The following is a 72,089-nucleotide window of genomic DNA, read 5'->3' as shown; positions in this document are numbered from 1 at the left end:
CTCTCTGAATTACTATCAGTTTTACAGACATAATCTAGGGTGGGTTTTTTTGTTTCTAAACAGGTGGACAAACCCCCACTTTAAAACTAAATATAGAATTAATGTCAACAACTTCTCAGGTCTCCAGTGTAATTGGCACCTAAGAATGCTCTGATCCTTTCTATGGTACAGTGTGACAAGGCAGATTAATAATTGTCCTCTGGCAAAATTTTGTATTCCACTGATTGTACAGGGAGCTTCTAAATTTGGGATTAATCTAAAATATTGATTATGAATTTTGGCTCTTCTTAAATAAGGCTTCTACCTTTTCCCTTGGTTCTCTAGGGATGCACTTATCTGAAAGTGTGTGTGTGTCTGTGTACATGCATCTGTCCAACCAGGTGGAGGTTAAGTTGGAAAACTAGACATATTTTCCCTCTGTTACCTGTGACATGTTGATGCTCTTTATAAAACCATTCCCGGAAATATTGGGTGGAGAGCATGAAGGTGGTTAGAGTATTAAAGACACTCCTGTTTCATTTCAGGAAGCTCTGTGCTGGACAAATCTGCTTCTAAAGACAGAAAAAGCACATCTATCTGACCTAGTTAGGCTGTGGACAAGAGAAGGTATCTTAAAAACCTGCTTGCAAACAGATTACTTCCTTCTAATAAAGCAGATTGTGGCATTTGAGATACCGTGTGAAGCCAAAGGCTCAGTGACAAAACTGTAAGATGGAAACTTTAGACAAGGGGATCAATCAATACACAAAGAAGGAATAGTAATTGAAGTGAAAATTGCAAGACCTCTAAAATGATGACTCTAAAACCACCTGTGATAAGGAAAAAGCCTAAACCCCCCCCAAATTTTTTTAAAACTGTGATAAGTATCTAATAATTGTGCCAGGATGTGACTTTCAGTCCCTAGCTCATTGATTAGCAGTATTGTGTGTATATATATACACACACTATATATATATACACACAAATATATGTGTGTGTGCGCGTGTATATATATATATAAATATATAAGCATATGTGTGTGTGTGTTCCATCAGAGAGGATTATTAGGGAGTATGCATTTTGTTATGTTTCCTTGTCACTAACTCCCTGGGCAAAATGAGGAACAGTTAGATCTTGAAGACTCTTTGGGTACAAAAGGGAGAAAGGGAATCTTTTGAATACCAAAAAAGACTCCACTTCTTTAGAAAAGGGAAAAAAAGTTTTTCAAAATTCATCTTGAGCAATGTTAAACTCACATAATTTGAACATAAAATATGCCAGTAGACCAAAATCTCCCCTTCAAAGTATGGACCTGTCCTTCAAATGTCTTTTATCTTGTGTATCTGATTCTTTCCTGGCAAAATGAGTATAAAATGCTTCAGAAAGCCCATTGTATTTGAGAACCCAGCTATGTTATTTACTGGCTTTGTTAGATTATTGAAATGCTGACAAAAATACATAGAAGTGACAGTGAGTTCTGTCTAATTACTCTCTTGTCTCTTGGCTGCCGGTTCCTCCCTTTTTCCAAAGCCTGGTTTATGCAAAATTTCAGTCTATCATCTCAGACATGGAGCTATGGCAGAGGCTGTAGAACTGCTTGAAATTACTATAAATAAATAATTTCCTTGCACCACTAACCTTTGGTTGCTTTCACTGAGCATATGGTTTTATTCCACTGTCCATGGTAACACACATCATGGGACCAAGCCTACAAGGGAAAGTGTTTAAACAGTCAGCGACTGGCTCAGTCAAAGAGGTGCTGTATAATCTGACAAAAGCGTACCTAAAAGGGAGGAGAAAGTACAGATATACAGTCTAAATATGGATCACCTTGCTGTTTGGGGTTTTTTTCCCTTCAAATTTCCAAGCCCCATGATGTAGAAATTAATCAAAGAAAGGTTAAATCTAGCCTCTCTTCTCATCTCCTTTCATGTTGGTAGCAAACCCTTGCTAATTTGAATGGAGGAAAGATCTTCACATTAATCAGAACTTAATTCCATAAAAATGTGAGCCCTGAGAAAACCATAGAAGAGACTGCAGATTTGACCACTGTGTGAAAAATAGTTAAGGAGCAGTCCCTTCTTTAAATAACTTTAAAGCTTTTAATAGCACAGTTCCCCATTAATTCTGTTCTATCTGACTCTGGAGTAGCTGATCTCATTTTAGTACTCAACAATAAATAAGGGGAGATGAAGTGAAAGATTTTTGTATTAAATATCTCCTAGGGACCATTTGTCTTTCCTATATAAGCACTTTAAAACTTCTTTCTTTCTCCAGCACCTAGTTATTTAAGATGGAATGCTATCTAGTGCAGCGGTGTGATTCTAAACATTTAGTTTAAACCTGGATAGACATTAAGAATTATAGCTTTTATCAGCAGTATTTCAGCTTTTCAGTTTTAAAAACTTGGTCTGGAAACCTCAGAGACAGATGTTTCCATGCTATGTTGGCACTTAAACACAAAAAAACCCCTAAACCTACCACTCCAGAGATTATAAAAAATTAATTTCTTTAGAACAGACAATTATCCTCACAGTTTCTTTATGTAAATAAGTATATTTGGAAATACATTATTTTGAAAAATAGAATCACAAATAATGTCTTTCCCTGCCCTTTTAAAAAAAGAAAAGAAAGGCTACAGTGAGTTCAGATAGTTGTTGAGGTATTTCCAGAATAGAATATCTATGCAGCAGCTAATAATGTTGTTAACTTCCATGAAACGGGAAGAGAGTTTAACACAGAATATGAATCACCATTTACTTTCTCATTTCCACTCATTGCATTTCTACAGACAAAGGATTTTTCAAAAAGTATGTAAATCATGCTATTCACTCTACAAGCATACACCTTGTTGTAGTCTCCAGTTAATATTCTGTACTGATGTCAACAGCAAAATTTATTTAGACTTCAATAGAACCAAGGTTCTGCTTCCAGTATGAAAGTGCCTTCCATCTATAGAATAAATATAACCTCAGCAATAAAAATGGGAGGTTATGAAGTTGCTCCAGCTTAAACACTGAGTAATACTGTTCTGATTTTGCTCTTGGGCAACACAGTAGTAAAAACTGAAATGAGACCAAGATGAGTGAAAGTGATATGTACCCTCTGACAAACAGGCTACTTTATTATGAGGTTTGCACTTGTGTTTTCTATTTCAAAAGGAGATGAAACAGAGGAAGGTGTAGGAAGGCTAAAGGTGGCTGGAATAGGCTGAACAGCTGCTCTTAGCTGGAAGAGAAATTCTGTGTTTAAATGAACATATATGACTGTAGAAACTGTACTCTAAGAGTACATTTCTGCTCTCCTCTTCAGGCCTGAAATATTGGCATCTATAAGGAAAGAATGAAATCTAACAGCTATTTCTGCATAGGATGTGGTGAGGAACAGTGACAAATGACACACTATTACATTTCTTGAGCTAAAGTTGAACAGTTGGAAAGCTCCAGCCTTATTGAACAACCAGCTGGCTTTTTCAGTCACTTTTGTACACTCTTATTATAGAGATGGTTATGCTTGTCTTAATAGGTTTAATGGGATCTCCTTCATTCAGTTCACCCTTCAGTATAATTTTTTGTTTTAAATATATGCAGTCATACAGCTGTTGAACTAAAAAACAAACCCTGCTAGTTTCCTTCAGTGGCAACATGAGCTCTCCATAAGCCCCTTTTTTCTTTCTCTTCCACTTGTTTTCATGTCTTCTTTCATGCTGTCTCCTGTGTGTGAGTGAAGTCCCACAATAATGTTGCCATTCCCCATTTCCTTTTCTATTGGGAGTTTCATAATTTCAGAAAGTTGGAAAATAATCAAGTGGATTTTTTTTTCACCTCTAATTTTCAAGTTTATCTTGTCTGTTTTGCTGGTTTTATAGCCTGTCTTGAGTGAGAAGTTGGGCTAGATGATGATAATGTTCCATATTTGTAAAATCCATGCATCTGCTTGTCATTTGTACAGTCCGATTTTTGTTTGTAGGTGCTACCTTGGTAAATTATGCAGAAGCTGTAAATATACTCAAAAGATTTAGAGTTATTTCAGTACTAGGCTCTCTAGATATTAGTTCAAACTGCCACTGTTATTTGATAATGGGTTCTTTGTACAGTTTTTATCAAATTAAGGCATTTTATTTTCTCTAGACTTGAGTGACTATAGTCATTAAAAGAGGGCAGGAGATAAAAGATCATGTTCAAATCCATACCAGAACTTCTCTAAAATCAGTGTCAACCCTACTCTCTTATTCTCTAGAGAAGTCCATGCAAGGTGTGTTTTCCATCCATGTTCTTCAGGCATCAATAGCCACGTTTCAAGCAGACAACTTTGAAAAATGGACTCCATTAACATATACTGAGTGTATGTTAATATACACAAGCTGAGCATATAAACTGAGTATATGTTGTATATAAACTAAGTATTTGTTAATATACCCAAATCAGCCCTGAAGTCTTTGTGCTACATTCTTTGAAGCGAACCTAAAAGATGATTTACATTTTAAATGAAGAGAACACTTTTTCTGCCACAGTGTGGAGCTGGAAGAAGGCAGAAATTTTGACTAGCTTGCAAAAATAAACATGGATTTAGGGAAAGTATCCAAAATCAATGAGTGCAGATACTGATTAGGGAGACACAAATGTTGAGGAGGCTTTAATAAAACAGGCCCAAGATGGGAATAATAGACTGTGGAGTTCATCAGCTTAATTGCCTTCTGAGATAAGACTTCTTGTCCCATACCTTTTATGAGACAGATGTCTGCTGAAATAGAGAACACTATCATGATAAAGGTAATTCTCTTCCCCTTTTGGATTACCATAGTTAATAGAATTGGAAACAAGTAAACAATTTTTCATGAAAATTATCTGGAATGACTGTAAATGAGAAGTGCACCAGATTGAGTTTTTTCTTCCTACATTAGTATGATAGCACAGAGGAGCTTGGGGTCTTTTCAGTTCTCCCTGGGAAATTGCCTTCATCTGCTGATATCAGGCTCCAGGATAAAACTTCTTTCCAACAAAAAATGCTTTTTTCTCAGCACATGCTTGGTAAAGTAAAACTGATAACCTTGGTAACTCTTCCTAGGGCATAATAAAGAGCTCACTAAGGCTTATGGAAAGACTTCGAATGAACTCTGAAACTAATCCTTCACCACTTTCCTTGTAATTTGTTATGGGTTCTGTTGTCCAATGATATATGATCCCATCTATGCCATGACCAAAATTTGATAGTTTTGACAAAATTTGTTGTATAAATATGGAAAAAAGTACCTTATATCCTGAGACAATATGTTAACAGATGGTAACCTTTGCAGACAAACTTAATGGAAATCATACAATTACACACATAAGAGGCTTAATTGATTAAAAAATCTGAAATGTTTAAACATCTTAACATGACACAGTAGACAGATGCAACAAGCAATGAATTTTCAAAGCTATCTCATTAAATAATCCTTATTTTTTCCCCCTTGCTTCATGTTTGAAGTTCTATCATTTTAGATATTCCATCTGCTTTAATGCAGCTGCATTCATACTGTCTAACAAGGGTCCTCAAACTTTTTAAACAGGGGGTGGCACGGAAGCAGTGGCAGGCAGTCATCTGCGGCTGCTTGGTTTCCCCTCCAACCCCCGGCGTGGGGGGGTGTCTGTAAATACCGGGGGCCGGATTGAGGACCCTGGGTGGCCATATCGGGCCTGCGGGCCGTAGTTTGAGGACCCCTGCTCTAGGAGATTATACCAATATGAAGAAATGGGTCTACTTTCAAAAAGCTGTGTAAGAGAAATACCTTCCCTGCATTGTCTTTGTTATTCTCAAATTTAAACATTTTAACTTACATCATTTTTATTTTATTTTAGCTGGGAAATACAGATGTTTAGGAAACATACCCACTTGCCTGCACTGTCCAGGAAGTGAATATAGGTCTGAGTTTAGGCTGAGGATGTTTCAGGCCTAGAAAAGTACCTTAACAATTTGCATTCACCCATACTGGACCCTGAGTCCCTTCTTCTGGAGCTTTGGCACTGCAGAGAAAGGGTTATCAGGAAGAATGAACTGAAAGGAGCCTGACCATAGCCAAGCCATAAGTGCAATCACACAGGAGGATGAAGAAAGCTGCAGAAATGACACCTGGAGGGAAGCCCAGACCTATCTCTAGAAAGGATGGAGTCTGCAGCCCCTAACTGCCCTGTCTGACTTCTCTCTGCTCCCTACCCCTTGGCACTTGCATCTTTAACTGCATAATGGCCTAGCTCCAGCCAAAGGAGAGCAGGGTTACCTTCACAGCCCAGGGCTCTAGTTAGGGTTTTCCCTTAAGAGGCTAGAGATAGGGGGTCCAAATCCCTCGGGTGGGCGGGGGGGACGGGGACGGAAATGAATCAGTCTCCCACTTCATGGCTGTTATATTTTACACTTAATTTGATGCCATTAGTGTATATTCTGTTTTGATATGGAGAAATAGTGTGAAATGGGGATAATGGACATGGATTGTGATTGTATGTGTCTGCTTAAGGAATGTGGGTATGGTGACTAGTCATGGGTGCGGTGACAACTACAGTTTTGAGGAGACGCCTGTCCCTCCTCCTCTAACAAAGGGGAGACAGGGAGACGCCTGCCCCTCTTTCTCTAACAAAGGGGCTATTTAAAAGAGAATGAGAAAAGATGAGAGACATTCAAATGCTATCTAGAGGGAGGGAGTGCTAAGTCTCCTTGCTGGAGAAGATTGGGTGGTCACAAGGACATGAATCACCTGAAGAAGATCGGATGGTCACAAGAACATGAATCACCTTCAAACCTGCAAGACCACCACATTCCAGGAAACGGACTGATAAGCTGATTAACATACGAAGCGGGGTTTAGGTAACGAATATGTATAGGCGTTAATTGAATATTCATTTGTTCATTGTATAAATGTGAGATGGTTCGTCACTTCGGGTATGCACGCTTGTGGAGGAGCGATCCCCCGTGCATCTGCGCGCAATAAACATACCTACTTTATAACTTTCGAGTTATAGAGTCTAATTCCGCACGTCACTTTGGCGAGCCAGGCAGGAGGATTTCTGCTCGGCTGAGGGACCAGCTGCGGAGCGGACGCTCCTAGGCGCGCCCCGGGAGATTTCCTCGGAGGAGCCTCCTCTTCTCAGCTGTTCACCCGGGAGCAGAAGAGAAACCCCTGGATCCACGGATAAAACGGTATGTTTAGTAACGGGGCGGCTGGTGAGACGCACGGAGACGTCCGGCGCTCAGCGTAGTCCCCAGGAGGAAAGGTACCTTGGGAGGGGGTTTGCTGACCAAGGGGTGGCCGCTAGCGATCTTGAGGGCAGATCGAGCAAACCCGAGGTGACTGCCATTCCTAAAAGCCCGGAAGCCTCGTGACGGAAAGCGGGGGGCGGGACGGAATAAGGCGGAATCTCACAGGAACAAGAGGGACCTCACAGCAAAAGTAAAAGGGAAACTTTTGCGTAGGAAAAAGAGGAAGCTAAAAACTTCCTTTAGGTTGTCTTAAGAATTGGGGAATTCCTGGAATGTAACAACTGAAATAGCGCTCTGTGTCTTGTTTGTTCTATGTGTTGTCTTGTTATATGTTCAAAACTCGGAGTTATGAAAAGTATGTTGAAAAATATTAACATTCTGGTAATTCGTGGCAAATAGCGGAAAACTTAACACTCTGCTTAAGACCAGGAAAAATGGGGTTTGTTTGTTGTTTGTTTTTCGGCAATTGTTCATTGAAATGCATACTTTGTGAACTGTTAGTGTTCCTAAAAGTTGTACATAAGTGCACGGTACCGTATAACATACTGCTTGTGTGACTGCGGGCTGCCCGGAGAGTGTGAATGGTGTGATTGAGATGCGCATTTTGGTTTTCCGTGTATAGCTTAATTATTTTGACTAAGTGTGAGTGCAAGAGTGCTTGAGACAGGCGTTTGAGTGCAAAACGAGTAAAAAGCTCTATCCGCGTTTCCAACCTTGGGTGGCTAAGGCGGCCGGAGAAAAACAAAGTAATTAAAATTGCAAAATGGGAAATGGAAGGAGTAAGCCCTGTGAAAAATCGCCCTTGGGTTGTATATTAAAACATTGGAGTGATATCATAGGACATGGTGGTACCGAAAATAGAAGGAAATTGGTTAAATATTGTAATCAGTGGTGGCCTTTGTATAAATTGGAGAGTGATGTGAAATGGCCTCAGGAGGGAGGAACGTTAGATTATAACACTCTCCTGCAATTAATGTTGTGTCTGAGAAGAGAAGGAAAATGGGACGAAGTATCGTATGCAGACATGTTCTTCGTCCTCCAGGACAAACCTGAGTGGCAAAAGGACTGTGGATTAGTACCCCCTCGGGATCCTATGGTACTAGCACTAGAAAGAGTGCGGGATTAACATCACCTGATCTTTGATTGTGGCTCTAGAAAAGGATAGGAAAAAACTGAGACCTAAACTAGAAAGATGTTCTTGTTTAAATTTTTGTGTTAAAAAGCTCAGGTTGCGGTTCCTTCTGTGGAGCAACCAGAATGAAACACGTTTGACTTGTTATGGGATGTGCAGATGAAATTGCATTGACAACGAAGTACAAGGAATAAGGTTGGTCAGGTGCCTCCTACCATAGTCAAGGGCAAGACTGGGTTGGCCTCTGTGTTTGCCACCAAGAAGAATCTTGAGCTCCGCTGCTGGCTGCAACCCAGTAGGCGTTGAGCGGTGGGAACATATGCCATGCCAGACCTTGATGTGAGGCATGGCCCACTCTGAGGCACTGATTTGGAAATTGGAAACTGCCTGGCCGACCATGAGGCCAGATGAGTAACAGAGGAGTGTTTTGCAGATAAAACCCTGGAACCACAGTGGACCGGACCTTTTCAAGTCTTACTCACCACCTACACTGCAATCAAGGTTGAGGGACAGAATTCTTGGATTCACCATACCCGGATTAAGAAAGCCCCTGCAACTTCGTGGAAAGTAACCCCAGATAAAAAAGAACTGAAACTCAAATTTACTCGGACAAATGGGAACAATGTGGGTGACAAGTAAGCGAACCTGAGCGGTTGTGGATCCACCATATGGGAAGGGCACCACAACAAACAATATAGAACAAAAGAGTCTGGGACTGAGCCAGTGGCCAGTCTTGCCCAACTTATTATCAGTAAGCCCCAACTCAAACAAAGATATTTTTGATCAAAACAGATTTTATATGTATATATGAGGAACGTTTAGATTCTTAAAATGATCAATAGTGGGTTTAAACCATTTGTGTTTTTTTGTACCCTCTCTCTTGCCTACAACCAAGAGCCTGATAATTGGCCTTGGAATCATGCCCAGAAAAAACACACTGGAATAATGGGAAAGGTGGACTCAAAGACAAAACTAGCTATGGTGGTTTTTTCTGAAAATGAGGTGTACCAAAGGAATCAATGGGATCGGGAGGATGTACACAAAGTCGACCGATTATGGGGAAAATTAGGAGTTAGGATAAAAGTAGGGTGTCAAACATAAAGAAAAGGATAACACCAAGATTTCGGGAGACACCCAGATTAATGTCAGAAAGGTAGATAAGGAATTTACCCTTCTAAATACAACCATGTGCTTTAATTCACGGGAATGTTGGCACAATTTTACCTTAACCGAGCCCATCTTTATAATATGCCTAGGAAAGGAATCCCCAAGAACAGCTCTGACTTATAAGATCAAAATAACAATCATGCTAACCACTGTTCCTACCACCACCACAGTTACAACAACCCCATTAACGCTTGATCTTAAATTAACTAAACCAGATCCAAAAATTTATACAATTGGACCATATGTAATCAGAAATACAGGTCAGCAACAAATGTTGTTTAACCCAGAATGGTCTCTTAAAAGAATAGAGTTAAAAATACAAGTCAATGTTTCTGATGTTAAGCCATCCTGTTCCCCCTTCTTACGAACCTCTTATGAGGGATGGACATCTTGGTTAAGAAAAAGGGGAAATATTTATTGAAACAGAATAGTGAGAGATGTAACTGGAATGTTGGGAACAGGACTCGGAGTATTAAATTCCATAGACTCAGAGGTGATAATGAATAAACTAGCCGCCACCACGGCCGATCTATCAAAACTACAACAACCACTAAAATCTTCATTATTGGCATTAGGGGCACATCAATGGTTGATATCGAAGGTACTCCCCAGGTGGGAACAAATAAACATGGAAGATCATCAACTCATCACTAAGGCATTAAGTGGTTTACAGGATGACGTCGCCCTGGCTCTAAGTTGTATTCAAGCCCAAATGTGGATGCAATCAATAGCTGCATCTATAATAAGAGAAGGAGAGGAAGGCATATTTCCTACAGAAATTCGAAAGATGGTTTGGGACAATGCTACGGAGGTAGAAAGAAAACTCCAGTCATGGTGGAATATGGTGAACTTTACCTATGACCCCAACACACACACCATCACAGCTTTTGTGTTAACCATACATAATGCAGTAATAATTACCATACACCCCATTGTAGCCCTTGGAATTAACCATAATGGGGTGCTCCTATACCCTTTTGGACATAGAACATGGGCCAGAAAGATAGGCGACAAGTGGCAAACAGTAGATTTAGAATCTTGTATTATGCGAGAACAGCAGGGCTTCCTCTGTGAAAGCAATACTATAATGGCTCAGGATACTTGTTTAGATACAGATCAGAAAATATGTCATTTTGAGGCCCGACCAAATGCAAACTTGAAAACGGTAATTATATATGCAGGGAAGGGATGTGCGTGTTTGAGAACTAAGTGTAACACAATAACCATAGATGGGGAGGTAAAGGAGACTGCACAGTATTCAAATTATTGTATTTGTAATTTTACTACTATCACAGGATGCAATTTTAGTTATTCAGCCCCAGTAGTGTCTCACCAATTCTTAAAATCCAATTTTACCCTATGACAGATAATAATTCCTACCCCCATAGGACTAAATATAAGCATTATAAAAGAACTATTAAAACATGCAGATTTACAACGTATACTGGAAGAAACCAAAGAAAAGGGACATGAAACTCTTCTTATGATCCATCATGATGTAGAGGGGATCAAGAAAGTTTTAAAAAAGGTAGAACAGGATGGAAACCATAATTGGTGGGATACTCTCTTTGGCTGGTCACCTTCTGCAACAGGAATTCTTAACACTCTGGTACACCCCATTGTGATCTTATTGATCAGTTTAGGAATTTCCTTAATACTAACCATTATGTTATATTTGTGGGTTTGGAGAATGTTTAAAAGGGTAACACTTATGTATGATGCTTTATATCATTCGGGAAGACTGCTTAAGTAAAAGAATTTACTTAATTTAATAGAAAAGGGGGGATTGATATGGAGAAATAGTGTGAAATGGGGATAATGGACATGGATTGTGATTGTATGTGTCTGCTTAAGGAATGTGGGTATGGTGACTAGTCATGGGTGCGGTGACAACTACAGTTTTGAGGAGACACCTGTCCCTCCTCCTCTAACAAAGGGGAGACGGGGAGACGCCTGCCCCTCTTTCTCTAACAAAGGGGCTATTTAAAAGAGAATGAGAAAAGATGAGAGACATTCAAATGCTATCTAGAGGGAGGGAGTGCTAAGTCTCCTTGCTGGAGAAGATTGGGTGGTCACAAGGACATGAATCACCTGAAGAAGATCAGATGGTCACAAGAACATGAATCACCTTCAAACCTGCAAGACCACCACATTCCAGGAAACGGACTGATAAGCTGATTAACATACGAAGCGGGGTTTAGGTAACGAATATGTATAGGCGTTAATTGAATATTCATTTGTTCATTGTATAAATGTGAGATGGTTCGTCACTTCGGGTATGCACGCTTGTGGAGGAGCGATCCCCCGTGCATCTGCGCGCAATAAACATACCTACTTTATAACTTTCAAGTTATAGAGTCTAATTCCGCACGTCAGTTTCATGTAAATATTCTTACAGGACTGGGTCCCCATTTGGGCATAGGTATACTGAATTTCCAGACCCTGCCCAGACTTCAGGGCTGACAAGATCAGATTGGCCAGGATGGTGACATCAGAGGCACATACAGTAGCAGAACTTCAAATGTGCAAAGCTTAACTGGTGCCAGCAGACCAGGTAGAAATGCAATTTGATCCTGCCCTCACTACTTTTCAGAATCAGTGATGGGTTGGCAAGCTCAGTTAATTACTCAATTAAACAATGGCAGTAATTCATCCTAAGTAACTGTCCTAATTCTCTCCCTGGCATCATCCACATTGTACTGAAATCATTATAGAAAATCTGGGGTGTCGCTGAGAACAAGATTTAGGATTTGGCTGTTATGAGGTGATACCAATAAGACAAATGTCTTCCTTTTCTTAATTGGATAAAGAGCTCTCATGTCAGAGGCTGGAACCATGGATCTGACCCTGCCTTTATAAATTATGTGGAGTCACTTTAATTACTGTTGATAGAAGTTCTATCATTCCATCCCTGTTTCCAGTCTACTTCCATATCTATCACTGCAAATTAAAATAGTGCATTTTTGGCAATCTGATGTATTAAATAAATTTTCCTCTGGAATATTAGAAAATTACACTAATGCAGTTTTAGGATTATTTATTTCTCACTATTCAGATATTATAAGAGACAGGGTGAACTGAAGAACAAATAAATAATATAAATATAAGAAGGGACCTTGTGGTAAAATAGTAATATTGAAGTCCTTGAAAGAACACTTTGGACAGAATCCTTCTTCCTACAAAGGACAATCCATTAAACAGTAGAGTGAAGTGGAGAGAGAGGGGTTTTGAGTTGTGCAGTAGTATTATTTTAAAACAAATAACAGAGCTATGCAGAACACCCAGAATTAGAATGATCAAAAAAAGCATGCCCTTCCATGACCCTCATGCTGTCCTGCTTGGGGTGTTGTTTTGAAAGTAAATCTTTCACTGGCATTAATGACCTTTAAAAAAGAAAAAAAAATAGCTTTCCTTCCTACTGTAGTCCCAATGTAATTATCACCTCTATGGAGGCCAGAGAGATGGTCTGGTCTCCTCCCACCTCTTTGTTATCTTAAAGGGTAGCTGAGGGGCACCTTCAGCCTTGGTTCTCCAAGCCAGCCCACTGACACCATTAGCAGTTAATGTATGGGAAAGCAATTACACCTTCTGAGCATTGTACAAGTAAAGCAACAGTTAAGTACCAGGTAAAATGTGTGCATATGCTTGGAGAAGGGTGGATAAGTGGATTGTATGGGAGAATTTTAATATAAAGTCTCCAAAGCAGATTATTTTTTTAATGCCAGTCTAGATTTACTTAAACATGGGGAGTATTTTTAGTCTTCAGCAGGACCAAGATTTTGCTTTTTGTGTTTATTTCGATTTTGTGCTTATTTTGCTTTCAATTCTTTGTTTCACACAGCTCAAAACTCATAGTGAAACTCAAGGTTGCTGAAGTGGTAGGTATCATGTGTTCCAGTAAGACATGTTGTATCCTACAAGAACTGAAAGAAGAGAATTTCATCCAGAAATTGACAGAATTAGGAAGAATATATCTGCTACTGAACACTCCTCTTGGTGTCCAGTTCCTTAAAATGAATTACCAGATGATGCTTTCCTAATAATTTTGAAAAGATGAATAAATTTGGTTTCAGCTGAAGTTTGAGCAGACTTCTTACTGAAACAGCTGCTTGGGTGAAAAGACTAATTAGTCCCTATTAACCTCTATTAATCATTTGAAATTAAGCTGTCTCAGTAGTGACTTAGTCATTTCCCTCTGAACAGAAGTTCAATAGGAAGCACAGCAAAAGAATTAGAGATGTCAGTGCCATTCCTAGGATACCACTGTGTTTATCCCATTGATACCCAAACAAGAGTAGAAAAAACTAAGTCATAGGCAATGAGATAGAGCTAAAAATGGTTCTTAAGGCAAATTAATGGGGCATTGGGAGGAAACTAGTTTTGATACGTCTGCACTGTGATTAGGGAGCTCTGCTTTTCAGACTGCCACAGTATAAAATATGTCTTAAAGCATTCAAACCATTTGAACTAAAATATGTGTTTATTGCTCAGAAAAAAAGATCACCTTCACATATATCTCACAGTTGCATTCAAATGAAGGTTCATTTTTTTATATAAATGTATTTTATTTTATTTCAAGAGCAATGTGCTTATTTCTTCAGTTCCAGCATAAAATGATATTTTTTGACTGATCATAATGACGTACGGAATTAGACTCTATAACTCGAAAGTTATAAAGTAGGTATGTTTATTGCGCGCAGATGCACGGGGGATCGCTCCTCCACAAGCGTGCATGCCCGAAGTGACGAACCATCTCACATTTATACAATAGAACAAATGAATATTCAATTAACGCCTATACATATTTGTTACCTAAACCCGCTTACTCTGGCTTCGTATGTTAATTAGCTTATCAGTCCGTTTCCTGGAATGTGGTGGTCTTGCAGGTTTGTAGGTGATTCATGTTCTTGTGACCATCTGATCTTCTCCAGCAAGGAGACCTAGCACTCCCTCCCTCTATGTAAGAAACTATGGACTAGGGTATTGTTTATCAAGATTTATGTTAAGCCCAATGTAAAGATTAGGCAACAAAAGATAAGATAACCGCCAGGTGTCCAGGATGCCGCTTGTGCATATGAATGAAGGGTCAACACCTCCACTACTTCATGAACACGAAAGTAAAAAAAAAGGTATAAAAAAAACTGTTTGAACTGCTCAGGACGGCAGTTGGCGGAGCGCAGACTCCCCTGTCGTCCAGCGCTGGTTTTGCTCATATTCTACTTGCTATAATTAATAAAAATTTTAATTGGATTATGATCTATTGTGGTCTCAATTTATAACAATTCTGGTGCTGTGACTCGGATAAGGAACGGTGGGCTTTGGTCCTCCGGGGAGGTGCCCCGCGACATTTCGCGGCCCCGCGACCAACAGCTTACTCCAACCTTACCGACAAACCTAAATTCTAGAATAATGAGCAAAGGAGAAACCGGTAAAATCCCATAAAAATTCTGTGCACGGGAGTCCGGACGAAGACGCAGGACGCGTAAGTATATTGCGAAGTTGTTCGCGGGTTTGCCGTTCGGGTGGGATTGGGTTTCCTGGAATATAACGAGTGAGAGGTTCGATATATTGAACCAAGCGAGTACGGACTCTTAAGTACTGCATTTCCCATCTCCCGCGAGGGACTGGGCCAGGAACAAGGGGAGCGAGTGAGTGTATGTTTGTGGATATTCCAGAAGATGGGGGCGAAGGGCAGCAAGCCTTCGACTCCCATGGGAAGGGTACCCATTGTACCTAAGAATACCCCTCTGGCATATATCTTAGACAATTGGAGATATTTCCCTGGAACCCTAGGGAAAGATAAGCAGAAGATGATAGAATATTGTACTAAGATATGGGGAGGGAAGAAAATTTCTAAAAATGTCTTTTGGCCAGTCTATGGGTCAGAAGAAGATTGGGTAAGACAGCAATTAAACCTCTGGGTTAATAATAAAAAACCCCTTAACCCGGAGGAGAGTCGATATGCGGAAGTGTGGCTAGAAAGACCGGGAGCTAGACTTTACCCACTGAATGAAATAAAAACTAAACAAAAGAAAAAGCAGGAAGAGTTGGACGAAACCCTTCTAACCCCCCCTCCTTACATTCCTCCTCCTGCTCCCGCAGAGGTCCCCAGAGCGCCCACTCCCCCACCAGAGTCGGAACAAGGGTCTCCCCCTCTTCCTAGACGCATAACTAGAAGTCAGAAAGGGGCAGCTCAAATGTACCCCCTAAGGGAAATACCCATGGGGGGACCTCAACCTGTGATCGGATATATTTCCGTACCCCTAAACTCGGCTGACCTACGAGATTTTAAAAGAATCGAGATGGGAAACTTAATTGAGGACCCACTCGGAGTGGCAGAAAGATTAAATCAATTTTTTGGGACCAAACCTTTATACTTGGGATGAGATGTAATCTATCCTTGGTCAATTATTTACTACCGAGGAAAGAGATATGATTAGACGAGCAGGAATGAGACTGTGGGATGCTCAGCATGCCTAGGAACCCCAAGCAGATATTAAATGGCCACTCCAAAGACCTAATTGGGATAATCAGGATCCAGTGCATAGAACTCATATGCAGGACCTGAGAACTATAGTAATTCAGGGGATTAGGGAAGCAGTACCCCGTGGCCAGCATATCAATAAAGCATTTAATGAAATGCAAAAGAAAGATGAAAGCCCTACTGAGTGGCTGGAACGACTGAGGAAAGCCCTTCAGCTGTACTCTGGGGTAAATCCAGACGACCCTTTAGGGTAAGCGCTCCTAAAAACTCAGTTTGTGGCAAATAGGAGAGTCAGGGGCTCTATATCTTAGGGGACCGGAGTCATCATGAGCCCTTGATAAAATTAAAAATAGGTCCCCATAAACAAGAGTTCACCTTTTTAGTAGACACTGGGGCTGAAAAATCAACTATTAAGCAAATACCTGAGGGATGTAAAGTTTCCCCTGAAAAAGTACAAGTAATTGGGGCAAAAGGAGAACCCTTTAAAGTAAGCAAAATCAAAAATGTGGTATTCAAAACTGAAAATAAATTTGGAATGGGTGAATCCTTGCTCGTCCCTGAAGCAGAATTTAATCTGTTAGGACGAGATTTAATTGTTGAATTGCAATTAGAAATTAAAATAAAAAATCAAGAGCTAACAGTGATATGGAGAAATAGTGTGAAATGGCGACAATGGACATCGATTGTGATTGTATATGTCTGCTCAAGGAATGTGGGTATGGTGACTGGTCATGGGTGCGATGTCTGGTCACATAGGCACACAGCTCTGAGGAGACAACTACAGTTTTGAAGAGACACCTGCCCTTCTTCCTCTAACAAAGGGGCTGTTTAAAAGAGAATGAGAAAAGGATGAGAGATATTCCAATGCTATCTAGAGGGAGGGAGTGCTAAGTCTCCTTGCTGGAGAAGATCGGATGGTCACAAGGACATGAATCACCTACAAACCTGCAAGACCACCACATTCCAGGCAAAGGACTGATAAGCTAATTAACATACAAAGCGGGGTTTAGGTAACAAATATGTATAGGCGTTAATTGAATATTCATTTGTTCTACTGTATAAATGTGAGATGGTTCGTCACTTCGAGCATGCACGCTTGTGGAGGAGCGATCCCCCGTGCATCTGCGCGCAATAAACATACCTACTTTATAACTTTCGAGTTATAGAGTCTAATTCCGCACGTCACTTTGGCGAGCCAGGCAGGAGGATTTCTGCTCGGCTGAGGGACCAGCTGCGGAGCGGACGCTCCTAGGCGCGCCCCGGGAGATTTCCTCGGAGGAGCCTCCTCTTCTCAGCTGTTCACCCGGGAGCAGAAGAGAAACCCCTGGATCCACGGATAAAACGGTATTTTTAGTAACGGGGCGGCTGGTGAGACGCACGGAGACGTCCGGCGCGCAGCGTAGTCCCCAGGAGGAAAGGTACCTTGGGAGGGGGTTTGCTGACCAAGGGGTGGCCGCTAGCGATCTTGAGGGCAGATCGAGCAAACCCGAGGTGACTGCCATTCCTAAAAGCCTGGAGGCCTCGTGACGGAAAGCGGGGGGGCGGGACGGAATAAGGCGGAATCTCACAGGAACAAGAGGGACCTCACAGCAAAAGTAAAAGGGAAACTTTTGCGTAGGAAAAAGAGGAAGCTAAAAACTTCCTTTAGGTTGTTTTAAGAACTGGGGAATTCCTGGAATGTAACAACTGAAATAGCGCTCTGTGTCTTGTTTGTTCTATGTGTTGTCTTGTTATATGTTCAAAACGCGGAGTTATGAAATGTATGTTGAAAAATATTAACATTCTGGTAATTTGTGGCAAATAGCGGAAAACTTAACACTCTGCTTAAGACCAGGAAAAATTGGGTTTTGTTTGTTGCTTGTTTATTGGCAATTGTTCATTGAAATGCATACTTTGTGAACTGTTAGTGTTCCTAAGAGTTTGTACATAAGTGCACGGTACCGTATAACATACTGCTTGTGTGACTGCGGGCTGCCCGGAGAGTGTGAATGGTGTGATTGAGATGCGCATTTTGATTTTCCGTGTATAGCTTAATTATTTTGACTAAGTGTGAGTGCAAGAGTGCTTGAGACAGGCGTTTGAGTGCAAAACGAGTAAAAAGCTATCCGCGTTTCCAACCTTGGGTGGCCAAGGCGGCCGGAGAAAAACAAAGTAATTAAAATTGCAAAATGGGAAATGGAAGGAGTAAGCCCTGTGAAAAATCGCCTTTGGGTTGTATATTAAAACATTGGAGTGATATTGTAGGACAGGGTGGTACCGAAAATAGAAGGAAACTGGTTAAATATTGTAATCAGTGGTGGCCTTTGCATAAATTGGAGAGCGATGCGAAATGGCCTCAGGAGGGAGGAACGTTAGATTATAACACTCTCCTGCAATTAATGTTGTGTCTGAGAAGAGAAGGAAAATGGGACGAAGTATCGTATGCAGACATGTTCTTCGTCCTCCAGGACAAACCTGAGTGGCAAAAGGACTGTGGATTAGTACCCCCTCGGGATCCTATGGTACTAGCACTAGAAAGAGTGCGGGATTAACATCACCTGATCTTTGATTGTGGCTCTAGAAAAGGATAGGAAAAAACTGAGACCTAAACTAGAAAGATGTTCTTGTTGAAATTTTGTGTTAAAAAGCTCAGGTTGCGGTTCCTTCTGTGGAGCAACCAGAATGAAACACGTTGTAAGATATAAAAACTTGTACTGATGTATGTAAAACCTGAGGCATGCATGTGTGTGTGAAGAATCAAAGACCCTGTGAAAGTGTGTAAGTGTTGGGGTGAGTTTGTACAAACCCCTGTACCCCCTCGAAGGTGCGACTGAATCATGCTGGGATGCATGGCAGGATGTTTTCTGTTTGCCTGCAACGGCATGATACGTAATAACAACAGACTTAAAGCAACAAGTAGCAGATTTGCATTCAGGGTAAGAAAGAGTTAAAACAGAAGTGCTGCTGCAGAGGCAGGCTTGTGTAACCTGCAGAGCAGGAAGAGCATCTCCTGCCCCGAACCCTTCTGCTGGTGAGGAGGAGGGGTTGCTATTGCTGACAATTGAGCAGAAGGACCTGACAATGTCACCCCAATTGCTGCAGCATTTGCAGTACAACAGGACCGGTAACGGCCCTTCTAGGGCAGGGAATGGGTACGAGGTGGAATTTTAGTGAATACAAAACCAACTTACTTGTTAAACTTCAGTAAAAAAAAAAAAAAATAATAAAAAAAAATTGTTACATTTGTGGGAGCTGCTGGCCACCAGGAAAACATCCTGAAACCTTTAAAGTACAAACTAAAAAAAACAAATAAGAATGCCAAATTCACTAAAATCTTTGTTGGGATGAGATTTATTAGAACATCTAGACGTTTAAAGAAGGGGAAATGAAATTAAAAGTTAAATATGATCAAGTAATTGAAATATTGAGCTTATCTTTAATTCAGCAGAAAAGAGGAAAAGAGGACCTCCCAGAAGTAAGAGAAATTTTTAACCAGGTGTATCTGAAAATAAATTCCAGGAAAGGTGAAAAATGCTTTACCAGATACAGTAAAATGATAAGGGGGAGGCTTGCTCAGTTCAGATAAAAACAATATCCCTTGGTCAGCAAGGCTGTGGGGATATTGGCAGAAAAAGTGAAATAAAATACACTCTGTAGTAGTTCTACTAATGTAAATCTGTGTGTTTTGCCATGACAGTGACTTGTTATGGGATGTGCAGATGAAACTGCATTGACAATGAAGTACAAGGAATAAGGTTGGTCAGGTGCCTCCTACCATAGTCAAGGGCAAGACTGGGTTGGCCTCTGTGTTTGCCACCAAGAAGAATCTTGAGCTCCGCTGCTGGCTGCAACCCAGTAGGCGTTGAGCGGTGGGAACATATGCCATGCCAGACCTTGATGTGAGGCATGGCCCACTCTGAGGCACTGATTTGGAAATTGGAAACCGCCTGGCCGACCATGAGGCCAGACGAGTAACAGAGGAGGTAGGAAAGGAGGAATTATCCTTAATACCAGATGATAAAATCCAAACTGTAAGTACAGATCAAGAGCCAAACTATTCTAAAGAAAACTTAAAGGTAATTCAGGACATGAATTATAAAATAAAATTAAGTAAGTGGACTTATTTAAGGGATGGTTGTATAGTGGTACCATCCAATTTAATATGGACCACAGCCCTATTATTAATAAGACGCATTGGGGAGCTGATACTTTATATAAAAGTCTAAATCAGAAATTGAAAGGGCGAAACTTGTATACTGTAATAAAACAGGTGACTCAGCAATGTGAAATGTGTTTGCGCAATAATCCCAATACAGCAAATAAAATAAAACTAGGGAACATTAGCAGAGGGAATGTTCTAGGGCAACATTGGCAGATCGATTTCTCGGAACTTCCTAGAAAAGGGGGGTATCGATATTGGTACTAATGGATACCTTTTCAGGTTGGCCAGAAGCCTTCCCATGCAGAACTGCTTAAGCCCGGGAAGTGACCAAAATACTACTCCAAGAGATAATACCTAGGTTTGGAGTCCCAGCGGTAATGTCCTCGGATAGAGGACCACATTTTGTGTCCAGAATAGTGCAACAGATCAGCCACCATCTAGGAATAGATTGGCAATTACATACCCCATACCGACCACAATCGAGTGGCCAGGTGGAAAAGATGAATCATCTAATCAAACAACAGATTGTCAAGTTAGGTCAAGAAACAAATCTAACTTGGCCCCAATCTTTGCCATTAGCTCTTACATGAATTCGAACTAGACCAAGAGCAAAAGAGGGGCTTAGCCCATTTGAAATTTTATATGGACGACCCTATGGGGTACAGGAGGGGATGTCTTCAGAAATTGGTGAAGAAACAATGACTTCCTATATGGTGGCACTAAACAAACAATAAGAATTGAGAAGCATGTGATGGGAACACGCAGTAGGGGTCTGGATGGACCTGTTCACGATATACAACCAGGAGACTATGTATACGTTAAGTGTTTTGCAGATAAAACCCTGGAACCACAGTGGACCGGACCTTTTCAAGTCCTACTCACCACCTACACTGCAATCAAGGTTGAGGGACAGAATTCTTGGATTCACCATACCCGGATTAAGAAAGCCCCTGCAACTTCTTGGAAAGTAACCCCAGATAAAAAAGAACTGAAACTCAAATTTACTCGGACAAATGGGAACAATGTGGGTGGCAAATTTTATGACAATGCTACGGAGGTAGAAAGAAAACTCCAGTCATGGTGGAATATGGTGAACTTTACCTATGACCCCAACACACACACCATCACAGCTTTTGTGCTAACCATACATAATGCAGTAATAATTACCATACACCCCATTGTAGCCCTTGGAATTAACCATGATGGGGTTCTCCTATACCCTTTTGAACATAGAACATGGGCCAGAAAGATAGGCGACAAGTGGCAAACAGTAGATTTAGAATCTTGTATTATGCGAGAACAGCAGGGCTTCCTCTGTGAAAGCAATACTATAATGGCTCAGGATACTTGTTTAGATACAGATCAGAAAATATGTCATTTCGAGGCCCGACCAAATGCAAACTTGAAAACAGTAATTATATATGCAGGGAAGGGATGTGCGTGTTTGAGAACTAAGTGTAACACAATAACCATAGATGGGGAGGTAAAAGAGACTGCACAGTATTCAAATTATTGTATTTGTAATTTTACTACTATCACAGGATGCGATTTTAGTTACTCAGCCCCAGTAGTGTCTCACCAATTCTTAAAATCCAATTTTACCCTATGACAGATAATAATTCCTACCCCCATAGGACTAAATATAAGCATTATAAAAGAACTATTAAAACATGCAGATTTACAACGTATACTGGAAGAAACCAAAGAAAAGGGACATGAAACTCTTCTTATGATCCATCATGATGTAGAGGGGATCAAGAAAGTTTTAAAAAAGGTAGAACAGGATGGAAACCATAATTGGTGGGATACTCTCTTTGGCTGGTCACCCTCTGCAACAGGAATTCTTAACACTCTGGTACACCCCATTGTGATCTTATTGATCAGTTTAGGGATTTCCTTAATACTAACCATTATGTTATATTTGTGGGTTTGGAGAATGTTTAAAAGAGTAACACTTATGTATGATGCTTTATATCATTCGGGAAGGCTGCTTAAGTAAAAGAATTTACTGAATTTAATAGAAAAGGGGGGATTGATATGGAGAAATAATGTGAAATGGGGATAATGGACATGGATTGTGATTGTATGTGTCTGCTTAAGGAATGTGGGTATGGTGACTAGTCATGGGTGCGGTGACAACCACAGTTTTGAGGAGACGCCTGCCCCTCTTCCTCTAACAAAGGGGAGACGGGGAGACGCCTGCCCCTCTTCCTCTAACAAAGGGGAGACGCCTGCCCTTCTTCCTCTAACAAAGGGGCTATTTAAAAGAGAATAAGAAAAGATGAGAGACATTCAAATGCTATCTAGAGGGAGGGAGTGCTAAGTCTCCTTGCTGGAAAAGATTGGGTGGTCACAATCACCTGAAGAAGATCGGATGGTCGCAAGAACATGAATCACCTACAAACCTGCAAGACCACCACATTCCAGGCAAAGGACTGATAAGCTAATTAACATACGAAGCGGGGTTTAGGTAACGAATATGTATAGGCGTTAATTGAATATTCATTTGTTCATTGTATAAATGTGAGATGGTTCGTCACTTCGGGCATGCACGCTTGTGGAGGAGCGATCCCCCGTGCATCTGCGCGCAATAAACATACCTACTTTATAACTTTCGAGTTATAGAGTCTAATTCCGCACGTCAGAGGGACCTCACAGCAAAAGTAAAAGGGAAACTTTTGCGTAGGAAAAAGAGGAAGCTAAAAACTTCCTTTAGGTTGTTTTAAGAATTGGGGAATTCCTGGAATGTAACAACTGAAATAGTGCTCTGTGTCTTTTTTGTTCTATGTTTTGTCTTGTTATATGTTCAAAACTCGGAGTTATGAAATGTATGTTGAAAAATATTAACATTCTGGTAATTCGTGGCAAATAGCGGAAAACTTAACACTCTGCTTAAGACCAGGAAAAATTGGTTTTTGTTTGTTGTTTGTTTATTGGCAATTGTTTATTGAAATGCATACTTTGTGAACTGTTAGTGTTCCTAAGAGTTTGTACATAAGTGCACGGTACCGTATAACATACTGCTTGTGTGACTGCGGGCTGCCCGGAGAGTGTGAATGGTGTGATTGAGATGCGCATTTTGATTTTCCGTGTATAGCTTAATTATTTTGACTAAGTGTGAGTGCAAGAGTGCTTGAGACAGGCGTTTGAGTGCAAAACGAGTAAGAAGCTCTATCCGCGTTTCCAACCTTGGGTGGCTAAGGCGGCCGAAAAAAAAAAAAAAAAAAAGAAAAAAACCCCAAGTAATTAAAATTGCAAAATGGGAAATGGAAGGAGTAAGCCCTGTGAAAAATCGCCCTTGGGTTGTATTGACGTGCGGAATTAGACTCTATAACTCGAAAGTTATAAAGTAGGTATGTTTATTGCGCGCAGATGCACGGGGGATCGCTCCTCCACAAGCGTGCATGCCCGAAGTGACGAACCATCTCACATTTATACAATGAACAAATGAATATTCAATTAACGCCTATACATATTCGTTACCTAAACCCCGCTTCGTATGTTAATTAGCTTATCAGTCCTTTGCCTGGAATGTGGTGGTCTTGCAGGTTTGTAGGTGATTCATGTCCTTGTGACCATCCGATCTTCTTCAGGTGATTCATGTCCTTGTGACCACCCGATCTTCTTCAGGTGATTGTGACCACCCAATCTTTTCCAGCAAGGAGACTTAGCACTCCCTCCCTCTAGATAGCATTTGAATGTCTCTCATCTTTTCTTATTCTCTTTTAAATAGCCCCTTTGTTAGAGGAAGAAGGGCAGGCGTCTCCCCTTTGTTAGAGGAAGAGGGGCAGGCGTCTCCCCGTCTCCCCTTTGTTAGAGGAAGAGGGACAGGCGTCTCCTCAAAACTGTGGTTGTCACCGCACCCATGACTAGTCACCATACCCACATTCCTTAAGCAGACACATACAATCACAATCCATGTCCATTATCCCCATTTCACACTATTTCTCCATATCAGTATATTAAAACATTGGAGCGATATTGTAGGACATGGTGGTACCGAAAATAGAAGGAAATTGGTTAAATATTGTAATCAGTGGTGGCCTTTGTATAAATTGGAGAGTGATGCGAAATGGCCTCAGGAGGGAGGAACGTTAGATTATAACACTCTCCTGCAATTAATGTTGTTTCTGAGGACAGAGGGAAAATGGGATGAAGTATCATATGCAGACATGTTCTTTGTCCTCCAGGACAAACCTGAGTGGTAAAAGGACTGTGGATTAGTACCCCCTCGGGATCCTATGGTACTAGCACTAGAAAGAGTGTGGGATTAACATCACCTGATCTTTGATTGTGGCTCTAGAAAAGGATAGGAAAAAACTGAGACCTAAACTAGAAAGATGTTCTTGTTGAAATTTTTGTGTTAAAAAGCTCAGGTTGCGGTTCCTTCTGTGGAGCAACCAGAATGAAACACGTTGTAAGATATAAAAACTTGTACTGATGTATGTAAAACCTGAGGCGTGTGTGTGTGTGTGTAAGTGTTGGGGTGAGTTTGTACAAACCCCCGTACCCCCTCGAAGGTGCGACTGAATCATGCTGGGATGCATGGCAGGATGTTTTCTGTTTGCCTGCAACGGCATGATACGTAATAACAACAGACTTAAAGCAACAAGTAGCAGATTTGCATTCAGGGTAAGAAAGAGTTAAAACAGAAGTGCTGCTGCAGAGGCAGGCTTGTGTAACCTGCAGAGCAGGAAGAGCATCTCCTGCCCCGAACCCTTCTGCTGGGGAGGAGGAGGGGGTTGCTGTTGCTGACAATTGAGCAGAAGGACCTGACAATGTCACCCCGATTGCTGCAGCATTTGCAGTACAACAGGACCGGTAACGGCCCCTCTAGGGCAGGGAATGGGTATGAGGTGGAATTTCAGTGAATACAAAACCAACTTACTTGTTAAACTTCAGTAAAAAATAAATAAATAAATAAATTTGTTACAGCTGTGGGAGCTGCTGGCCACCAGGAAAACATCCTGAAACCTTTAAAGTACAAAGTAAAAAAAAAAAAACACAAACAAATAAGAATGCCAAATTCACTAAAATCTTTGTTGGGATGAGATTTATTAGAACATCTAGACGTTTAAAGAAGGGGAAATGAAATTAAAAGTTAAATACGATCAAGTAATTGAAATATTGAGCTTATCTTTAATTCAACAGAAAAGAGGACCTCCCTGAAGTAAAAGAAATTTTTAACCAGGTGTATCTGAAAATAAATTCCAGGAAAGGTGAAAAATGCTTTACCTGTTACAGTAAAAATGATAAGGGGGAGGCTTGCCCAGTTCAGATAAAAACAATATCCCTTGGTCAGCAAGGCTGTGGGGATATTGGCAGAAAAAGTGAAGTGAGATAAAATACACTCTGTAGTAGTTCTACTAATGTAAATCTGTGTGTTTTGCCATGACAGTGACTTGTTATGGGATGTGCAGATGAAACTGCATTGACAATGAAGTACAAGGAATAAGGTTGGTCAGGTGCCTCCTACCATAGTCAAGGGCAAGACTGTGTTGGCCTCGGTGTTTGCCACCAAGAAGAATCTTGAGCTCCGCTGCTGGCTGCAACCCAGTAGGCGTTGAGCGGTGGGAACATATGCCATGCCAGACCTTGATGTGAGGAATGGCCCCCTCTGTTATAAGAGGGTCATCCAGGAAGGAAGAACATAAGGTGGCCCATAGAGGCACTGATTTGGAAATTGGAAACTGCCTGGCCGACCATGAGGCCAGACGAGTAACAGAGGAGGTAGGAAAGGAGGAATTATCCTTAATACCAGACGATAAAATCCAAACTGTAAGTACAGATCAGGAGCCAAACTATTCTAAAGAAAACTTAAAGGTAATTCAGGACATGAATTATAAAATAAAATTAAGTAAATGGACTTATTTAAGGGATGGTTGTATAGTGGTACCATCCAATTTAATATGGACCACAGCCCTATTATTAATAAGACGCATTGGGGAGCTGATACTTTATATAAAAGTCTAAATCAGAAATTGAAAGGGCGAAACTTGTATACTGTAATAAAACAGGTGACTCAGCAATGTGAAATGTGTTTACGCAATAATCCCAATACAGCAAATAAAATAAAACTAGGGAACATTAGCAGAGGGAATGTTCTAGGGCAACATTGGCAGATCGATTTCTCGGAACTTCCTTGAAAAGGGGGGTATCGATATTTGTTGGTACTAACAGATACCTTTTCAGGTTGGCCAGAAGCCTTCCCGTGCAGAACTGCTAAAGCCCGGGAAGTGACCAAAATACTACTCCAAGAGATAATACCTAGGTTTGGAGTTCCAGCAGTAATGTCCTCGGATAGAGGACCACATTTTGTGTCCAGAATAGTGCAACAGATTAGCCACCATCTAGGAATAGATTGGCAATTACATACCCCATACCGACCACAATCGAGTGGCCAGGTGGAAAAGATGAATCATCTAATCAAACAACAGATTGTCAAGTTAGGCCAAGAAACAAATCTAACTTGGCCCCAGTCTTTGCCATTAGCTCTTACACGAATTCGAACTAGACCGAGAGCAAAAGAGGGGCTTAGCCCATTCGAAATTTTATATGGACGACCCTATGGGGTACAAAAGGGGATGTCTTCACAGATTGGTGAAGAAACAATGACTTCCTATATGGTGGCACTAAACAAACAATTAATAAGAATTGAGAAGCATGTGATGGGAACACGCAGTAGGGGTCTGGATGGACCTGTTCACGATATACAACCAGGAGACTATGTATACGTTAAGTGTTTTGCAGATAAAACCCTGGAACCACAGTGGACCGGACCTTTTCAAGTCCTACTCACCACCTACACTGCAATCAAGGTTGAGGGACAGAATTCTTGGATTCACCATACCCGGATTAAGAAAGCCCCTGCAACTTCGTGGAAAGTAACCCCAGATAAAAAAGAACTGAAACTCAAATTTACTCGGACAAATGGGAACAATGTGGGTGGCAATTAAAGCTGCAAAGTGGGAAGCCTATGTAAACAGGCAGAAAGCCCGAAGCAGCCGTTCTCCTGAAGAATTCCCTTGCTGCCAAGAAGATGGTACACCCCGTGGCTCGAAGCAACCGAGTCGACGGGCAAGGCAGAGGAGGAACAAACTGTGGAGAAAAGAACCAGAACAATGGGACACTAAAGCAACAATGGCCGAACTTCCCCAGGACTGGAGTAGTCCAGGACACCATGTCTGAACTCCGGAAAAGGTTAGATCAACGTAAGAAAGATCGTGAGGCGGGCAGGTCATGGTATGAAAACTGGTTTAATATCTCACCTTGGCTAACCACTTTGTTGTCTGCTTTAGCAGGACCACTTATTATGTTGATTCTGGGACTTATATTTGGGCCTTGTATATTACGCTACACTTTATTAGAGAACGGTTTGACATAGCTAAATTGCTTATTTTAACTACGAGGTCTAGGGCAAAATATAAGAGTGTATCTATTAATGAGGATGAAGATTGTTGTGAATGCGTTATGCCACGTGAGAACTATGCCTATTGTAATTGTGAGGTATTACCTTGTGAGTGTTATGATAAATGTTGGGATTGTGGAAAAAGGTTTGTTTGCAGTGCCGAGAATGAAAGCAGCGTCTAATAAACAATAATAGGATAAAAAGAAAAAAAAAAAAAAAGGGGGGGATTGTAAGAAACTATGGACTAGGGTATTGTTTATTAAGATTTATGTTAAGCCCAATGTAAAGATTAGGCAACAAAAGATAAGATAACCGCCAGGTGTCCAGGATGCCGCTTGTGCATATGAATGAAGGGTCAACACCTCCACTACTTCATGAACATGAAAGTAAAAAAAAAAGGTATAAAAAGGGACTGTTTGAACTGCTCAGGACGGCAGTTGGCGGAGCGCAGACTCCCCTGTCGTCCAGCGCTGTTTTTGCTCATATTCTACTTGCTATAATTAATAAAAATTTTAATTGGATTATGATCTATTGTGGTCTCAATTTATAACATTTTAGAAGGAAAATGCTGTGTTTTGCTTATCAAGATCAGAGTAACAGTAGTATAAAACCATTTGTTTTACAAAAGCAAGTCACAAGGGTGTTAAGTTTGGAAGGAATTAAAGTTTAAATAATATTTTTCATTGGATCATTAGTATTTTAGAAACCAGGCAAGAAGAACTGGCCCCTGCCAGATAGATATAAAGAAAGATCAGACATCCTGCATGCAGTTCAGTACATGTTTTAAATAAATAATAAGTATTAACTTAGACCTCTTTACTTTTGCCTCAATTGTATCTTTAAACGATCAGTGCACAAAAGCTCTATTATCTTATGCAGCATTTACTGCTTTTGTTTCTCAGAGTAATATTCTACTGACATATCTCAGTGAGTGGGGTGGTCCATTCAGACAGATGTCTTTCTGCATCATTGAGGCTTTGAAATATCAAAAAACAGAAAAAATATAAGTGCTATCTGGGGTAAACCGTATTATACCATGATTTATCCCTCTCTGCTTCTTCCATTCTAAATACTACATATCACTGCATATCTATCTGGCACTACTAGAAACAGCACCTAAAGACATGCCAATATATGCATCTGAAAGATGCACATGGTGCCTCTCAGTCCACCAGTATCTGCTCTACATCCAGACAGTCCTAAGGCAAGGCTGTTATTGATGTGCTTGTTTGAAAGAATGAGAAAACAATAAAAAGTCCTTAAAATTCAAAGATTCAAATTCTTTCCTGGTCAAAAATCTATATTATAGACTCAAAAATGTTACTGGGAATGTAACTCAGTGCTAGTATTCTGCATCCAAAACTCAGATTTTCAACACTTTTCACCATTAAAGAACTTGGTCCTATGTTGTCATGGTTTAACCCCAGCTGGTTCCTAAGCCCCACAGCTGCTCACTTGCTCCCCCTCCAGTAGGATGGGGGAGAGAATCAGAAGGGTAAAAGTGAGACAACTTGTGGATTGAGGTAAAGACAGTTTAATAGGGAAAGCAAAAGCTGGGCACACAAGCAAAGAAAACAAGGAATTCATTCACTACTTCCCATCGGTGGGCAGGTGTTCAGCCATCCCCAGGAAAGCAGGGCTCCATCATGCATAATGGTTGCTTGGGAAGACATGCTATTGCTCCAAACCTCCCCTTTTCCTTCTTCATCCCCCAGCTTTATATGCTGAGCATTACATCATATGGTATGGAATAGCCCTTTGGTCAGTTGGGGTCAGCTGTCCCGGCTGTCGCCTCCCAATTTCTTGTGCACCCTCAGGCTACTCACTGGTGGGATCGGGCGAGAAGCAGAAAAGGCCTTGACTGTGTGTAAGCACTGCTCAGCAGTAACTGAAACATCCCTGTGTTATCAACACTGTTTCCAGCACAAATCCAAAACATAGCCCCATGCAAGCTACTGTGAAGAAGATTTACTCTATCCCAGCCAAAACCAGCACATAAGTATAAAAAGACAACTGACATTTACAGAAAGACTTCTATCAGGTTTTGTGCTTTTCAAATCAGACCTGTTAACTTGGGATTTCCATACAACTTGTTTCCATATCATCTTTGACATCATTGGTGTAGTTTTGTTTTTATTTTTCATAACAAAAGCCAAATCTGTCTATATTTTCATTATAATTGAGAACAAATCAAATGGAAATAAATGGTTTGAATAATTCTGTGGGAATTGACTGACCTTTTATATATGTATGCTATATACATAAATATGGCTCTTAGCAATAGCAGCAATAAGACTAAGCAAAATAAACAGAGCATCTCTTTTCATTATTTTTTATTATTATAGGTTTATTGCTTCAATGATTATTTTTTTTAATAATGTTGAGGTGAATAACTGAAAACTTATTTCACAAATATTTAATTTGTGCCATAAACTGGTAGTAGATATATACTCAATCTGGCCTCATACTATACCATTGTCTGCTTATAAATATCTCAGCAATGTGGGACAAAGATAACACACCAGCCAAAGATCTCCTCTTCCTGACTCCTGGAGAAAGATATTAGTTGTGTTTACAAATTAACAATATACTAAATCATGTTACAATTAACCTAGCAATAAAATATACAATGTAAAAACAAATAAACTCCAAAAAGTTGCAAAAATGTATTATTTGAAGGAAAAAAAACCTGAAAGGTGAAATCTAAGAATGAAGTTCAAAACTCAAAGTCTATTTTTTACTGTCAAATTATTAAGCATTCCTTTAAAAATGCTCTTTCTGTGTGCTCATTATTGGGGAATAGGTTTAAAAATAGCATTTACTGCTTTTGACCACCTACTCTGAATATGAATGCATATTTTCTTATTTATGTATTTCAGACAGTCTCTCAGAGAAATAATTTATCATACACATGGTCTAAATCAATAATACATTAATGTTTAGTATCTTCAAAAACAAAATCTGTACTTAAATGCTGCAATTGGCTATTACCTACATGGTAAACTGAACTTCTGAACTAACCAGATCAAAACATCCAGGTGACTGTAATCCAGACTAACACTCTGCAATTTGAGCAAAATACCACAACAAATGCAGAACTTAAATATTTTGAATGTTTAAGAGACTTCTCTACTTCTCACTTGAAGTAAAAAGTGTTTTTCCAGATGTTTGACACATAATTGTCAAAATAGCTGTCAAAATAATCTACTTAATTTGAATCAGTATTCAGTCATGTGAAATATAAACCCAGGTATCCTTCTGAGCAAAAGATGTGGCAAGTGGTTTTCACAGCAACATCTGCAATTTTCTTGCTATTAGCAGAGTGGGTTAAATATCACCAAATGAACCTAATAATTGGTACCAAACTAAGACTGAGCTGCAACATTAAACTATGAAATTCGAGAAACAAGTTTTTTCCACCTCCTTTGGCAGAACCCATTTGCTGTTTTGGCAAATGGCAAATAAACAGACATTTGAGTCCATCGTATTACTGATGCTGGTGATCAACCTTGGTGTTGTTGCATACTATGTAACATGAACTTCTTTATCTTTTTTCTTCAAGTGAGAACCTGGAACTGTCTTAGCATATCTTAATGTCACTTTTCCTAGACTAATTGTATACATGGATGAGTAGAGATAAACATATGTAATCATAAACACAATACCATGTGAAAGAAAAAAAACCACTAGACATTTTTCTCCCACTATAGCACAGGTTGGTGCAGACCAGTAGTGGCAGATGATATATGAAATATATCAAGTTGGATATGACACAGCTTCTCTCTTTATTTGACAATGGTCCAGTGAAGCATGCTGAAACATTCAGGATAAAGTTAGTGAAGCCTGTAAGAAGATTCTGTTAGGAGAAGCCCTATATGCAAACTTCACGGCATATTATGTTATAATATATGTTATAAATATTATCACCCTTGCTGGAAAACATTTTCTTGTCTGCATTGGTTAAACCACATGCTATTAGCACTAGTATCTAAAAAACAGGCTATAGATATCTATAGCATAAATGTACTGTTTGTCAATGCATATGGTTATTATCTTTTTATCAGTTAAATGTGTATCTGAGAAATGCCTTTTCTTAACTGAAAAACATATATGTTGCACTTCTAAAGAGCTAATCATAAAAGCATTTTTACTTAACTTACCAGTTACTGAAGCTGGAATGAGTCTTGCCTTAAACTCTCTACCTGCTCCCATGTTGGTAATCTTTCTCTCTCTCTCTCCCCTTCCCCCTGTGCAGAGATTGCAGTAAACTTAGAAAACTAGCAGGGACAGTATTTCAAATTACTTAAGAAAGAGAACAGGAACAATCATTTTGTTCTCTTTTTTTCAGATGAGTACAGTACCTTCAGAAATAAGGAAGGAAGGGAGGGGAGAGGAAGTCAACAACTCTTTCCAGCAAAAAATAAGGAAACAGCAGATAGCAATCTCATTTCTCTCAAACAAAATGTTTGGAAAAATAAATATAACCAAACCAAAAGGAATTCCTCAAGCATTATATATGTATTATTGGCTTCATTAAACCTTCTTTACAGCTTGTTATGTGCAACTACATTAATGCAATTGCATTTCCCATGTAGTGACTAGGAATATCTTACGCAGAACAGTTAGCCATAAGCTTGTACAGATACTGCAGGCTTTTACTCTAGACAGGGGGCAATCATACATGTATACACATATCTTGTTTCCATGGTGATATAGGTTAAAAAAATCCTAAAACCCCTCTTTACTGTGATCACAAGAAAACAGCAGATTGGATATTTACAGAATACTGTCAAATGAAAAAGGGGATAGAGGGGATTGCAAATATGTATTGTAGCTTGATATTGGACTTGCAGTAACAAGTAATTTATCTCAAAGACTTGCAATATAGAAGGCATCCTGATTTATCCAAACAAAAACTATGTGCTATTTTATTGGGTTTGCGTGGCAAGGATTTGGTAGCGGGGGAGCTACAGGGGTGGCTTCTATGGGAAGCTGCTAGAAGCTTCCTCTAAGTCTGATAGAATCAATGCCAGCCGGCTGCAAGATGGACTCACTGCTGACCAAAGATGAGCCAATCAGCAATGGTGGTAGCACCTCTGTGATAACATATTTAAGAAGGGGGGAAAACTGCTGCACAACAGCAGCCAGAAGAGAGGAGTGAGAATATGTGAGAGAAACAGCTCTGCAGACACCAAGGTCAGGGAAGGAGGGGGAGGAGGTGCTCCAGGTGCTGGAGCAGAGATTACCCTGCAGCCAGTGGTGAAGTCCATGGTGAGGCAGGCTGTGCACCTGCAGACCATGGAGGTCCACGGCGGAGCAGATATTCACCTGCAGCCTGTGGAGCAGGGGGCCTCAAACTACGGCCCCCGGTATTTACAGAACTCCCCCGCCCCCCCCCCCCCCGCCGGGGGTTGGGGGGGGAAACCAAGCAGCCGCAGATGACTTCTTGCCACTTCATCCGCGCCAGCCCCCTGTTTAAAAAGTTTGAGGACCCCTACAGTGGAGGATCCCATGCTGGAGCAGAGGAAGAGCATGAGGCAGAAGGAGTGGCAGGAACAAGGTGTGATTAACTGAGCGCAACCCATATTCCTTGTCCCCCTGTACCACTTGGGAGGAGGAGGTAGAGAAATTGGGAGTGAAGTTGAGCCCAGGAAGAAGCGTGGGGTGTGGGGAAGGTATTTTAAGATTTCGTTTTATTTATGATTACCCTACTCTGATTTGATTAGCAGTAAATTAAATAAATTTCCCCAAGTCAAGTCTGTTTTGTCCATTAAATTAATTGGTGAATGATCTGTCCCTGCCCTTATCTTGAATCATGAACCTTTCTTTATATTTTCTCTCCCCTGTCCAGCTGAGGAGGAGGAGTGATAGAATGGCTTGGTGGGCACTTGGCATCTAGCCAAGGTCAGCCCACCACACACACATAGAATCATTGAATGGTTTGGATTGGAAGGGACCTTAAAGACCATCCAGTTCCAACCCCCCTGCCACGGGCAGGGACACCTCCCACTAAACCACATTGCTCCAAGCCCCATCTAATCTGGCCTTGAACACTTCCAGGGATGGGGCATCCACAACTTCTCTGGGCAGCCTGTTTCAGTGTCTCACCATTCTCATAGTGAAAAATTTCTTCCTTATGTCCAATCTAAATCTACCCTCTTTCAGTTTGAAGCCATTACTCCCTTGCCCTATCAATACATGATTTAGTGACATTGCATTTTATGAAGCTTGTGAAAATGATGAGACACATCAGAGACTAGGAGGACTGTTGTCTTAGTGGATTATGGGAGCAAATTATTAGTGCTAACACACAGAGGATCTTTGCATATTTAATCTCTCCATGTGTCTGGTTTAGTGTCAGCTGTTGGCAAAGAAGATGAAAAGGGAATCTATGTTACAGGAAGATATGGGGTAATGAAAAGAAAGGAAAAATGTCTTCATAGTCTATACAATGGTTTTTTATTAGTGCATTAAAGAAGTTTTAAGAGTGTGCTATTTGCTAGTCACAATAAAATTGTTTAAAGTAGCTGATAGATAGTTCAAATCCAAATTTTACTTCTCCCCAAACCAATAATATAAAAGTTTATAAACCTAAAGATTATTGAAATATCTTTCAGAGGAATGTGTTACTGAAAGACAATTTTTGCTTTGTTTTTTTTTAAAGAACTAATACATGATACCAAACCTGATTTATAAGAATGACATATCTGAGTAATCTAATTTTTCTGAACTAAATGAAGACTAACACTAATCAAACATGAGAAATAATGAAAAGTATATGAACTTGCAAAAATACTACTGAAATTTAAGGATCAAATACTCCTAGATCTGCCAGTGCAAAACCTCAATTTGCAATGAAAATATCTGACTGTCCCCTGCTAGGGAGTGGGGACCCTCATTTACACAGACACACGGTGGCATTCCCATGATGCCTGAGCATGAGCCACTTTCCACCCCTAGCTATGCATGCTAAAGGAACGTTTCAGCTTTTGTATGATGTAGTTGCAAGTAATTGGCTGGCATGGGCAGCTGTCAGTCAGACTATGACCCCACCCATCCTGCTCAGTGTGGTGCAGAGCTCGTCAGTGATTCGCGGGGGAGGGGGGGGGGGAATCACCTTTTTCAAGTGTTTTTTTAATCTTGTGCTGAATCACATTCCTGAAAAATGCCATCCTGTGGAGAGAGATCCAAATCATGTGCTCTTACAAGGAGAGTCCCTCTCTTTTCCTGAGCCTAGACACCCCCCATCCCACCTCTTGCAGAATGACTTGATTTGTATCCAGTTTGAAGTCAAATTCTGATATTTTTATTTATCTACATCAATCCTGCAGATATTCAGACAGTATTGTGGAAATTGAATTTTGATCTGCTTCTCCATCACTCAGATTTAGGGCATATTCCCTGATGTTGTAAGTTGCTACATGACAATTTTCACCCATGCAGAATCTGTTTCCTAGGTTCTGAAACAGAATCAGAACCACTCCAAACAATCTTGCCAATTTATTTCTCTTGTCAGCAAAACCTCTCAATCCCCTCCTGGAACCTTCTGTCACCCCCATCTGGGACATTTAAGGCTCTGGGTTTTTCCAGTGTGACTCCAGAATGCATTCTGTTTACTCAGAGTGAAGAAAATCAAGATGTAGCCAGAATCTGGCATTCAATTTCCGATTTGGTTTCATCCTGAAAGTAGACTTTACATGAAAAACAGTCATTTCAATAAATCCAGCTAGCTTTTTCAACATAATCTCTGCCTAGGCTAGGAGTTGGAAAGGCCAAGTGTACCTGCTAGTCTAACCTCAGTTCCTGGAAACATTAAGGAGAATGTTATACTGGCTGCTATTGAAAGGAATTTAAAGAACAATGCAATCATCAGGCACAGTCAACATGGGTTCACAAAAGGAAAGTCCTATCTCACTAATTTGATATCCTTCTACGATTAGGTCACCTGTCTAGTGGATGAAAGGAAGAGCAGTGAATGGAGTTTTTCTGGATTTTAGTAAGGCTTTTCATACTGTCCATGACAGCATCCTTCTGGACAAGTTGTCCAACTGTGGGATGAGCAGGTACACAGGGCACTGGGTGAAGAACTGGCTGAAGGGCAGGGCTCAAAGGGTTGTAGTGAATGGGGCTACACCTGGCTAGTAACAGGTCACCAGTGGTGTTCCTCAGAATTCAATTCTAGTACCATTTCTGTTCAATGTATTTATTAACGATCTGGATGCAGGAATGGAATGCACCATTAGTGCATTCCCAGCACCAAACTAGGAGGTGCTGTTGACTCTGTTGAGGGAGACAAGAGGCCTTGCAGAGAGATCTGGATAGATTAGAGCATTGGGCAATCATCAGTGACATGAAGTTTATAAGAACAAATGCTGGATTCTGCACGTAGGATGGAGTAACACTGGATGCAAGTATAGATTGGGAGAGGAGCAGATGACGAGCAGCCCTGCAGAAAGGGATCTGGGGGTGCTGGTTGACAGCAGGCTCAATATGAGTCAGCAGTGTGCCCTGGCACCCAAGAGGACATTCTGCATCCTGGGGTGCGTCAAAAGGAAAGTGACCAGGAGGCTGAGGGAGGTGATTCTCCCCCTCTACTCTGCTCTCATGACACCCCACCTGTGTCCAGCTCTGGAGCCACCAACATAAGAATGAATACAAAGACTCTGAGAATACAAAGACAATCTTTCTTCCTCCCTTGTCTCAGCTGTGGAGAAACTGGTCCAGCGACTCAAAGACAGATCCTACTCCCCATCTGTATGGACCCGAATCTCAGCTATCAACAGTAAGCATACTTTTGCTCAAGAGAGAGGATATTGGAGGTACACACCATGGGGTACCCTGTAGTTTTACCTGTGGGACTACAGAGAGGACATGAGGAAGTGGTATGGAAAACCTACCTCGATCTTAGAGGCAGGGCTATGTGAATTGCAAGGAAGAACAATCACAAATGGGGGTTCTTACAGGTAGGTTGCTGCTCCAGTCTCCAGTGGGCAGTTTCCCAGACAGAGTGGAAGGGCTAATCTTATTCCTGATCCAATGGAAAGAAATTCTAATCTGCTTTTACAAGAAGTCAGTGGGCAGGGCTTCTCCGCACTACAACCACTCCGCACCGCTCACTGCACTGGTGGAAAATCTTATGACCAGGACTAGAGGGGCCCTGCCTCCAGCCAGGTGGAGGAGATGGACAACCAGGTTTATTGGACTGTGTGGATCAGATGGCCTGGAACACCAGACCCAAAGGAGTATAAGGCTCTAGTAGATACTGGTGCACAGTGTACTCTAATGCCATCAAGCTATAAGGGGGCAGAAACCATTAGTATTTCTGGAGTGACAGGGGGATCCCAACAGCTAAATGTATTGGAGGCAGAAATAAGCCTGGCTGGGAATGAGCAGCGGAAGCACCCCATTCTGACTGGCCCAGAGGCTCCATGTATCCTTGGCACAGATTATCGTAGGAGAGAATATTTGTTGTGATTTAACCCTGGATGGTGACTAAACACCATGCAGCTGTTCGCTCACTCCCCCCACAGTGGGATGGAGGAGAGGATCAGAAGAGTAAAAGTGAGAAAACTCATGGGTTGAAATAAGGACAGTTTAATAGGGAAAGTAAAAGCTGCACACGCAAGCAAAGCAAAACAAGGAATTCATTCACTGCTGCCCATCAGCAGGCAGGTGTTCAGCCATCTCCAGGAAAGCAGGGCTCCATCACATGTAACAGTTACTCGGGAAGACAAACACCATAATGCCGAACATCCCCCTCGCTTCCTTCTTCTTCCCCCTGTTTATATACTCAGCATGACGTCATATGTTATGGAATATCCCTTTGGCTAATTTGGGTCAGCTGACCTGGCTGTGTCCCCTCCCAATTTCCCATGCCCCTCCAGCCCTCTCACTGGCAAGTCCTGAGAAACCAAAAAGTCCTTGACTTAGTATAAACATCACCCAGCAACAACCAAAAACATCAGTGTCCTATCAACATTGTTCTTACACCAAATCCCAAACACAGCACTGTACTAGCTACTAAGAAGAAAATTAACTCTATCCCAGCTGAAATCAGGACAAAGAGATGGACAAACACAACCATTCACATCCAATAGCCATACACCGCATCATCCACCAACAAGCACTGTGTTGTAAATCACTGAAGCTGGACTCTGTCATGAAAATTGTGCTTTCTTGTGTTAACTTCATTAGAGCTCGTGCACTAAACCACAGACAGTGTCAGGAATTTCTGTCTGAGCTAAATGTTGCCTATGAAGATATTCTGTACCACACAGAAGTCCATTAGCTGAGTCGAGGGACAGTTTTGAAATGATTTTCTGACTGATTTCCACAGGTTTATGATTTTGTGCTTTCTAAAAACAAAGTACCAGAGCTCAAAGATGCAGAATGGAAATGGCACATTGCGTTCCTGACATGACATGTAACAGAGCTACTCAGCAATTTCAATGTCCAGCTTCAAGGAAAGGGGAAGCTCATCTGTGATACATATTCACATGTGAAAGCATTTCAAATCAAATTAGACCTGCTCATTAACCAAGTAAAGGAGGAAAACTTCTGCCATCTCCCCACAACTCAAAACCTGTCTGCAGAAAAACCAGCAGTTGCATTCCCAAACAAAACATGTATGGATGTACTAGAAATGTTGCAAAAGGAGTTTCAAATTAGATTTAAAGAGCTTTGTCTCCATGAACAGGACATACAGCTTTTCTGGAACCCATTTTCTGTTGACATTGAAACTGTTGATCCAATTTACCAAATGGAATTGGCCAAACTACAGACTTGTGACTCGCTGAAAGATGCATTCAAATCAAGCAGCCTTACTAATTTCTATGCATCTCTCCCCTCAGAGACATATCATAATCTCAGGAACCATGCACTCCAAATTGCAACCATCTTTGGCAGCACCTATGTCTGTGAGCAGACTTTTTCCCAAATGAAACATCTGAAATCTCCAGTCAGATCCAGACTAACTGATGAACACTTGCATCGCTTGCTATGACTGGCAGTGACAAATATGGAACCTAACAATGACCATCTCATTAGCCAAAAGCAGGCCCATAGTTCACATTGAAATATTATTTTTTTTGTTGATTACGATTGTTCTTCATTTTAAATATTGCATTCTTTTTCCTGGGTTTTGTGCACTACTACAAATAAGATATGTGCAGTGTGCATAGGAATTCGTTCATTTTTTTCCAAACTATAATCCGGCCCCGAAAGTGTCTGAGGGACAGTGAACCAGCCCCCTGTTTAAAAAGTTTGAGGACCCCTGGACTACACTGAGAGCAGTGGGCGGTGGGACCTTCATACATTAGAATATACATTTAGCAGAAGCCACCTGGTTGGTCAACACTAAAGGATCTGCCAATCAAGCTGGCCCTGCCCAATCAAATCTTTTATGTATTGTAGAAGGGGATAAAGTTCCTGTAGTGCATGTAGAAAATATGCCAGGGAAAACAGTCTGGGCCACAAGGGAGCACTTTTCCCACTTGTCCCCTATTAAGCTCACCTCAGCCTCCAATATAGACATTATTGGCATCCCCCTATCATTCCAGAGATCCTGTCACTCCAGAGATGCCTTCTTGTGTCTCTACAGCAACTACGCTGACAGCCTTCTTGGGTGACCCCTTCTTAACAGCTGTCTTCCCTCTCAGTTCACATACATGGGCTTCCAGCTTAAAAGTGGGTTCACCATCTGTCCTGTTTTTGGCTGGGATGGAGTTAACTTTCTTCTTAGTCGCTAGTACAGTGATGTGTTTTGGCTATGATGTGAGAACAATGTTGATAGGACACTGATGTTTTTAGTTGTTTCTGGGTAATGTTTATACTAAGTCAAGGACTTTTTGGTTCCTTGGGCCCTGCCAGCCAGAGGGCTGGTGGGGCACAGGAAATTGGGAGGGGACACAGCCAGGACAGGTGACCCAAACTAGCCAAAGGGATATTCCATACCATGGGATGTCATGCTGAGTATATAAACTGGGGGAAGAAGAAGGAAGGGGGGGGACACGAACATTTGGCATTATGGCGTTTGTCTTCCCAAGTAACCGTTTACACATGATGGAGCCCTGCTTTCCTGGGAATGGCTGAGCACCTGCCTGCCCATGGGAAGTAGTGAATGAATTGCTTGCTTTGCTTTGCTTGTGTGTGTGGATTTTGCTTTCCCTATTAAATTGTTCTTATCTCAACCTTTGAGTTTTACATACCTTTCTGATCCTCCTTCCCATCCCTCTGGGTGAGGGAGAGTGAGCAAGTGACTGCGTGGTGCTGGGTTGCCGACCAGGGTTAAATCACGACAGTTACCCTCACCTTTAGCAAAGAGAGCTTCTGGGACTGCCAAAAATCCTGCATCCTCTCTCTCCTTTAGAGTGAACTGGTCTATATTTATCCCTGACCTGAGCTTTCTTCCTAGTTTGCTGTTATATGTCTTGACAGAGCCCATAGAAATGTAGGGAATTCCCCTCCCTGCCTGCTCAGCCTTTATTTTCAGACCCATTGTATTCCTTATTCTGTATTCCTGCTATCTTTATGGACTTTCTTGCAGGCCAAAACAGAGTTCAGTTCCACACCATATTTTGTATGATGTGCATTTAAGAAAAGGGCGGAAAAAAATAATGGATATTCACCTTATAATCTATAGTTTTATTCAGATGAAGGCTAAACATGACACCTGGACGTAATAAAAGAAAGCAACCAGAGGACAGTGGGGTTCAGCCTTTGCAGCATCTCTCTTACACCATTAGTTTTAGGAGAGCTAAGTATTATTTCAAGAAGTGATATGGTGTTCTGAGAGGGTAGATTTCAGGAAAAGTGTTCTAAAACCAGTACCCACTACATGGCATGACCACTGTCTGAGCCATATGACAGGAACAGCACAGTCTGGAAACTGTGTTTTGAATCCGCCTGATTTAATATCACCAAACTTACAGCTCTCCCCTCAATCCATTTGACAGCCCATTTCTTTTACAGTAGCCATAAAATCAGAAGTTCACAGCAATAACTCAATTATTTTAATATCTTGATTCCTTTTTGTCATGCCTGTTCTTTATTTTGTTGACTCAAAGACCATAGAATCATAGAATCAATTAGGTTGGAAAAGACCCTTGAGATCATCGAGCCCAACTGTAAATCTAACACTACCAAGTCCACCACTAGATCATGTCACTAAGCACCACATCTACACATCTTTTAAATACCTCCAGGGATGGTGATTCCACCATGTCCCTGGACAGTCTGTTCAAATGCATGACCACCCTTTCAGTAAATATTTTTTTCCTAATATGCAAGCTAAATCTCCCCTGGCACAACTTAAAGCCGTTTCCTCTTGTCTTATAACTTGTTATTGGAAAGAAGAGGCCTCCTTTCACGTAGTTGTAGAGAGTGATAAGGTCTCCTCTGAGCCTTCTTTTCTCCAGAATAAACAACCCCAGTTCCCTCAGCCACTCCTCATAAGACTTGAGTGCTCTAGACCCTTCACCAGCTTTGTTGCCCTTCTCTGGACATGCTCCAGCACCTCAATGTCTTTCTTGTAGTGAGGGGCCCAAACCTGAACACAGTATTCAAGGTGCGGCCTCAACAGTGCAGGAGGACATTCACTGCCCTAGTCCTGCTGGCCACACAATTTCTGATACAAGCCAGGATGCCGTTGGCCTTCTTGGCCACCTGGAGACACTGCTGTCTCATGTGCAGCCTGTTGTTGACCAACATTCCCAGGTCCTTTTCTGCCAGGCAGTTTTCCAGCCACCCGTCCCCAAGCCTGTAGCATTGCATGGGGTTGCTGTGTCCCAAGTGCAGTACCTGATACTTCTCCTTGTTGAACCTCATACAATTGGCCTCAGCCCATCAATCCAGCCTGTACAGATCCCTCTGCAGAGCCTTCCTACCCTCAAGCAGATCAACACTCCTCCCCCAACTTGGCGTCATCTGAAAAATTACTGAGGGTAAGATATTAAAATATGGGATTTATTTGCTATTACAGAGCAGCAAGCAAAATGCCAACATAAAAAAAATAGTTATGTTGCCTATATTTTGAAAAGCATGGTCTTACATGAACACTGTCATGTCGCGACGGAGGGAAGACACAGTCACTCAATATGAGTGATCAGCAGACTTCGTTTATTGTCTCTTACAGTCACCTTTTATGCCTTGTTATAATTAGCTCATACATATTACAAAAGTTAAGCTCATTATTGGTTAGTTGCCTAAATACCAAGTCCGCCCCTAGTTTCTCTTCTGTAGTTATCTGTTCCCACCTGCAACATTCTTTTCCCACCAAAATCTTCCTGTTATTGTGTAACAAGGACAGCCAAGGATAGTGTATTTTGCTTTACTTCAGATAAGCTGAGAGCGATGTGCATTTTTGTCCAGCCAGCTGGACTATGTCTATGTGACCCTTTTCAGCTAGCCAGTTATCCACAATTTCCCCGTTTTTATTTTGGGCGACATAGGCTTGGTTGACCATTTTCAATAACAGCGTTTTAACACAGGAAAATACACAGCCAACTTATAAAATCTCAGTTCAGAAGTATAATTCACAAAATACTTGAAAAATAAAGTTAGCTTGAAGCTTTAATTTAGATGCTCTTTCTGTTCCAGTGATATAAAAAGTTTAAAAACTTCAAAGGTAATTTTAAAGTTCTGAACATGGACTAATGCAAGCTCAAAACCCAAAAAGAAACCAAACTGATGTTTGACTAGGAATATTTGCAAATATTTTGGTGGAAAATCCCTGACCATTAACAATTTTCTGTCCAAATAACAACTGCCCTTATGCAACCAACCAGTCCATACATTTTCTGAAGAATACCTCATTGATATCAAAGAATTAACAAAGGGAAAAAATTAGTTCTGAGCTATATACATTCATAAGTGGATTTTTCAATAGTTACATACAGATTTACACACTAAGCCATAATGGCTTGTAGGTGATACACACAAGAAGAGTACGTTGCTTATCTGTCTGAATGTCTATGCTAAATTTGACAACTACGCCACAAGCCAAGCCTACATGGGTGCTGTATGTTATGCACGTTCCTTAACAAACAGAAGTATAATAGACAAATTCCCAAGATCTAGTCCCCAACCTAATTATATTATTTTGTAGCCAATTAAGGAAAATAACACAAATGTGCATATCTACATGTGCACGCACCTTTTAGTTCAGAACCAATCTGTGATAAAAGGCCTTAGCCTTATGGCATCATCGAATCTTAACGAGTACAGTAATTAAAAATGCAGTCTTACTGTAAGTGCGATTTATGCTGACATTCCCTCAAATGCTACACGTGAGTATTTCTCACTCAATTGCCTCAAGTTAAAATAGTAGTATTTGTTAATATGTATTAAAAAATCATTAATTCTCTACAATAGCAGTTGACTTCCATAACACTATGTAAGCAAAAGAGGCTTAAGATGGGTTTTCTGAATACTAACAATTTATTTTAGACTGTCTAAACTCAGGTCTTGAAAGATTTCACTCTGCCAGACGTAGAAACACTGTTGCACTCCAGTTGTGATATCCCTTTTCCCAAGTTGTCACATGCACATCTCGCTCAAGCAACATTATTGTCAAAGTTTCTCTCTGCTACATAAAAGCATATTGCACTTGTAGATATAAAAGACAGCACCCTTACTTAGATTATTACCTTACTACCTCATAACTCTTAGTATCTCTGGTTTCATCACTTCAAAAATTCACCAGAAGCAGATAAAACCACAGCATCAGACTAAACTACACCTTAACTGCTGATTCAAATAAAGGCATTCTCTTCAGATATGCCTAATGCTTACAAATAATTTTGGCTGGTTTTGATCAAAAAACTATTATTACAATAATGATCAAAAATAATAATCCCGTTTGCAAAATGCCTTTAAGCCAGCCTCCTAGTCCCAACCAATTTCCACATCCAGAATACAGCATAAATACAGAATACAGCATAAATTATCTCCATCAAGGCAAAAAGGCTTCTCTTTAAGCACAGAGATGTTTGCTAGTTCAAAGCAGAAACCCATTTCTTGTAGGGGACATCTGAAGCACTTTTTTTGGTGGGTTTGTAATCAAGTCCGTATTTTTCCTTGAGAAGCTTAAGCTGTTCCTCTTGTTTCAGGAGTGTTTCCAACTCTGATGTGTCGAATAGGTCCGTATTTCCCAAAAATATCATACATTTCCTCCGCTGTGGTTTTATACGGCAGGTTCCGAATATAAAGGATCCGATTGACCTCTGGGGGCAGCCAGATGTTAGCTCGCTTGGCCGCTTGCATCGCCATGGCGCCGATCGGAGCGGGAGGGTGCCGCCTTGGAGAGAAACCGCGGCCGGGAAGGGGCCTGCCGGGCTGCGCGCCGCCGCTCGTCGCTCGCCGCTGCCGCGGGGGACCCGGATGCTATCCCATACGCTAATAACCCGGGTAATGCCTTTTTACAATCTATGTCCTGAACGCTCCGCTTTTCTAAAAAGCATATGAGCGAATCATACGTCGCTTGTCTCCCCATACCTTCATCAGCGCTGTTGCAGCCTTTGCGAGACTTCGGTGACGCGTGGCCGGCGGGACCCTCTGTAGGTGCTCCCGGGCTCGGGGACTGTGCCCTTCCGCCTCCTGTGCTGCTTTCAGGACCGGTACCCGAATCTCCGTCGAACCGTGGCTCGCAGGTTCAGCCCTCTCTAGGGTCCCTGTTCGGGGCGCCATTTGTCGCGACGGAGGGAAGACACAGTCACTCAATATGAGTGATCAGCAGACTTCGTTTATTGTCTCTTACAGTCACCTTTTATGCCTTGTTATAATTAGCTCATACATATTACAGAAGTTAAGCTCATTATTGGTTAGTTGCCTAAATACCAAGTCCGCCCCTAGTTTCTCTTCTGTAGTTATCTGTTCCCACCTGCAACATTCTTTTCCCACCGCAGTCTTCCTGTTATTTTGTAACTTTTGCTTTACTTCAGATAAGCTGAGAGCGATGTGCATTTTTGTCCAGCCAGCTGGACTATGTCTATGTGACCCTTTTCAGCTAGCCAGTTATCCACACTTTCCAACATACCGGCAGAGCAGGGGGCATGTTTTCCACCCGCTATCCCCAAAAGTGCCCCAGCCCATCCACAAAGACCTTGAGCTGGACCTATACTCTTCTTGCCCACTCTCAAGACAAGGTCAGCATCACGCTACCACCCACCTCCAGATCAAATCTGTCCTGCTGAGTGGGAGAAGATAGTTATCCAGTGTTCCTTAGCACGCCTGAGTGCTTGGAACGAACCCACAAATTCAGCTGTACACAGAGCAAGAAAAGCCATGTTTCCTTGGGCTCTCAGTTGTGTGGTGCTTTTCTTTGCTTAAGCAGGAAAAAAGCATGAAAGCAATATAATTTTATGGTATCCTATTTACAGACCTAAGTCTCAACAGTTGGTATTTGGTGTGTTTTGTATACTGCTTTCTAAAGCCAAGTAATTTCTTAAGACAAGCTGATCTTTTCCTAGAGAACCTAAAGAAAGCAAGAATATTTTAACTATAGCTCTTTTCATTTGAATTGGAGAATTTTTTAAAGCTCCTTTTTTATTTGTGCAGGTTTTTGTCTCTGCTAAAAGTTGGTTTAGTTCTTTTGGGTTTAACCAGAGATAAACTTGATATATGTGAGGAAAGTGTGGGTTTCTGAATGGCAAATTTTGTGATGCAGCTATGCATTTTAACAAAAATTTTCTATACTGCTAAATTTCTACATTGATAGAGCTTTTTGTTTTCATGCAGAATATTTAGGGGTTGAAGTATTTCACCACTTATTCCACTCAGTGTTGAGGCTCAGTGTCTGAGATATAATCAAAGCAGCCTCTGTGTATTAGCAATGTATTAGCAACCATTTTTGAGAAGGGAAACGAAAAACAGCACACTCAAATTGAAACTACAGGAGAACTAAATGTCAGCACAAGAAAGGTAAATCAGAACTTAACCAGGACAATAAGGACTTAATCTGTTATTATTGCCCAAAGTGCTAATGAGTTTTAGTCAAATTACAAATCTAGAGTCTCTTATGCTGGATCATGAATCCCTGCTTCGAGGGATAACCTGTTACTACTAAGTTATAAGGTAAGGCTTTGGAGTAAATTGTTAACCACTTAAGAAGGAATTGTTGTAGTGGTCAAGGAGTTTCAGAAGAAGCTCCACAGAAGAGTGGGGATGCTTAAGCGTGGCAGTGCATTTTCAGGGAAAGATTCAAAGATATGTATGTGGCACCATATCTTTAGTATGGAATAGCAGTAAATGTTCTTAAAAAAGCTTTAAGGTAGTAAAAATCCATTACACCACCTATTTTTCTTGAACTGCTTATTTATTTTCAGTTCTGATTCACATTTTCTACATCATTTGAGTTCAAACTAACTGTATATATTACATATGTTCATAACTTCTAATTTGAAAGAAGATTCTTTAGTTGTTTGATATTGGTTCTGCATTTACCTCACAGAGCAGGGGTAAATTCAAGTTCCTTTTTCCTTCTTCAGCTTTCATATGCATGAAAGAACAGCCACAATCTGGCTCTAGTTGTAGGAAGGAATTCTAAGATTAGGGGGTTTCTTCCTGCATGACTTTCTTAATTAATAAAGTTCCTTATCGGCACTATCTGTTCCCTTATCTGGCTACTTGTTCCTCTTTGTCCATCTGGTTGCCATCTCAACTGCTTGTAGCAACGTTGTAAAATCATAGATGTGTTAGGAGTCAGGACGGAAAGTCGCCCTAAACTACACGGACCTCCTTTTATATGAGAAGGAATGACAGGCCATGCTCGATCCCCACAAATAAAAAATACTCCAGCAGGTAGTGAGAGCGGAGCATTGCTAGATTTAGACAAGTTGTTAGCAGTGTAATTACACCAGATACTTGCATTTCTAAAAACAGGATGAATAGGGGAAACGTCCCATGCCCTAGATTGATTCTTTCCCGTGTAGTTAAATTTTATGCAAAAATCCTTTTTTACAGAACCAAGGAGTTCAATTTCCTGTGGTTCCAAAGTGGCCAGTGGGAGATGGGGTGTCCATACATCCCAATTATCTGTCACATTTTTTGATACGTTTTTGGGTGGAAAAAGACTTTGAAGGTCCCTAGGTATAGGCCATTCATCTAATGGTAAGCCCACAAGACGTGGAAAAAGGCTGATCCGGAGTGGCCATAGCAAGACACAGAGTATCCTGTCCAGTCAAGTTCGCCAACGTGACCCAAACATTTACCTTTGGTAGAAAAGGGGGATAAGAGCTACCTTCAATAGGCCAAGGTCCAGATGTGAACATCATTATACATATTAATGACAACGCTTGTTTCTCCTTTTCTTTTTCCATCGTCGTATTACAACCAGCCATTCTTCTGGTTGTACTGTCCACAACCGAGGCACTGCAATTGATTGTCCACACTCTAATCCTATAATAATGTTCTTGTTAATAATATAAATTCTGCCTGCTAATATAATATATTGAAACAACAACCATGCAATAGCCCGTACTTCTAGGCTTTCAATCAATGATAAAAAATTTACAAAAACTAAGTTTGGCAAAATCTCAGAACCTAATCCTATAACTCCCTCTATTTCCAAAAGAGGTTTTCCCATAAAACGTTCAGCCCGCTGTATCTGATTAAACCTTAATATTTGATTGTTACACCCAGAACACATCTAATGACCCCATCTGTCCCTTAGTCTTACAACTCGCCAGTGATCCTGATCACAGAGTTCACAATGAATCTTGATCCATGGTCGACAGAATGGTCCATGTTCATAGCAACATAACTGTAGAAATCGAGACGCTGTCCAATCTGGTTCGTGACAGTGTCATTGAAAGTCGAGGTAAGGGAAGATAATAGCTGCTAGCGGTGCTGTCAGTGCGTTGGGGATCTGGTCTGGTCCAAACGTATTACCTTTGTTAAGTGGTTTGATCCAGGGTGATAGTGTTCGTTCTAGGCACTGTAAAAAGCGAAATCTAGATTCTATATCCTGAATTTGGGTATCTGACATTAATGCAAAACAGAAATCCTCACGCAGTTTTTATTTCATTCTGTAGGGTCGGTGTCGGTATCAGTTGTCTGCGGTAAAGGTTCACGGAAAGGTCGTACATTCTTCGCTGGGATCCATCTGGGTCCTTTTTCTGTGGAGACACAAGCATAACCTTTTCCCCATGTAACAAGACGATATGGTCCCATAATTTTACCTGTTTCTGGATCTCGGACCAATACTGGGGCTTTAACCCGTGCCTCGAAGGAGGTATTTGCAGTAAAATGTCGAACTATCGGTGGGTTGTTATCTATTAAAGAACAATTTAAAAAATTAAAAACATACAATGCTTTCTGTAACTGTTTTTCCATAATAGCCAATCCCATTCCCCCTTTTTGTTGTTGTAATAGACGTTTTAGAGACTGATGAGACCGTTCAATGAGAGATTGACCGGTGGGGGAATGAGGAATGCCAGTAATATGAGTTATACCCCATAGGGCAAAAAAGGTTTTTATAGTTGTTGAAACATAAGCTGGACCATTATCTGTCTTTATCTTTGAGGGAATACCCAAAGTAGCAAAAGCACGCATTAAATGTCTACGAACATCTCGTGCCTTTTCTCCTGTGTGACAAGAGGCAAACAAGGCACCTGAAAATGTATCAGTAGAAGAGTGGATATATTTAAGGTTACCAAATTCAGAATAATGTGTGACATCTGTTTGCCATAATTGTAGGCTTTGTAATCCTCTAGGGTTAACTCCTGCAGCAATTGATGGGAAAGCATGTTTTTGACAATCAGGACAGACAGCAATAATATTTGACGCTTGTTGAGAAGTAAGGTCAAATTGTCGTTTAAGAGCTCCAGCATTTTGATGGAAAAAAGAGTGACTTAGTTTAGCTTGTGCAATATGGTCTGGCAGTACTTGAACTGGTAACGTCAATAGATCAGCTCGTCGATTGCCTTCTGCAAGAAAACCAGGTAGTGAGGTGTGAGACCTAATATGCATAACAAAATAAGGCGCAGATCGAGAGTCCAAAAGGAAAATAAGTTCCTGTAACAGGGTAAAAAGTTGGAATGTGAAACATTCCGCAGCACAGAAGCTTCAACTCGTGTAACAATACCTGCAACATAGGCTGAGTCAGTAACAAGGTTGAGTGGTACATTCCATTTTTGGAAAACGCGAACAACTGCATTCAGTTCTACTATTTGAGGTGAAATGGAGACTGTCTCTATGTCCGAGTCCCATTGTCTCCGTTGATCATCCCACCATAGAAGAACAGATTTATGTGATTTGCCTGATCCATCTGTAAACACAGTAAGTGCCTGTAAGGGTTGTTTGCTTCTTTTGGGTTTTAACATCAGACGAAAGTCAATGTTAAACAGTTTGTGTGAAGGCGGATGGGAAGTTATTTGACCTGTATAGTCGGCAAGTGCCATAACAAAGGTGTCTGATTGCTGATAAAGCCATTGTAAGTATACTGTTGTTATTGGTAGACAAATACAGACATAAATCCTTCCCTGATAAGGTTAACAGGCGTGATCTAGCTTTAACAATCAGAGAGGCAAACATTTCATGTTGTGTCAAAATAGTTTTTGTAGACTGGTTAGGTAAAAAGATCCATTCAATAATTAACAAGGGGTCTGAGTTCTGAAGGTCCCATTGAAATATCAGGGCGTGAGGCTGTCGTGCAGGGTTTAAAATAATCAAGTAAAAAGGTAGTTCAGGGGCCCATCGGTGGGCCTGTCGAGAAGCGATAGCTGAAGCAACCTTTTGTAAAGATGTATCTGCTTCAGAGTTAAGATTACATGGAGAATAAAGATTAGTGTCCCCTTTTAGTAGTTCAAACAGAGGACCCAAGTCTGTATTAGAAATTCCCAATAGTGGTCGAACCCAATTTATTGTTCCTAGTAATTTTTGTGCATCATGCAGGTTTCTCACATTGGTATTGATCTGCAAGGGTTGAGGAACAATAGTTTGTGCTCTTATTCGCCAGCCCAGATACTTCCAAGGGGGAAACTTTTGGACCTTTTCTGGTGCTATACAGAGACCTGCCGAATTCTCGGCATCTGTGACAAGGGCTACAGCGTTCTCCATGACTTCGTGATGTTGTGCTGCCACTAAAAGGTCATCCATATAATGATACAATAACACAGTAGGCATAGCATTTCGGACAGGACTGAGTATTTTTGCAACATACCATTGACACATTGTAGGACTATTTTTCATACCTTGTGGCAGTACAACCCACTGGTATCTCTGCAATGGAGCTTGCATGTTGATGCTTGGAATTGAAAAAGCAAATTTTGGGGCATCATCTGGATGCAACGGGATACTGAAAAAACAATCTTTAAGATCTATGACATTTAGATGCCAATGTTGAGGGATCATAGTTGGGGACGGGAGCCCGGGTTGGAGGGCTCCCATATCTTCCATAGCATCATTAATTTTTCTGAGATCATGGAGCAAGTGCCACTTGCCAGTTTGTTTTTTAATAACAAGAACAGGTGAATTCCAGGGGCTAGTAGAAGGTACAATGTGTCCTTTGGACAGTTGTTCTGAGACTAAGTTTTGAAGTGCGCAAAGTTTTTCCAAAGGAAGGGGCCATTGATCCACCCAAATAGGAACATCAGTTTTCCAGGTTATTTTTAGGGTGTCGCGCACTTCAATGGCCCCATCTAAAAATGTGTATGGATAGACATTCCCCATTGTGACAATGCATCACGTCCCCACAAAACCATAGGGACAGGCAGCACAAAGGTTTAACAGAAGCCACATGTCCCTCTGGTCCTTGAATTCGAATTAGTTCCAAACTCTGATGACTGTTACCGGTCCCCCCTATCCCAGCCAGGGTCTGAGAGACATTAGTCAATGGCCATTGCGGAGGCCATTTAGCTTGAGAAATTACTGTGACATCAGCTCCAGTGTCAATGATTCCATTTAGTGCTATTTGTTGGTCATTGTAAATAAGGGTACACTGATACATAGGTCACTGTGGAGAAATGGATTGTACCCACAAAATGTGAGGTAACCCTGTAGATCCAAAACTTCCTTTCCTCTGCGGTGGATGATCAGTGGTAAGTGAGCTTACCCTTGCTGGAATCAGAATCAATTGCGCTATTCGACTACCTTGAGGTATCGTACAAGGCGGAAATGGAGTCCATGCCATAATTTTGATTTCGTCCACACTGTCAGAGTCAATAACACCTGGTAAAACAAAGAGACCAGACAATGTTGTAGAAGATCTACCAATTAGTAGAGCTTGTGTATCAGGGGGTAATGGTCCTTTGACATTTGTTGATAATAAATGAACCGAGGAATCGAGCAACGTTACTGTGTGTGAGGTTGCCAGGTCCAATCCGGCGCTGCCTGAGATTGCTGGACAGAGACTTGAGGTGTCGGTACTTCTCTCCGAGCTTGTTGAAATGTCAGCTGTGGCATTTGTGTCTGTGCGCGTCACTGCCCCGCGCTCCGTGGTCGGTTTCCCTGTATCGGTTGTCCCTGGAAGTCATACTTAGATCGACATTGATTAGCATAATGACGCCCTTTCCGACATTTCGGACAAACTCCAGGACCAGGAGGTTGTTGTTTATTCCCTGCAGCCCGCGCAAGACAATTTCTCTTTAGATGACCAGGCTTACCACAACCATAGCAATTTCCCACACCATGCGTCGTTGCAAAAGCAGCAGCCATAGCTTCAAACTTGTGGTCAACCGTACCAATTTGGTTACATGCTTCCACCATTTCCACCAGAGTGGGGTTCGGGTTGGGAAGAGACTTCAAATAGCCTTTTACAATCAACATTAGCATTTTCAACAGCTAGTTTTGTCAATAATATATCCCGAGCTTTCGCATTATCTACTTGACATTCCAGAGCTTGTTTTAGTCTATCAATAAACTGCATATAAGGTTCTCGAGACTCCTGAGTGATGTTAGTAAAAGATTTTTGTGGCTTTTGTAAGTCAGGGACCTGGAAGAAAACCTTTTTCACCTTTTCTCTAATTGCCTCGAGAGCCGCACGGGGGCAGTTTTGAGCCTGTGCTACAGGATCAGCATGTGCACCAGTGCCTGTAAGATGTTCTATTGTTAGTGCAGCTAATGCAGCATCATTATGGTTAACATACGTGAGTAGGAGTGCTTGCAGTCCTCCTCTCCAATGCGACTCCCATAACGTGTACTGAGTCGGGGTTAGTAGCAATCGTGCTAAAGATTTCAAATCATGAGGAGTCATGATATAAGTATCAAACACAGAAGATAACAGACTTACAAAATAGGGAGAAGAAATACCATGAGACAGGAACCAGGTTCAGACTGTTACTTTGAAATCAGACCATCCCCAAAATCTGGTAGATGTTGTAAAGGCATTCTTCTTTACAACTTTTTCCTTGATCAGTCCTGCCACAAGCAAGAAGGAAACACAGGAGCATGCACACACCTTGCATATCAGGGTGAACCAGTCTGTGCTTACAGCCATAGTGAACACAGCATTCAAGGCTGAACTTTCTTTTTCCAGTTAACCAGTGTCCTTTCTGTCTGAGGATAAAACTCATTCCAAGTGTACATGATGTGGGAATTGTTTGCCTCCTTAGGGCGTGCAGCTCAAGGAACACATCTCAAACTGTGCCCACTGGAACCATTGCTTGTGGCACCAGAAGCAGAGCAGGGATCTGTCACCAAGGACACCATTTGTGGTAGCATCCCCTGCAAGGCAACACTGTTGCAGGACCAGAATTGGGAGGACTGCAAGGAGGAAAATCTACCCTGATGATCTCTCCTGACCTGACAAAGTCAAAGATACAGCCAGTGTTGGGGACCCAGTGTGAGCGTGAGTCAAAAAGAGAAGACCAAGAAGAAGCAAGATGTGGCTTTGGGGGAAGGCATAGTCCCCACAGACAACAGGGAGGGGTTTGCCACCAATAGGACACCCAAGATTCTCTGTGGAGAATGACACTAAGTGAAGGACCATCATCTGCACCAGTACCAGCTCCAAGGCCAAAAGTCATCCTTATGGAGCCATGGGATTCTGGCTGGGGACCATGACTCAGATCAATGACTTTTAGGGAAATGCAGTCAGCTGCAGAAACACAAAATTATTTGGTCAGTACAGATCTTGGATCTTCGCTGCTGCTGGCTTCAAAGGGAGCAGGAAAAGGCCCCTCCTGTATATCTCTTGCTTTGGATAAGGATGACGAAAAACACTCAAAGCAGCAGCAAAATTGGAGGATATCAGCAGAATCTGCAGCTCTGTGCACTGGCTCCCAGACAAGCTGGAAGGCAGCCAAGTAGGGTTTTCTGCACATCAAATATTTCCAAACACTGTGAAAAAATTATCCTATCCTTTCTTTCCCAAAGCTACTCGTTTTCCAAACAGTGATTGCATGTTGGCAACACAGTTCTGACTGCTAGGGTGTGGGTAGCCTCATTTGTGCTACTGCTCTGCAAGGTGAAAGGAAATCTATTTTCATTCGAGGGTAAAAATGGCAGAGCTTCAGCTTTCACCTTCTCTCAGTCCAGAACTTTTATTACCAATGAATGTTAAACACACTGCGGGTGTATCTGCAACTATTGCTGTGCCTTTCCAAAGGGTCCTAGCTCATTTTTTTCCAGCAAAAGTGTTGGGGTTTTATCTTTTTTGATTTGCTATCAAGTTTACAGTTTGGGAAAGTTTTGAACACACCTGTGCTGCTCTTTCCTCATGTGCTGCTTACCTCTTACTTGTCTGTATGTTTGACCAAGTGCTGAGCTGTTCTGAGGTTCTAGTCTCACCATGTCACAGACAGTACAGTCATAGCATTCACATTGTGCTTACCCTTGCTAATGCCTGAAAATTACAATAGTTGTGAAAAATGTTACAGTAACAACAGGTCATGTAATGTCTTATGGAAGCACTGCAAAGTTATGTTCTCTTTCTTATCAAATGACTGGAAGTGCCTTTAGCATTTACCTAAAATTTTGCTTCCCCCATCATGTGTCTAGTGCAAATTTGGTCACATAACATCTACATCACTTGAGGGGACGTAAAACTGTCTGTGGACTGTCTGAACAATTCATCTGCCCACAGCAACCTTCCTGTCTGTGCCTGAAGATCCCCAGCAAAGAGGACAGTGGGGGACAGGTTGCAGAGTAGAGAAGACGTTTTGGAAACTAGCCCCAGTCACTGCCTCTATCTTGAGATGTATGTCTCATATGTGCCTTTTTTAGAGACTCGTGCTAGGCCCATAAGAAATAGCATGGAGACATAATAGCCGTTTTATTGTGACATTCTGCCCTCACTGGATAGCAAAAGTGATTGCTTTGTACAGACTGCTGCTGGTACTTGAAATGCCTCAGGTATTTGTGCAGAAATAATATCATAAAATCAGAAAGCCTGTTTGTTGTTGTACTGGTGAAAAGCCCAAAATATGCCTGTGATTTGGACCCAGTATAATATTCACTTTCACAAGAAAAAAACAGTGATCATAAACACCAATAAATGGAAAGGCACAGTTCATGCATTACTTTTTGAGGACTGGAGAAAAAAATACTGCTACTGACTGACCAATTTAATGTTTATAGGCAGACAGAACACAATAAGCTCTATGTAAGATATATGTGAACTTCTTTTAAAAAAGATAGCTTTGGGGTTTTTTTGTTTGTTTGTTTTGATGATGTAGTGCTTTCACACTCTTAGAGTTTGTAATACAACTTCTAAAATCTGCACTTTGTCTCTGGAATTAGAAAAAGGGAAAGATCATTTGGATGAATTTGTTATTTCAAGTTGGATCAAAAGGCTCCCCTGTTGTAAACTCTGCTACCTTATACCAGAAGAATATTTGGCCCAACAACTTAGTACAACATCACAGATGGCATATTATCTATGATTTGACAGTAGCTTGCAATTCCATTACAGTGTGAACCACAGTTCATTTAAGACATAAAACCTACATTTTTCTCAAGTTCTAGAAAAACTGAACAGATGAATCCAGAAAATAATGACAACAAAACTGAAGTTGTTTTGCTCATAATTAATAACAATAAAAAAAGATTTGTGCAGTCCCCTAAGCAGAGATCTGTATGTCTCTGCTGATTTGAAGAATCAGTCAGCAATATACAGGCAAGCGGAGGTTATCTTTATTCGGCAGCACTGGGTGCATGGGGGATCGCTCCACCAAAGTCATGCACACCGAGGGGACTTTTCAGTCCCCCCTTTATACAAGCTACTCATACCTATTCATTATTTTTCCAGGAAATTGTTTACATATTCATTACAATTCTGAGAATTCATTTACATATCTCGTGCCTGTGCAATGTCCTTGAGGAGTTGTCTCTACGCAGACTCTATTCCTCAGCGGCCATGTTTAAAGTCTCCATCTTTGCCACGTTGCATGTACAACAGGAATCTAAGACAAAATGTCCCTTCTAAAGATAACCAACCCAAGGACTTAGCAGTCTGTACATCCGTCATGTGGCAATAAGGGTCCTTGGACATTTCCCAACTTTTAACTAAACATAGGTGCGTCATCCTTTAGATAAGTGGTACAGCATTCACTATTCACTGCTAGAAATTGATGGTGCAGATAAAACTTCATGTCACAGAAAGCAGGATTTAATTGAGTGATACAAATGAGAAAGACATGTTATTAGAGCAGCATTGCATTCAGTCAGAAGGCCAAGTTCAGTGTAAAGTTTTCTATTAAACAAGACTAAAAGTTTTATTCTTCCAAGTATGTACATTTCACAAACAATGTCAAACTCCATTGGCATACATTACCCCATGTCTCCTTATAATGCACAATCTGGCAATAGACTGTCCTCGTTTCAGTTGGGATAGAGTTAATTTTCTTCTTGGTAGCTGGTACAGCATTGTGTTTTGGATTTGTTGTAAAAACAATGTTGATAAGGCACTGATGTTTTTAGTTGTTGCTGGGTAATGTTTATACTGAGTCAAGGACTTTTCAGTTTCTTGGATCCTGCCAGAGGGCTGGAGGGGCGCAAGGAATTGGAAGGGGACACAGCCAGGACAGGTGACCCAAGCTAGCAAAAGGGATATTCCATACCATATGACGTCATGCTGAGTATATAAACTGGGGGAAGAAGGAAGGGAGGGACAGGGGGACGGGGACGGGACATCCGGCATTATGACATTTGTCTTCCCAAGTAACCATTACATGTGATGGAACCCTGCTTTCCTGGAGATGGCTGAACATCTGCCTGCTGATGGAAAGTAGTGAATAAATTCCTTGTTTTGCTTTGCTTGTGTGCGTGGCTTTCTGCTTTCCCTTTTAAACTGTCTTTATCACAGCCAAAGAGTTTTCTCACTTTTACTCTTCTGATTCTCCTACCCCATCTCACTGGGGGGAGTGAGCGAGCGGCTGCGTGGTGCTTGGTTGCCAGCCGGGGTTAAACCACAACACAGGACAAATGAAGATCTTAGGAGTCTGAAGATTTAGATGTAAAGCCACCTTTTGAGATGGTTTCTGAGCCAAGCTGGTATCTTAACAGGTAAAAATTTCGGAAAGTAATGCAACATAACTCCATGGAGAGACTGCAGAAAACAGGGGCCAGGCAGAAGGAATTCAAATGGAGATTGAGACCCACTCCCATAGTCTTTTGCTATCTTTCATTTGAATCTCACATGCCACCTTGTAACTAAATTCTCCCTCTTCCACAGTGTAAGCATGGCAACACAATAAAGGTGTGAAATGTGTTCATTTGATTCGTGTCAATATAGAACAATGCTAGGACTGCATGATGAAATGTAACCTTCTGTCTTACATACCCTTGTATAACCACACGCTTAAGAAAAACAGAGTGATCAATGTATATAGTTCCTGTATCTTGCAAAGAACATCTGGCTACATACCTAGTTTCTGTATCTTACAAAGGACATCTGGTTACACACCCTGATATGCAGGCTGAGCTGCTAACCGAATAGTGTTAAGTAAGAGAAGTTTACAGGGCGCATGCATAAAATCTAGGGTCATCGTAAGGGTGAGCTGAGGAAGACTGCTGACTTCATCCATCGACCACCAGATAGGAGTTAAGAAGACCTTCGGAGATGGAAAGAGCATGCGCCACGAAGTACACGCCTATTCCAAGGTTCCATTTACATAAACCAACCCTTTCTTAGAAATAGCTATTAATATGTATTAGTTTAGGAAATATAAACCAAAAATAAATTTTGTACAGGGCGCGTCTTGGTGGAGCGGAGACTCCCTGAGCACCCAGCGCTGTTTGCTTGCCTCTATTTGCTTAATAAATTGCAAACTTTGATTGTAATCCTATTTTGGGACTAAGTTATTTATCACAAAGGCAAGGAAAAGATTTGGGAAAATGCAGGAAAGGAGCTCAGGTGCTTGTTAAAACAAAAAGGCAAACACATCTCCCAAAAGGTCAAAACATGAGATGAGCAGTGGTGGCAGAAACTCAGCCTCTTCACCTGGAGGAATAAGAGCTGCCGGTTGTTGTGTACAACACCTGTATAACCCATCAAGGCTTCCTGTATGGCTGTTGAATGTCTCAGGAGCCATTCATAATCATCACCACGGACTGGAATACTGATATCTGCCGGTTCAGTCCCATCAATTTCAACAATCCTGTCTCTTCCTTTTCTCACCAAGGCCGCTACTGCTTCAGGGTGACTTAAAATACGATGTCTGGGTTGCAATGGCAAAAACAACCACTCTAAAACGATTGCTGTATTTTCCCCTTTTTTCTTTTGCCATTGCAAAATAAGGGCAAAAGGTGAAGTGGCAACATTACAAACCAAAAAAGACAACGGATGATTCGCCATTCAGCGACCACACCAGCCAGTCTGAACCTTGCAGGACACAACTTCTAGGGCAGCCCGCTGTTCTGGTGAACAAGTTTGAGGACTGTTGGCTTCAGTGTCATGCAACCAGGATCGGAACAGTTGCAAATCATCATTAGTGAGGCTAACTATGTTAGAACCCACTGCAGGTCTCCTAAAAGCCTTTGAGCATCACGCAGATTAGTTATTTGTGTAGTAAGGGTCACCTTCTGTGGTCGGATCTGAGCATCTGAGATGAGCCAGCCTAGATATTTCCATGAGGCCGAATGCTGAACCTTCTCAGGCGCCACAACCAAACCACATGATAGGTGGTCAACAAGCCATTTCATTTGATCGCCTGAAATCCCTTGTTCAGCAGCCAATAAAATATCGTACATATAATGATAGATCAGGACGTGAGGCCAACGTTGTCGTACCGGAACAAGTGCCCAATCTACAAAAGTCTGACACATCGTAGGAGAGTTCTGCATTCCTTTTGGTAAGGCAACCCATTCATACCGTTTGGCTGGAGCGGCACGGTTTATTGATGGCAGAGTGAATGCAAATCTTTGCGTGTTGTCAGGTTGTAAGGGAATCTTGAAAAAAAAAACCCCAACAGTCTTTCAAGTCTATCACAACAATTTGCCAAATCTGAGGGATCATCATAAGGGGTGGAAGAGCAGGTTGCAACAGTCCCATCGCTAAAATCTGATCATTAACCTTCCATAAATCATGTCCCAGTTATGTGCATCAAGATTATTAATTAGTACTGGACAAGCTAATGAGCTGGTCACCTGCCAATCACCCTCCAAAACAGCATCACGAATAACACCAGACCAACGCTGTAGAATTGGATCTTTTCTCGAGTTCAGCATCCCTGGGGTAGTTGGGCTAACTGGAGGAATTACAGGTATTAAAGTAGTAGGCAGGTTCATTTCAACTCGCTTTTCCAGGTTTCTTAGTTTATCTATTACCTCCTGTAAGGATTTCTCTGTATTGTTATCACAAAGTTTCTCCCCGCCTTCCTCCTCAAATCCGTCCGATGATGTTTCAGGACGAGGATACGACGTCGGACGGCGCTTTTGCCCGCCATGACGAGACCTACCAGCTGTCACTACCCTGCGTTTTGGTCTTGCTCCACCCACAGCTCCAATTGGTGCAGCAGGACTCGCTGCCCCGCCCTCCTGGGGAGGCTCAGCTGCCTTTTCCGGGTTCAGCTCAGTTTACGGCAGGCTCCTGAGGAGTAACTTCCGGTTTGTTCGCTGTCTTATCTAGAAGCTCCTGCACTGTTGAACACGCAGGGGCGGACATACCCTTCATAGGACGAGTATGCCCATCTCCGAAAAATGTAGCCAAGAGAGAAGGCTTAGATGAATCACCCTTCTGCTCTATTGGCTTTTCTACCACATCTCCTCCCAACGCTTCTATAGCTGCCGCCGCTATTTTTTTTTCCGCCTTCATAGTTTCCAGAGTGTTAACTATCGACAGCCACGTAGCTCCTAACGCTTTAGCATATTTGCCTCCCTCGATCGTAGTATCCCAGAGGCAATTTCCCACTTCTCTCCATTCCGCAATACTAAACAATAACGCGGGCTCGGGAATCTTATTCTTTTTTCCGTGCCCAGCGAACTAAGGTCTTCACTTCTGTCTCTTTAACGCCCTCCCCTCTCCTAAGGAGGATTCCAGTTAACAGTTTAATTGCCGCGTCTAATTCCATCCCGGTCTTCTCAGAGCTCCCCCCTTTCACAGAAAGGATATCAGCGCGGAGAAGCCCTGCCGCGATTTACTCGTCGCGGTTTTACCACCGGCGGGGGTGCGATCTGCAGCTCTACACCGAACTCTGGACTTCGCTTTTCGCCTTCCAGGTTCCGCCCACCTCCGACCTCCAGCTCCCTAATCGGACAACGTCCCTTCGGGTCCGATGCACGGAGACTTCCGTATTTAAGCGAACAGCATTTAAGCTAAACCGCATTTAAGCGACCCGCATTTAAGCGAATAAATAGGTCCCTGTTCGAGCGCCAGATGAAGAGGGTCCCCCATTGAGAGTCGGCCAAGTCACGACAATCACACCAATATGGCTACATGCCGTGCTCACTTTATTAAACAAACAGCTCATATTTATAACTTAAACCGACCGCTCACACGACTTTACACACAGGTAACTGGATAAAAGACTCTGGCCACGTGGATGTCCGTGTCGCTGACTGGTGAGCATGCTGCAGGCGCCTGATCAGAGTGTGCCGATGAGAGTGACGTGCGGAATTAGACTCTATAACTCGAAAGTTATAAAGTAGGTATGTTTATTGCGCGCAGATGCACAGGGGATCGCTCCTCCACAAGCCTGCATGCCCGAAGTGACGAACCATCTCACATTTATACAATAGAACAAATGAATATTCAATTAACGCCTATACATATTCGTTACCTAAACCCGCTTACTCTCGCTTCATATGTTAATTAGCTTATCAGTCCGTTTCCTGGAATGTGGTGGCCTTGCAGGTTTGTAGGTGATTCATGTCCTTGTGACCATCTGATCTTCTCCAGCAAGGAGACTTAGCACTCCCTCCCTCTAGATAGCATTGGAACATCTCTCATCCTTTTCTCATTCTTTTTTAAAATAGCCCCTTTGTTAGAGGAAGAAGGGCAGGTGTCTCCTCAAAACTGTAGGCGTCTCCTCAAGGCTGTGTGCCTATGTGACCAGACACCGCACCCATGACTAGTCACCATACCCACATTCCTTGAGCAGACATATACAATCACAATCGATGTCCATTGTCCCCATTTCACACTATTTCTCCATATCAAGAGTGTGTTGATTTCGCGGTTCCCAGGACTTGCTCTGCACCTGGCTTCTTGTTTGTGCATAGCTTGTTTTCTTTCTCCCACTGCTTGTTCCCAGGACAATTTAAAGTTGCTCTGCAGCTTCAACTAACAGGCCTGGGTTGTCCAACCCAGACAATGGTAACATATGTCCTCAGTCCTTTAAAAATCCCTCTACACAGATTTCAGGTCAAGGAAGTAAATGGACAAACAATTTGATTGCAAATGCTCATTAGAGCATTAGATTAAAATCTTGTCTTATGAAGTTAAACCAAGTCTATTTACCACATGAGGAATGAATCCTGTCCTCTCACCCCAGATCATGAGATATTTTTTTTCAATATTTTGATGTTTTAAAAAAGAAAGTTTTTAAGGTTTTTTTTTAATATTTGCTTTTTGAAATTACTGTCTTATTTCCAAGATTTTCTCAAAAAACATGCAAATTAAAATCTTTATTAAATGAAAGCAGAGAGTCTCATATTCACAGGATTCCAGCAGCAGGCACCTTCCTTTAAAAAATGCTGATAAATGATTGAAAGTGGCTTGCTGAGCACTTCCACCAGCTCCCTCAGCACCCTCGGGTGGATCCCATCTGGCCCCATAGATTTATGTGTGTGTGAGTGGTGTAGCAGGTCCCTAACCATTTCCTCTCAGATTATGGGGGCTTCATTCTGCTCTGGTCATGAATGAGTGAATTAGACCACTCAAAAAATCACCATTAAAGGTATTAGCAAAAGTGATTTTAATATGATGTTGTAAAAGTGTGACTTAAAAAAGTTCGATGGCAAGGCTCACCCTATTATGTACTACATGGAGGAAACATACAAAGGAAAATCAACTTAGAATCAAGCTAGAATGATTTACAGAGAGACCAGAGACACAAACGGGTAAGGGTGACCCTCCCATTGAGTCATGATGTTCAGAGTGGACTCTTGCTTTCTAAACTCCTGAAGGAGCTTAGGTGCGACTAGTCCCAATCTTAGTTTCAAACTTGGACAATGGTTTATGTCTGTCATGTAACTAAGCCCCACAGAGTCACTTGCTCACTTCCCCCCACAGTGGGCTGGAAGAAAGAATTGGAAATGTAAAAGTGAAAAAACTTGTGGGTTGAGATAAAGTCAGTTTAATAGGGAAAGCAAAGGCTGTGCACACAAGCAAAGCAAAGCAAGGAATTCATTCACTGCTGCCCATCATCCAGCAGGTGCTCAGCCATCTCCAGGAAAGCAGGGCTCCATCACGCATAATGGTTTCTTGGGAAGACAAACATCATAACTCCGTACATCCCCCCCTTCCTTCTTCTTCCTCTGTCTTTATGTACTCAGCATGATGTCACGTGGTCTGGAATATCTCTTTGGCTAGTTTGGGTCACCTGTCCTGGCTGTGCCCCTCCCATTTCCTTGTGCCCCTCCAAGTCTTCTCACTGACAGGGCCTGAGAAACTGAAAAGTCCTTGACTTAGTATAAACATTACTTAGCAACAACTAAAAACATCAGTGTGTTATCAACATTATTCTCACACCAAGTCCAAAACACAGCACTGCACCAACTACTAAGAAGAAAATTAACTCTATCCCAGCCAAAACCAGGGCAATGTATAAAGGATTATATATACAAAGTTTGTAATAATTAATGTTGAGTATCTACTTGGATTAGTAATGTTTCATCAGTATTAATTCAGCATGCTATCTGTCACTTACTGAGGATCTGTTGTGAGTAAGGGTTCTCTCTGCCTTGGGTAAGGAAGGCTCTCTTAGTCTCAGGTAAAGAATCTTAAACCTTGAGAGGCATCCCAGGTCAAGGTTGGGGGGGTCACCTGGTGTACAGTCCAGTTGCAGTTTGGGCTCATCCAAAGATCTGTTGGTAAAAGGTCTCTCTGCCTTGAGGAGCAACCTTGAGAGGCATCCCAGCTCAAGAGGATGTTACTGGCATCCCGCATTCCCTGACTGGCGCCATTTTGGAATGTTTTCATCATACTTTAAAGCTACTTCTTGAAAAACAGAAAGGGAGAATGGGTTCTGAGACTCCTCATACTCATCTACGGAAAGCTGTGTATACTTTGAATTATTTGACTGTGCCGGCCAGGAAAGTGTCCTGTGATTATCTCGCATTTCTTGTCTTTGCAGGGAGGAGATCTTCCTATCCGAGCAAAGGTCTTAATGCGAGACCTACAAATGGGAAAATGGACAGGCCTGTGGGATTTAATTACCTGGGGACGAGGGTATGCATGTGTCTCCACAGATGCAGGGCTGCAGTGGCTTCCAGCTAGGTGTGTTAAGCCTGTTTTAGATACTAGAATTGACAAGAGGACATCAGATACCGGCTGTTCCACAGACCCCTTGAAAGGGGAGTCACAACATCTGGGTGACCCCCATGCAGAGCCTGAATCAGATGCAGCTTTGTGCTGGCCTGGCCTGGCTTGGGCTCTGGAGGAAGAAGAAACAGTATGGACAGTAGAATCTGACCGACAGTAAAAGCCTTGTTGCAGCCTACTAGTTTGTTTGTGCTGCAACAATTGGTGCCCCATGTGAGACGCGAACTCAGGACTTTCAGATTATGAGACTGAGCGTAATGAGAGGTGACAGTGGTAATGGCTGTGCCAGGGGACATTTGATGTTTTGAGTTGTGATGGCGGTGCCCAATGTAGCGGAGACAGGTGGGGATAGCCTGTGATACGGATCACGTTGCGATAGGCGGGGAGAGCCTGGGGATCTGGATCAGACACCGGTAGAGGTGAGCTGTTGGGATCAAAGAGAAGGAAGCCTGACCGCTAATGGAGCTAAGAGACTGAGGGTAATGGGTGGTAGTGGCGGAGTGCACAGCCAGACATGGCAGCAGCCTGCAGCAGCGGTGGTGGGTCCAGAGCGGGTCCGGCTAGACAGCAGTGATGGCTGTGCCGGGGGAAGGCATGGGAGCAGCGCGGTGCTGTGGGTGGCTCCCGCCACTGCTGCTGCTTGGCCTGGCAGTATTCTTGCTGGCGTTTATGTGCTTGTTGAAGGTGTCTCCACTCGTAGAAGAAATCAGTGACCACAAGGATGTTAAGAAGCTTTTCAGGACACGGAATGATATGTTAGTGCTGTATTCTAGATCTGCTGCTGAAAGCTCACTCAGGTTACTGTCCGGTGTGACCCAGGAGGTGAAAGGACAAGGTACTATAAGCTCATCAGAACCCCCCTCTGAAGAAAACAAAATCCCAGATGTCAAGAAAACAGATGAGAAGAAAGGTGATCAGCCTCCAGAAGCTGAAAAGCCCAAGATAAAAGTGAAGAATGTGGAACTACCTATTGAAGCTAACTTGGTTTAGCAGTTAGGAAAGGATTTCCTCAATAGGTATATTGAAACAGAGGGAAAGAGGATTATGCAAGATAAACTGGAAAAAGAAAGAAATGATGCAGAGAATGTAGTCGAGGAATATATGTATGATTTCAGGGACAAGTTGTCTGGACTGTACGAGAAGTTTGTTTGTGAAAAGGTTATGATGATTGTTAAATACATAAGGCATGAAATGTTAAGAGAAAGAAAAAAAAAGGGGAATTGTAGAGGAATTATAGAGGAATTATGGCAGGTTAATTAACATTGATAATATACAGCTGTGGACTTGCTTTAGGGGTGGTGGGTTGGCTGATGTGGATAATGTGCAGCCATGGCTGTGATATGGAGAAATAGTGTGAAATGGGGACAATGGACATCGATCGTGATTGTATGTGTCTGCTCAAGGAATGTGGGTATGGTGACTGGTCATGGGTGTGGTGTCTGGTCATAGCCACACAGCTTTGAGGAGACACCTACCCTTCTTTCTCTAACAAAGGGGCTATTTATAAAAAGGATGAGAAAAGGATGAGAGACATTCCAATGTTATCTAGAGGAAGGGAGTGCTAAGTCTTCTTGCTGGAGAAGATCAGATGGTCACAAGGACATGAATCACCTACAAACCTGCAAGACCACCACATTCCAGGCAAAGGACTGATAAGCTAATTAACATACAAAGCGAGAGTAAGCGTGTTTAGGTAACAAATATGTATGGGCGTTAATTGAATATTCATTTGTTCATTGTATAAATGTGAGATGGTTCATCACTTTGGGCATGCAGGCTTGTGGAGGAGCGATCCCCCCGTGCATCTGCGCGCAATAAACATACCTACTTTATAACTTTCGAGTTATAGAGTTTAATTCCATACATCAGCTGGTTCCTGCTAAGTAGTTAAATAGCTCTAATGGGTATGGAAGAGGAGCTTTCAATGAAGAGAGACCTGGAAGAAGCAGAGGGAGGTGAGAGAGTGCCCCAGATGCAGGAGGCCCAGAGAAGGAAGAATATGGATACAGCAGAGCCAAGAAGCAGGGTGGACTGGACTGAAGATGATGAAGAAACAACACGGACAGTAGATGAACTTTTGAAACCTTGCGAGGAACTATTTATTGAAGTTAACCTGGTATGGGATGGTATAAGCCTTGTTGCAGCTAGCTAGTTTTGATAGTGCTGTGGCAGCGGAGATCACCGCCGTGCAGCCACGCTGCCTAGCAGGGAGAGCTCAAAGGTGGATCACTTAGGCTGCCATATTTGTAGGATAAAGTGGGTTGGCTTGTGGTCAAATTTGCATACAGTGGGGAAAAATATGCATGAGACTCCTTGTACCCGCAACTTTCTTTGTTCCTTGATAAATGAGTCTTGGAAAAGCCACCCACTATTCATGTGTTAATCTCATGATCGGTGTTCCAAGCTCATATGTATCAATGCTCACTGTGTCACTGTTTCTTTGTGGGGTTCCTGGAGGAGTTCTTGGCCCAGCTATGGCTTAGGCCTTTACCTCCTTTGGAGCCTGTACCAAACTATTGCTAGTTTGGTTAAGGGGTTAAGTGCATCTGTCACAGCTCCCCCTCTCTATCTTCCAGATCAGGGGGCTGGGTACCTTGAGAACAGCTGTTCTTACTATTAAAGACTGAGGCAAAGGCAGCATTAGTACCTCAACCTTTTCCTCATCCTTTGTCATTGTGTTTCCTCCCTGCATGCAATAAAGGATGGAGATTCTCCTTAGCCCTCCTTCTGTTATTAATGCATTTATAGAAACATTTTTTAAATTTTTCTTTTACGGCAGTAGCCAGGTTAAGTTCTAGCTGGACTTTGGCCCTTCTAATTTTCTCCCTGCATAACCTCACATCATCCTTGCAGTCCTCTCAAGTTGCCTGCCCCTTCTTCCAAAGGTTATAAACTCACTTTTTCTTTTATGTCCTGAGTTCCAGCCAAAGCTTTGTGCAGCCAGGCTGGTCGTCTTCCCTGCTGGCTCATCTTTCAGCATATAGGGACAGCCTGCTCCTGTGCCTTTAAGATTTCCTTCTTGAGGAATGTCCAGCCTTCCTGGACTCCTTGACCCTTCAGGACTGCCTCCCAAGGGACTCTGTTGACGTGTGGAATTAGACTCTATAACTCGAAAGTTATAAAGTAGGTATGTTTATTGCGCGCAGATGCACGGGGGATCGCTCCTCCACAAGCGTGCATACCCGAAGTGACGAACCATCTCACATTTATACAACAGAACAAATGAATATTCAATTAACGCCTATACATATTCGTTACCTAAACCCCGCTTCGTATGTTAATTAGCTTATCAGTCCTTTGCCTGGAATGTGGTGGTCTTGCAGGTTTGTAGGTGATTCATGTCCTTGTGACCACCCAATCTTCTCCAGCAAGGAGACTTAGCACTCCCTCCCTCTAGATAGCATTTGAATGTCTCTCATCTTTTCTCATTCTCTTTTAGATAGCCCCTTTGTTAGAGAAAGAAGGGCAGGCATCTCCCCTTTGTTAGAGGAAGAGGGGCAGACGTCTCCCCGTCTCCCCTTTGTTAGAGGAGGAGGGACAGGTGTCTCCTCAAAACTGTAGTTGTCACCGCACCCATGACTAGTCACCATACCCACATTCCTTAAGCAGAAACATACAATCACAATCTATGTCCATTATCCCCATTTCACACTATTTCTCCATATCACTGTCAACTAGGCTCCTAAACAGGCCAAAGTCTGCCCTCTGGAAGTCCAAGGGAACAGTTCTGCTGACACCCCCTCCTTACTTCTCCAAGAATTGAAAGCTATCATTTCATGATCTCTGTGCCCAAGACAGCCTCCAGCCCAGCAGTCCTTCCCTGTTTGCAAATAAGAGGTCTAGCAGGACTCCTTCCCTTGTTGGCTCCCTCACCAGCTGTGGCAGGAAGGTCTCTTCCACACACTCCAGGAACCTCCTAGACTGTTTCCTCTCCACTGTCCTCCAGCAGTCATCTGGTAAGTTTAAGTCCCCCATGAGAACAAGGGCTAGCAATCATGAGACTTCTCCCAGCTGCTTGTAGAATATTTCATCTGTGTCTTCATCCTGGTTGGGTGGTCTCTAACAGACTTCAACCATGATATCTGCCTTCTTGGCCTTTCCCCTAATTCTTACCCATAAACACTGAACCCTTTCATCATCATCATCAAGCTCTAGGCAGTGAAAACTCTCCCTCACTTACTGGGTTACCCCACTGCCTCTCCTTCTTTGCCTATCCTATATTATTATTGGGCAGGCCACCAAAAAGGTCTCCTTTCTCACCTGGATGTTAAAGAATGCTATTCAATAAATTTCTGCAAAGGAATACAGAGACAAGCTAAAACGAGTGTAGAAGAGAATGAATACCTTCCATCTCAGATCAAAATGAGATGCAGGGAAACTTATGTTAGAAAATCAAGGCTAGGTCAATGTTTTCCTTGCCAAAGGAACAATATCAATGATCAGAAAAAAAACCCCAAGTTTTTTTGCTGAGAGCGCCTTGGATCACACATCCTTCTGTTAACTAGATTGTGGGAAAATTACTTGTGAGGCAATTAGAGAAAACTGGGACCTAATAGAAGCATAGTATTTCAGAAAGCTTTTTAGGGTAAAATACAGCTATTGCCTTCAGGATGGTTGGCATGCATGGAATCTACATCACCACAGTTCCCTAAGCAACACACCCTGCCAGCTCAGCACGTGCTGATAGGAGTAAGAGGATGGAGCAGAGTGGCGACACAGTGGCCAGGCTCTATTGTGCTCCCTGCAGGAATGGGAACTTGATGGCACCACACAGCTGATAAGCTGCATACCAGTTGTCACATGAAGAATCTGTGAGATGTCTGTGGCTGAGCCAACCATTGTGGCAAAATGACTTTCCTCAGATGAAATAATCTCATTGTAATATTAATGCACACCTCCATCTCAAAGTTACCTGCTTTGGTACTACTACACCTCACTGGGCACACAATTCCAGTTAGTAACGATATGTATGATTAGAGTCACTCAAGCTCCACCTAAATGTGAAGGAAATGGACTAGTCCTGGACTGAAATATGTCCAGGGCAGGGGGAATTGTTGTCTAAACTCATGGATTACACAACTCTGATTTAGTGTTCACAGAGCTAGGTCAAGCTGACTCACTCTCTAAAGTTTTTATGAATGAAGGGAATTCTAATTAAGGTAGTCAGCCTTGGGGAGGATGAGAAACAAAGAACAGACAGTGAAAAGAACACCATTATCTGTTACGCAGAGAAAAGCCTTCAAGTGAGGAAAGTTCTGGCTATGAGAGGAAACAGGATGATAAGGTATTGCAATCCACTGACATCAACAGAAAATCAGCTGAAAATAGGACAAAGGTAATAGTGGTAGTGGGAGATCACGACCTCCAACTCAAATAGCCCCCCCGAAAGAGGGGCAAAACCCCACTTGAGGAGCATGCGTAGTTAGAGAACTTCAGTAGTGCTATCTGAACATGCGTACTAATTTGCATTAGAAGTGAGAGGCTTGTAACCAATCCTGTGTATGATGAATGAATATGCAATGTACTATGAAGTATAAAAAGTGGACAGATGAGGGGAGAAGTTAGGGAAGACTCCATCATAACTTCTGGGATCAGTCGACAGGCTGAACCTGTCTTCTCCCCCCATGGGGACGTCTATTGGGTAAGAACTTTTTCTTATGCATGCTAAATAACTAACTCATGCTAGCTGTTATTAGTGATTCTAGTTTGGCTGTATATCACTTCAAGTTTGTTTTTGCAGACAGTCCCTATCACCAGCAGTCATGAATCTTAATTTGTCATGATTTTATATTAATAAAGAGTGTTATTCCGTAAACTGTTAGTGTTAGTCCTTCGTGGGCACTAGCAGTCGCTGGCAGCAGGTAACATATGCAAATAAAGTGGGAAGACCCACTGAGGGGTCCCCCTTATGGTGTTGGCATGTTTCCCTGAACAAGTCAGTCAAATTGCCCCCCAATCCAGTGGGACTGTTCAGTGAAGGGTCCATATAATGGGATGCTGACAGACTGGTCGGGCACAAGGGTTTCACCTTTTCTGGGGTGCTGACAGATCAAACACCCAGGGTCTAGAAAATCTCCTCCTCCCTTTTCACGTGGCATTAAATTGGAGTCGCTGGCAGGATTGCCATGGATAAACTCCTGCAAAAATATAAATGCGCCCCTTCCCAGCCTGGGAAGGAGTGGGCTCAAAAGCTTTGGAGAGGTAGAGATAAAGTGGTAGAACATATTAAACAGTGTCAAGGTGAGCAGAGATTTAAAGAAGGAAAAGGTAAAGGTGTCATTTCTGCAGTGTTAGGAGCCTGTTTATGTTATGCACAGAAAAAAGCTAAAAATGCCTTTGCTCCCAAACGAATTTCAGATGTAGAGTATGTTGCTTTGAAATCAGAGAATGATGTATTGAAGTTATCATTAGCTTTTGAAAGGGAGACAAGAGACCAACTTGTGACTGAAATTAACCACCTTAAAACTTAGCTGGACCACCTTAAAACTCTGAGTTAGCAGAGCGCAGGGAGAAACAGTTGCTGGAAAAGCAGTCCTCTGTTTCTATCAGGCAGATTCGAAATTCGGTGCATTATAGGGACCCCAAGACCCGAGACGGGGATATTTGGTGTGAGAGTGATGAGGAAATCGTAGGAGACCCTCACCCAGTTTCCTTACGACCGTTGGTTAAGACAGAGACTGCTGTTGATAGTGATGAGGAAGTTTGAACTACTGCACATACAGTCCCCTGGTCACCACCAGAACTCATAAAATTACAGGAAAAGTCTGCCTCTGAAAGGGTGCATACCTTCTGCACCGAGACAGAACTTAATTGATCTGGCAGAATACTCAGAAAAAAAACTTGTATTGCCAGGTACAATAGTGAGCCACCCTACCTGACGGATACTACCAGTATATTGGCGCTCTGACAGATGCCCCGAACCCCTTCTCAGTATTCCAATTGAACCTAAAAAAAATTGTGTGGATTTTTTTAATGGACACAGGAGTACAAATGCCAGTAATCACTGCTGAAACAGCCAAGGCATTAAATATACAACCTGGCCACTGCAAAGTAAGATATATTGGAATAGAGGGATTAATTAAGGAAAGCCCAGTGGCAAAAATTAATTTATGGCTACCCAGAGAAAAGCTAATGACCCGTGCTGAAGTATTGGTTGGAGCAGCTAATACTAACATTTTGGGGTTTGATCTGTTGTATGGTCAGCATTGGGAAATGCCTGATAGGACTGTGTGGAGTTTTGCTGCTCTGGGGTCAGGAGATGAAGATGATGGGGACCCCCACATAATTTCTGAGAGCATGTGGGAGAAAAATGGACCAGTGAAATTAATTTGCCTGTTACAACCATCCATACCTCTTCCTCACTCTCGAGTTACCAATGTAAAGCAATACCCCTTGCCAGCAGCAGCGAACTCAGGTATTGATGAGATGGTGGCATATTTAGAAGAGAGACGTATCATCACTCAAGCCCACTCCCCAGTTTGGCTAGTCAAAAAGCCCAATGGGCGATGGCACCTAACTATTGATTACAGAAAATTAAATGCTAATACTTCCCCTTTGACTGCAGCAGTGCCTAATATTGCTGAACTGATAACACAAATAAAGGGAGCCTCCCATACTCCCATACTTGGATGGCTGCTTTAGATGTTAGAGATATGTTCTTCATGATTCTACTCACAGTTTGCCTTTACCTGGCTTTTTGTGTATCTGCAAACACAATTGTCCCAAAGGTCCACACTAAACCCAGGGAATACCCTGCTGGGTTTTATGCTGGACAACCTGTATCAGTAAAGATGCCCCAAATTGGAACAGTACCAATGGTACTAGTCACCCCTAAAAATCTCTGTGCTTGGGAAGCTATAGATTGTTCAGGAAAAATACATCAAATCAGTACTCGATGGATTTTACCCACATTTTAATTAATTCCACTGGCTGCAGATCCAACCAAGCATATTTCCTTTTCTTTTTACAGGAACTCTGAATGAACTGCACATGGATGGATGAAACAACCTATTGTTTATTTTGGCTGTAATACTAATTTTGATGTGCTTGATCATTTGCAGACCTAAGTTCTAGGGACGTCATCCTTGAAATTTAGATCTGTGATGTCATTTTATACCTTGATCATGCAGTTTCTCTTGCTTTGTAGCCAAAATAACCCAGATTGGCCATGGCCCCAAGCTTACATTAGGTATACCAGAAGTATGGGGCTAGGCTCCAGTGATAAGAATCTGAACTTAGCTACTGTAGTTATGCATGGAACTCGTATATTTGAGACATGAGTGGAAGTGGAGTAGTAAAAGTTGGGTTCCCTTCTTGGTAGGGATATCTGGAGAAGAAATTCAAATAGATGAAGAATGTTCAATGGATCTAGACATGAGAAAGCCACTCTGAAGAGGGTCCCCCGTGGAGAGTCGGCCAAGTCACGACAATCACACCAATATGGCTACATGCCATGCTCACTTTAGTAAACAAACAGGTCATATTTATAACTTAAACCAACCGCTCACCCGACTTTACACACAGGTGATTGGATAAAGGTCTCTGGCCATGTGGATGTGGGTGTCGCTGACTGGTGAGCATGCTGCAGGCACCTGATCAGAGTGTGCCAATGAGAGTGTGTTGATTTTGCGGTTCCCAGGACTTGCTCTGCACCTGGCTTCTTGTTTGGGCATAGCTTGTTTTCTTTTTCACCCTGCTTGTTCCCAGGACAATTTAAAACTGCTCTGCGGCTTCAACTAACAGGCCTGGGTTGTCCAACCCGGACAATGGTAACATGTCCTCAGTCCTTTAAAAATCCCTCTACACCACACAAATCACAGTATCCAATAGTACGTCAGACCTAAGAACAAAGGATGCAAAACTTTGTTCCTCTGAATTATTGGACTGTTGGTACAATTTTACCTTAGTGCAATCTGTTTTTGCAATATGTCTTTGGGCTCAACTTGATGTGGGACTGTCATTTAAATTTAAAATAGACATTACCAAGGCTAGTGCAACACTATCCACCCCATCGGTGTTGACCTTGATACCAAACCCCTCAACACCAGACTCCACACCCTCAAATAAAGACATTTTGTCCCCACAAATTTCTAAAATTGGACCATATGTGATCAAGAGCAAAGGCCAATAGAAGGTGTTGTTTAATCCATCATGGTACCTCAAAAGAGTAGAATCATCAATTGAAATTACAGTAACCAGTGATCTGAACAAATTGAAACATCCTTTACAACCTTCCCTTTTGGATTTAAGCTTTGGCTCTTAGTTGTATCCAAGCTCAATTGTGGATACATTCAATGACAGCTGCAATCATAAGGGAAGGTGAAGAAGGTACCTTGCCCACTGAAATTCAGGAAGTAGTCTGGGATAATGCAATTGAACTTTAAAATAAATTCCAGTCCTGGTGGTATTTGGTCAATTTCACCTATGACCCCACCAGCAATACAGCCACAGCCTTTGTTCTGACTATACACAATGCTTTGGTATATACCATATACCCAATCATTGCATTAGGACTGAACCACAATGGAGCTGTACTCTATCCACTCGAGCATAGAGTATGGGCCCAACAAAATGGGAATAAATGGCAAACTGTTGATGTCAATGCATGCATTGTGCAAGAGCAACAAGAATTTATTTGTGAAAGTAATACCATCAAAACTCAAGATATTTGTCTTGACACGGAAAAAAACA

Source organism: Falco cherrug (genome assembly GCF_023634085.1).
Source record: "Falco cherrug isolate bFalChe1 chromosome W unlocalized genomic scaffold, bFalChe1.pri SUPER_W_unloc_1, whole genome shotgun sequence".
Lineage (NCBI taxonomy): Eukaryota > Metazoa > Chordata > Aves > Falconiformes > Falconidae > Falco > Falco cherrug.
This window is presented reverse-complemented; position numbering follows the sequence as displayed.